The sequence below is a fragment of the Aquarana catesbeiana genome, linkage group LG08 (assembly GCF_042186555.1).
Source record: "Aquarana catesbeiana isolate 2022-GZ linkage group LG08, ASM4218655v1, whole genome shotgun sequence".
Taxonomy (NCBI): Eukaryota; Metazoa; Chordata; class Amphibia; order Anura; family Ranidae; genus Aquarana; species Aquarana catesbeiana.
Window position 1 is genome coordinate 218,026,393 of NC_133331.1, and position 72,089 is coordinate 218,098,481.

Here is a 72,089-nt window from a genome sequence, read left to right on the forward strand (position 1 = left end):
AAATGACAAGTCAGAGTCTAGGATTACACCGAGTACCCTGGTGTGAGGGGAGGGACTGATGGTTGCATTGTTGATTTTGATGGAAAAGTCGTGGAGGGGGGGCACGGGCGGAGGGGGGGGGAATATTAATAGCTCAGTTTTAGAGAGATTTAGTTTAAGGAAGTGGTGCGACATCTATGCTGATATGTCAGTTAGTAAGTTAGTAAGTTAGTAATGCGAGAGGAGACTGAAGAAGTGAGGTGAGGAGTAGACAGATAGATTTGGGTGTCATCAGCGTATAAGTGGTATTGGAAGCCGTGGACGGTTATCAAGTGACCAAGGGAGGAGGTGTAGATAGAGAAGAGAAGGGATCCAAGAACAGAGCCTTGGGGGACCCCCACAGAAAGGGGTAATGGAGAGGAGGAGACAGAGTTGTAGGTGACACTAAAGGAGCGCTGTGATAAATAGGCAGAGAACCAGGATAGAGCAGAATCCCGGAGGCCAAGGGAATGTAGTTTATTGAGAAGGAGCCGGTGGTCAACAGTATCAAAGGCCGCAGAGAGGTCAAGTAGTAGAAGTATGGAGTACTGGCTGTTGGTTTTAGCAGTTAGTAAATCGTTAGTGAGTTTTAGTCAGGCAGTTTCTGTTGAGTGCTGTGAGCGAAAGCCAGACTGTAAAGGGTCAAGAAGGTTATTTTCACTGAGGTAGGAGCTAAGACGGTTGTAGACTAAGCGTTCTAGAAGTTTAGAGGTGAATGGGAGCAATGAGATGGGTCTTAAGTTGTTCAGGCTGGTGGGGTCCAGTGAGGGCTTTTTAAGTATGGGAGTGATCTGTGTATGTTTTAGGGGGGAGGGGAAGGTGCCACTAGAGAGGGAGAGATTAAAGATGTGAGTGAGGGAGCATAGGATAGAAGAAGAGGGTGACCATAGTTGTTGTGAGGGAACAGGATACAGGGGACAATTGGTTAAGTGGGCGTCTGAGAAAAGTTTTGTAACCTCTTCAGTAGTAGCCAATTCAAAAGAGGAGAGTGTTGAATGTGCTGTTAGGCAAGGTATGTTGGGTGAGGAAGATGTACGCACAGTGGAGGTATCCTCACGAATTGCATCAATCTTGTCTTTGAAGTGATTGGCAATCTCTTGGGCAGTGAGTGAGTTAGTGGGTAGAGGGGATGGGGATGAAGCAGAGAGTTAAAGGTTGAGAAGCGCCGACGGGGACTGGATGACAATGAATTAAAAAGAGAGACAAAGTAGGCTTGTTTGGCAGCATGGAGGCATGAATTGTATTTTAGAAGGGCAGATTTATATAGGGTGAAGTCTTGTAGGCATTTGGTTTTACGCCACAGTCGTTCAAGAGCACAGCAATGTCTCTTGAGATTTCTAGTGTTGTCAGTTTGCCAGGGTTGTAATGGTCGGGGCCTGATTCTGCGTGTGGTTAGAGGAGCAAGTGCATCTAGTGATGATGAGAGTGAACTGTTGTAGACAGAGGTGGCCAGGTCAGGACAGGACAGGGGAGAGATTATGTCATATAGGTGGTCAGTAGCAGAATAGAGAAGAGAAGGGTTAAAGTGGCGAAGGTTTCTACAAGTAATTGTTTGCTGCTTGGAGGGATGGGTGGTTGGAGGCAAGGATACAGTGAAAGTAATGAGGTTGTGATCAGAGAGAGGAAAGGGGGTGTTGGCGAGGTTGCCAGGGTTGCAGAGATGGGAGAATACAAGGTCAAGGGTATTACCATTGGAGTGAGTGGAAGTATGTGTCCATTGGGTTAGGTCAAAAGATGAGGTTAAGTCGAGAAGTTTAGCTGTAGTTGGGCTGTTAACATTAACAGGAATGCTGAAGTCACCAAGAATGATAATGGGCATTTCAGAGGAGAGAAAGTAGGGTAGCCATGCAAAGTCATCAAGAAAGTGCGATACCGGCCCAGGAGGCCGATAAATTGCTGCAATCCTCAGCGAAATGGGAGAAAACAGACAAATAGAGTGCATCTCGAAAGAAGAGAGGGATAGAGAGGGAGGGACAGGAAGGACATGGAAGGTGTTTTGTGGGGATAGAAGGAAGCCAACTCCACCTCCTTTCTGTCTGTTGGGTCTGGGGGAGTGAGTCCAATAGAGACAACCATGGAAGAGGGCAGCAGGAGAAACTGAGTCAAAATTTTGAAGCCCGGTTTCTGTTATGGCGAGTATGTTAAAGCCATGAGAGATGAAGAGGTCATGTACAGATGTTAGCTTGTTACAGATGGAGCAGGCGTTCCAAACGGCACATGAGATTGGTGGGCTGCTTTGAGGAAGCAGGGGGATATAAATTAAACTGAGTGGATTGCGGTGGCTGCCAGAGGAGGTGGGGTATTGGATCTGTGGCTTGCAGTTGGAAAATGGCAGACCAGGATTAGGAGAAACGTCACCTGAGGCTAGGAGAAGGAGGAGGGCAAGAAAGGTAAGATGGGAGTGGGATGTGCATGAGCACAAGTGTCTAGTGTCCCTGTTGTTTATGTCAGCATGTGGATGCAGCAAATGCAGGAGATGATGGGTGCCATAGTAGGGAGAGGGTAGGAGTGAGGGTGATATGTGTATGCTGCAGGGAAGAGAGGAAGGATAGAGTAAAGATAATTTGAGGATAGAAGACACCAATGTGAGAAGGAAGAGAATAAGGAGCATGTTAGTGGATGGAGAGTGGAAAACTGACTTTATCTAAAATATAAATTAAAGGTTAAAAGCTGGTTTGCGTGTTGTTTTGCAGAGTGGAGCAGAGTTCTTGTTGTATATTCATCCAGCTTTAGTTAAACTGCGTCGGTGAAACTGCGCATCACTCGTGACAGAGCCATGATGTCTGCGCCTTGCCCCTGTCTGCGCCACCTCATAGGATGCTTTAAATTTATAGGGAGACTAAGCAAGCATGCTTTTCTCAGTTGGCCATTATTGGGTCTGATTTGAGACACCTGAATATGAGAGAGGGGATGGCCAATACCAGACCAGCTACAGACACAGGCTAGGGTCGTAAAGCTAATTGCCTCTCTTGATCACTCAGCCAAATGGGGTTGAGAATCAATCACCAGTAATATTACTATTGCAGTGGGGTTGGTTTAGAGCTAGCATTAAATAGAGAAGTTTAAAGATATGGCAGCAGAAGATGTTTACCAAAAATGTTACAGCAAAGTCAGTGTGCCCATCAAATGCTGCCAGTGTGCCCATCGATTACTACTACTGTGCCCCATCAAAATGCTGCCAGTTTGCGCATCAATTACTGCTACTGTGCCCCATCAAATTCTGCCATTGTGCCCATCAATAGCTGCTACTGTGCCACATCAAATGCTGCCAGTGTACTTACCTGTCTCGCAGCGGTGTCCTGCACACTCCTCAATGTCTTCTTCCGTCCTCTCTCTCAGGCATCCAATCACAGCGCCTGACATTTCAGCCATTCAGGTGACCGGTAACGGGCCCAAGCACCTGATTGGCTGAGAGGGGATTCAGTGTTAGCAAAGCAAATTCCTTCACTTTGTTAACACATAGCTGAGTGAATAGTGAACGCACAGAATTGCGCCCACTGTTCACATTTTTGGGCGCCTATTAGAGCCTATGGCTCTAATCAGGTGCTTCCAAAAAACACCTCCGCCGCTGTAATTCAGGTGCCCGGTGCCCAAAAAGGGGCCGGACACCTGAATAGGGGGTGTCAGCGGCGCCTATAGATAGATTCATGCAATGCATGAATCTATCTATGGTGATAGAGCGGTGCCAGGAGAGAGATTGCGGCGCTCCTGCACCCTTTATGAACGCACCACCACCGGTACACATTGTGTTAAAGTTAGGCTTTAAAAGGTACTGCATAAATAGCAGCCCTGAAAGACATTCTAGCATATTGGTGGCAAGCATGTGTATTGCTTTAGTAATAGGCATACTGATATCCAACTCGTTAATTTAATTCGGAAGTGGCTTGGACACTTAATTACAAGAAATGGTATGACCAACTGTAATTATCAGAATTCATTAAGAGAACATTTGAACCAGGGAATTAATCCCACTGTCAAAAGAGAATAATAAAAAAAAAAATCTCACTTGTGAGGATGAAATAGAATGATCTCACTGAGTTGTGCTGGTTATTGAAAAGCCAACGTACTTTCAGCCAGTATCATTACAGAAGGTTTAAATATCCCAATGCAAACTGCTCTGAGTCACTCTTTATCCCACCGAATTTGCTATTTTCCGCACTGACTTTCAGAATCAGAAATATATTTAGTAACCAGTTACATTGTGACACCATTTAACATTAACAGTAAAATAATGGTTAATATACAGTTGTCCACTTTCAATACAACTCTTACAAGAGAAGTAAAGAGGACAAACATTGGATGTCCTTCTAAAATTTCTTTTTTCCTGGCTGTTTTGCTAATCTTCTGGCTTCAGCATGGAGTCAATGGTCTGAACAAATGAAGATCAAGACAGAGAAGTAGAGCCTATCATTTAGCATAGTGAATGTTAGTAAATGAGGCAAATCTATGTTCACTTTGAATACCCAGTCATATACATATAAATATATATAGGATATAAATAGGATATAGGATATAAATAGGATTTTTACATCACACTTATCTGTAAAATCCTTTTCTTTGAGTACATCATGGATCACAGAGTCAGGCTAATATTCATTACCTGCTGGTTATACTTCATCATTAGGTGAATGGACACTGGTAGACCAAAGGACTTTAGACAGGAAGTGATCCCCTATATAACCCTTCCCATACAGGAAGTACTTAAGTTTTGTAGCAAGCACGAAATCCTCAAAAAAGAGGGGAGGGATCTCTGTGTCCCATGATGTACTCAAAGAAAAGGATTTTACAGGTATGACATAAAAATTTTCTTTTTCATACATCATGAGACGTAGAGTCAGGCTAATATTCATTACCCGGCGGGACGTCCCAGAGCAATAGCCTTGAGGGGAGGGAGACACCCAGCCAAACAATAGCAATCAAAACTTATACGGCAGCCTGCAGTACACTGAGGCCAAAAGCCGAATCCTCGGCTGCTCGAACATCCACTTGATAAAATTTTGTGAACCTATGCAGTGGCGTCTCCAGCCTTCATATTTAGGGGGGGCACATGGGGGACAGGGACAAAAGTAGGGGGGCAACTATAAAATGCAAATATATATATTATATATACCCTAGGGCCCTTTACTACGATCCCACAACGGGCCCTTTCACATGTTCTGCAGTGAGCTCCCTTCCTACTGTATTGGAGCCCCCCAGGGTGGCAGAAAACAAGACATATACATCACCAGCATACCAAGAAAATATAAGGGTCCAAAGCAGTGGGAGAAATATCAGGGTTGCAAAGGTTGTCTTGCCAATGGGCCTTGGTGTTCTGCCACTGTGGGGTTCCCCAGCCTCCTCTTGCTGTCCTGCCCCTGCTATTGACAGCACTGGTCTGGCATCTCTTGGAATTTACAGGCTGGTTCTCTTGTCCTAAGGACAGGAGAAATCAGTCTGTTTTTTCGGTAACTGAGAGTCCTGGTGGAGTCCTTCCTGCAACTCGCTCTCCTCCCTGCCAATGAGGATGCATGGGAAGGAGCAGATCGGATGGCCATGGTTGTGTTAGCGCTCGCATTATGCAGTGTCAGCGAGCAGAGGGAGGGGGGAGGAATCACCCACAGGAGCTGACTGGGGACGCTCTCCCTCTCAGTAGAGACTGTGTTACCCCAGCAGCGGCCCGAGTAAGATGTGGCACATCCGCTATGAATGCAAACAAAAAGACATTGCCTTTTTGTAAAAAAATAATAAATCATCTTTTTTTTAAATTGGGGGGCACATGGTGGGGCACAGCATAATGTTGGGGGGGGTCAGGGCCCCCTCTGCCCCACCCCTAGGGATGCCATTGATGTATGCACTGAAGACCAGGTAGCAGCCTACAAAACTGAGCCACAGATACCTGATGGTGAAAAGCCCAGGAGGTTCCTACATCCCTGGTAGAATGAGCTCTCACCCTAAAGGGAGAAGCTTTATGTTTCAGATTGTAGGCCTGAAAGAACAATTGATGGACCCAATTGGCAATGGAAGCTTTGGAAGCTGCCTGCCCCTTCTTGGGTCCTTTTGGTAAAACAAAAAAAAAACAAAAAAAAAAAAAAAAGAGTCTGGTCCTCAGATCTCCGCAGATCTAGACAAATAAACCTTGACTGCCCGGACAACGTCCAAAGAATACAGTCGTCTTTCTTCCGCCGAATGAGGCTGAGAAAAAAAGATGGCAAAATAATGTCCTGATTTAAATGAAAGGCTGACACCACTTTTGGCAAAAAGAATGGAACAGGTCATAACACGACCCCATTGTGGTGAAGGATCAAGTATGGTTTCCTGCACGAAAGGGCCGCCAACACTGACACCCTTCAAGTCAAGGTGATAGCCATCAGGAAAGCTAGCTTGCGTGATAGCAAGTCTAATGGAATTTCCTTAATAGGCTCAAATGGTTGTTTCTGTAACACAGACAGCACCATGTTCAAGTCCCAAGGACACATAGGTGACCTAATGGGGGGAAGCAAACGAGTTGCCCCTTGCATAAAGGTTCGGATCAGTGAATGGGAGGCTAAAGGCCTTTGGAAGAATACTGATAAGGCCAAAACTTTACCTCTGATTGTACTCAAAGCCAATTTGATTTCCACAGCTGACTGTAGAAAAGAGAAAATTCTCCCAATCACATATTTCTGAGGATGCCATTTTCTGTCTTCACACCAAGCATTATAAGTCTTCCAGACCTTATGATAAATCTTCCTAGTGACAGCTTTTCCAGCATTCACTAGAGTAGACACCACTGGTCCTGAGATGCCACGGTCCTTTAACACCCTGGCTTCAATAGCCATGCTGTCAAATTTAGAGATCATAAATTGAGGTGGAATATAGGACCTTGAGACAGTGGATCGGGGTGATGTGGAAGCGTCCATGGCCCATCTATTGTCAGTCTCACAATCTCTGGGAACCAGGGCCTTCTGGGTCAAGCTGGTGCCACCAGAATGACTGGAAACCCCCTCTCCGATTCCTGCACAACAAACGTGGAAGGAGAGGGATCGGAGGGAAAGCATGAACCAGGGAGTACTGTCTCCATGGAACTATCAGAGCATCTGCACCAATTCCCAGAGGATCTCTTGTTCGAGACACAAACTGCTGTAGCTTGTTCTTGAACCTGGATGCCAGTAGGCCGACCTCTGGCCATCCCCAACGCTGACAAATTTCCTGAACACCTATGGGTGTAGGGACCATTTCCCCGGGCAGATCTGCTGGTGGCTGAGATAATCTGCCTTCCAGTTCTCTACTCCCGGGATATGGACTGCCGATATTATTGGCACGTCATGACATGTCCCTCTGCCCAGGCTAGTATGTAGTTCACCTCCTTCAGAGCTGAACGACTCCTGGTATCGCCTTGGTGGCTTATATAGGCCACTGCCGTGGCATTGTCAGACTGAACCCTGATGGGGCAGTCCTGAAGCTCCACCGCCCAGGATCGTAGGGCCAGACGGACTGCCTGTAATTCTAGGACATTGATGGGCAGGGTCTGCTCTGTCCCTGACCATTTTCCCTGGGTTGTGAGCCTGTCTAGGGTCACTCCCCAGCCTGAGAGACTGGTATCTGTAGTCAGTACTCTCCAAGTTACTGGGAGAAAGGATTTTCCCTTTCGAACGTTCTGATCATGCAACCACCAGTTTAGGCTTAAGCATGCCTGAGGAGATAAGAACATTGGATAATCCAGGGCTTTTCTTCCTCTGCTCCAAGCTAACAAGATGTCTTGTTATAAAGGCCTGGAATGGAACTGGGCATAGAGCACTGCCTCGAAGGAGGATGCCATCCTCCCTAGAAGACTCATACAAAGCTGAATGAAGGGTTGTCTGGTGCCCCTTATCTGATGCACCTGATCCTTCAGGGCACAGATCCTTACAGGTGGCAAGAATACTCTTGCTTGGACCGTGTTTAGAATCAGAATTAAAATATTTTAGACTTTGAGCTGGTCTCAAGGCTGACTTTTCGATATTTATGATCCAGCCTAAGCTTTTCAAATACTTCACTGTGTATATTATGCTCTGTTCTAGAGTCTGTACTGAGTGATCTCTGAGCAGGAGGTTGTCCAGATACCCGAGCACCAGGCCCCCTTGGGCCCTTAAAAGACCCAGTACTGGTGCTAGGACCTTTGTGAACACCCGGGGAGCTGTAGCAAGCCCGAATGGTAGAGCCACAAACTGCAAATGACGTTCCTCTGTTCCAAAACGTAGGAACCTCTGATGAGGCTGAAAGATAAGTATGTGTAAGTATGCGGACAGAGGGGGCACCTTGTAACCGCGAGATATAATTGAGGTGGCTCACTCGTCCTGAACTGTTGTTTTCCAAATGTCCGCAAAGTGCAGCAGCTTTCCCCCTACCTGATGGGGGCGCCCCCTCAAAAGGAGGGCTTGGTGCTGGGTTTAGAAGAATTTTGGACCCAGGGCCTTTTCTGACCCTGGCCTTGCAGCTTGCCCCTGGCCCTAGCACCCTGTTGGCAGCGGAAATGCCCTGACGCTGAGACATTTGAGGAAGCAGTCCCTGGGTTTTTAAACGAGGGACGTTTGGTACTTTTCTTCACAGGATGTAGAGAACTCTTCCCTCTGGAAATCTTTTGGATATATTTGTCCAAGTGATTACCAAATAAAAGTTCCCCATGAAATGGGAAACCTGCCAATAGCTTTTTACAAGGAAGCTCGGCTGACCAGTTCTTAAGCCATAAAAATCTGCGCGTATGTACAGACAAGGGAGAGAGATGAGAAACCTGCTGTATTGAATCCTTTAAAGCATCAACTGCAAAACACAGCACTCGAGGAATATCGGTCTAACTTTCAGGCAGATCATAATCCTGGTTAGGCCTATCCGGCCGTTTGACCTGATCCTTTACAGACTGGTAAATACCAATTGCTGCAACAGCTGGCTGAATAGCTGAACTCGCCAAAAAAAAGGAAGCCTTTAATAATAACACCAATTTCTTGTCAACAGGGTTTTTCAAGCCCTGTACGTTATCTACTGGACAAGTTAAGGTCTTGTTTAAGTGGGGGGCGTGGCTAACCGGCGCTGAAGATGGACACTTAGTCTTTCAGCTCCACAGTGAGGGAGAACACCGCAACGACTCAGGCCCGGCAGGAACAAAGGATCGGTCCCATATTCACCCCTAAGTCATTCCGAGTGCCAGTCGACAATGTCCCGCAAACGGATGGGAGAACATGGCCCTAAGAAGCTTACCACGCTCATGTTCCCTCAGATGGAAAAGGTCAGTGAGCATCAAGATGGCGGTGATGGCCTAGCAGAGCCACGGGAGGCCTACCCTGATCTCCCAGATGCTATGCACACTGAAATGGGCACAGCAGCACTACCTTTATCCCCTATACAGGACCCAGGCTCTGACCCCCTTACATTCAGCCCAGCCAAAGCCCAGATGAGGATGGTTGCACCACATCCACGGCCACCTCATGCCATGATCGAGGCCCAGGCCTTCAATCCACTACAATCAAATCAGGCCCTACATAATTCCATGGCATCTTTCCCCACCACTGGACAACCAGTCATAGACACTACCTTAAAAGACATGCTCATGTCCCTACAAACGTCTCTGATGACTTACCTGTCATCCCTATTTAACCTTAATCTCCACTGACATGCATTCTATGGGTCACAGAATCTCTATCATTGAACAGGGTATGACAGAATGCACAACCACAGTAAATGACATTATAGATGCTGTTGAAGAGGTGAAAGAGGAGCAAGATAGGGGCCGGGCCAAGCTGTCCGACTTAGAAGACCGCTCCAGACATAACGTTAAACTATGGGGGGTCCCTGAATCTATACCCCCAGCAGATCTACCAAAATACAAAGACATCATCATAGACAGTATCCACAGAATAGCAAAACCCTCACACTTAGCAGTGGTTGTAGCGAGAGATGTGCTCATGAGGGTACATTTTTTCCACATCAAAGAAAAAATTATGTCAGAAGCCAGGTCCAAAGCTCCTCTGCCCCGACCGTACAAAGGAGTCCAGCTCTTCTCTGACTTCTCCAAATACATGCTACAACTCAGGAGTCAGCTGAACCCAATCACTAAAGGCCTATACAACCATAAAATTCTCTACAAGTGGAGATACCCGGCGACTCTACTCACCACTAGAAATGGCACCACTCATGTTGTCAGCGACCTACTGAAAGGCATGCACCTTCTACATGAATGGGGTATCATTCTGAAATCCCCCAAAGAAGGTGTCTCACTATTGCCACAACAGAAACCTCAACAACGGCACAGCAACCAGGGATCCAGAGCCTACCAATCCCAGATGATCACCTGATCCAGATGGGCCACAACCACAATAATATTTCTCCCTCACCACCTCAAGCGAATCTCTTAGTTTTTCCTAGTTTATAACTGTTTCCCTCCACCAGCGGCATAGCTGCATCTAGCTTCCTGTTACACAGGCCGCGACAATCCTTTTATTGAAGGAACAGCATATGACAGAAGAGTTGCTACGGTTTATTTTTGTTCTCTCTTGATATTTTAGCCTTTCTGACTTGTTACTTTTTCCCCAGCCCTTTCTCCCAGTTCTAGCTCCAGGACAGCAACATCACACGTCAACAGCCCTATGCTCCAACAGCAATTATCCCAAAATCTACCATGCCACCTACTACTCCAAGAAGAGAGTCCTCATAGCAATAAAAAATGGAATTGACTTCCACTTGCTTCAAGAAATCTCCGACCCCAATGGCCGCTACCTAATTCTAATATTTACCCTCAACAAAGTCAATTACACCCTATTGAATGTTTATGACCCTAACACCCGTCAGATCAGCTTCCTCAGGAAAGCTATGAGCAAAGCACAATCTGTGCTTCAGGGCCATCTGCTAATATGCAGGGACTTCAATATAGTAGTGGACATTCACATGGACACTACTTCAGCAGCGAAAAGAAGAGAGTCCCCCCTGAAACAACTCCTGGCATCACATGATGTCTTTGATGTTTGGAGGTGTCATCACGGGTCAGAAAAAGCCATTGGCTCCCGCTGCTGTCAACCAAATCCAATGATGCGGCACCGGGGGGCGGGGCCAAGTCCAGCATTCTGTGTCTATGGACGCAAATGCTGGACTCGGGAGAGCGCCCGCAAGGTAACCCCCTCGAGGAGGCGCTTCTCCGAGGGGGTTATCAGATGTGGGGAGCCACGAGAGCCACCGGGGCACCCCAGAAGAGCAGGTTTGGGGCCACTCTGTGCAAAACTAGCTGCACAGTGGAGGTAAGTATGACATGTTTGTTATTTAAAAAAAAAAAAAAAAGGCCTTTACAGTCACTTTAAGCTAAAGAACTATTTGGGATATTTATTATAGCAAAAAGTTAAAATATATTGTGTTTTTTTCACAATCCTTGCTCTTCTTTTGTTTATAGCGTAAAAAAAAAAAAAAAAACACAGAGGTGATCAAACACCACCAAAAGAAAGCTCTATTTTTAGGGAAAAAAAGGACATAAATTTTGTTTGGATACAACATCGCACATCCAAGCAATTGTCAGTTAAAGTGATGCAGTGCCGTATCGCAAGAAATGGCCAGGTCAGGAAGGGGGTAAATTCTTCCGGGGATGAAGTGGTTAGACAAACTTTCCATTTAAGTCAGCTAAATACATTTCAAATGTATCAAAACAGGTTACAAGACACAGAAAGCTGCTACCTTGCACTAGTAAGTAGTGTTGTCACCATCCTAGGCAGGGGTGTGTAAATCTCAGAGTGGTTGAATTAAATTAACTATGTCGTAGGTAAAATTGTTCATGAACAGCACATGTCTCCAGTCTCAACTATGCATTTAGCTGGAATTCTGCTTTAAAATGTTTACAGTTAAACTCCATGTTTTATCAACCATCCAGCCCTCATCATACCCTCCTTTCCTGAAGCTCTCCTCTCGCTATACAGTACATGATAAAAAATATACGCAAGTGGTAAACAAAGTCCTTCCATTTCTTATGTGCCATCAGAAGCCCTTAGTGCTACAGATAAGTGTCCTGCGCTACACTGTGAACCCACACTGAGTGATATCACACCCCCAGGGAGGCATGTCCATGGAAACTTGGGCTGATGCTGGGCTTTACTTAACCCGCAAGGGTACTGTTAGGGGATGACAGAACCAAATGTCTGCCAGAGAGCAGATGACTACTGTACCAAAAGCTGTATTTTATTTTAACCTTGCTGGGCAATTTCATATTTTTCCTAAAAAGTGGACTTTGGGTTTAATGGTTTTATAATTATATTGCATCCTGGGCCAATATATTTCTACAAAAAGTTCCACATAAGTGAGAGGGAAGTCTCTTACAGCCTCATTACCTGGAACCCAGTTTGAAGGTCTCTTTGGAACATTTTTGTTTTTCTTTCTTTATATAAAATATACTTCTAGTTTATAAGCTCTAGCGAGCAGGACCCTCTGAACCCTCCATCAGAAATAGCCCAGGAAATTCTAAGCAGCTTTTTTCCACTCTAAACAGCCTTCTTAAACCAAAATCCCATCCACTTACTGCCCTTACAGAAGAGTAGTGCAATAAATCATGGATTTTTTTTACATCAAAAATTGCACATATTCGTTCTGCCCTTTTTGGTCCTCCCACCCAAATTGTCCCCCCAACAACATATATCATCTCCCAACCCCTAAACTGCCTTTCTGAGGTGTCATTGGAAGAGGTGCAGATCATCATTAGGGAAATGAAACCCTCTACCTGTCCTTTGGACCCTCTCCCAACCTCCCTGGTAAAAACTCATATTACTGTCCTAAGTCCCCTGATAACTGCTATTATAAATCATTCCCTCCAAACTGGTAACGTCCCTTCTGCTTTAAAAAACGCCATTATCAGACCATTCCTCAAAAAACCTACTCTTGATCCGGAAGACCTACCTAATTATAGGTCTATCTCCAATCTCCCCTTCATATCAAAAGTACTTGAGAAAACCATTGCCTTTCACCTTCAGGATCACCTCAAACATAATAACCTCTTTGAAAAATTCTAGTCAGGTTTCCGCTTTGCTCATAGTACATAGACTGCCCTCGTCAGAGTTACAAACGACCTCCTCATATCATCCGATACTGGCTTTCCCTCTCTCCTCATTCTCCTGGACCTTTCGGCTGCATTTGATACTGTTGATCATGGCATTCCTTAAACCGGCTCCATTGCATCGCTGGACTCAATGACACACCCCTCAGTTGGTTTAAATCATATCTCACAAACAGGACAGAATACATCTCCCTGGGCCACTTTAAATCAAATCTGCATAGTTACTTGCGGTGTCCCCCAGGGGTGAGTTCTTGGCCCCATTCTATTTATTCTCTACCTCACTCCCCTTGGCTAAATTATTAGCCGCCATAAAATTTCATTTCACTGCTATGCCAATGACACACAGCTATATGTAAGTGCAACAGCAGAAACCCCACCTTCACAGTCATCCCTATCAGTACTCACTACCTGTCTGGAGGAGATAAAGGTTTGGATGGAGCACAACTTTCTTCAACTAAACAGTTCCAAAACTGAAGTCATCATGATTGGCACTCCTTACCAGACCAAATCATCATTCATAACTAGCATTACCTTTTCTGGCTCTAATATTACCCTCTCATCAATAGTTACAAACCTGGGTGTAAAAAAAAGGACTCCCCACTCAATTTTGAAGCCCATATAAATCACCTATGTAAGACTTCTTTTTACCACCTCCGTAATATCTCTAAACTCTGCTCCATTCTTTCCTTCTCAGATGCCGAAAAGCTGGTTCATGCCTTTGTCTCCTCCAGACTGGATTACTGTAACACACTTCTCACTGGAATTCCTAGAAGGAGTCTGCAGAGGCTTCAGTACATCCAAAACTCTGCAGCAAGGATCCTGAGAGTGCGGAAACAGGAGCACATTACCCCCATTCTCCACTGACTCCATTGGCTTCCTGTCTCCACCAGGATTGAGTACAAGGTTTCCCTCCTCACATATCAATGTATACATGGACATGCCCCTCCCTACCTCAAAGAACTTCTTAAACCACAAAATACATCACGTTCCCTCCGCTCCATTCACTCAAGTCATCTGATACCTTCTTCAAATACCTAGAACTAGACTCAGGACAATGGGAGACAGGGCCTTTTGTGCAGCTACCCTGCGCCTGTGGAATGCCCTACCTGACATTTTGAGGGCTCCATTAACCACTGACTGTTTTAAAAAAGGTCTCAAGACATTTCTTTTTAGCAAAGTTTTTTGTTCTTTTTAGAAGTTTGTTTCATTGTATAAACTGCTCATTTTAACCTGTAGCACTTGAGATCTTTTGATGTAAAGTGCATTATAAATATAAAGTATCATTATTATTATTATTATAAGTGTACTGTCTGCCCTCATGTTGTAAAGCGCTGTGCAAACTGTTGGTGCTATATAAATCCTGTATAATAATAATAATATCATAAATATATATATGCGTGTGTGTGTATATATATATTTATATATATATATATTGTAATGTTTGGGGGACCAGCTAGATCGCAGGACACAGGCTTTTCACTCAAAAGGAGATTTATTGAACTTAAATAGCTTTACAGCAGCAAAAACAAAAGAAAAAGGTTTTAGTCTCACCGACTTGCAAAGTCCAGAACTGCTATCGCAGTTAAACAATCCTTAATTTCTGTTGCAGGTAGCTTCTCCTGGCAGGAGACTTCCAGGCAGGACACTGCTATTCACTTTTGTTGCTGTACAACAAACACCATCCACATTCTCCTTTACACTCCTCCACACCCTCTCCAACTTCCTGTCTTGTTTTAAACCCACTTCCTCTGACAGGTGAGTTAACCCTTTTTGTTCCCTTAAAGGGACCACAGTCCAAACAGAGGGGAAACATAGCGTCCTTCCAGGACCCAGTCACGGCATCCTGTACATATCCCCCCCCTGTGCCCCAACGCCATGGAGGTGGAGGCAACAGTGGAGCTCAAACAATGGACTCGGGAGAGGGCATCTGCATTTTGATGCAGTCTCCCGGGCCTATGCTCCACTACAAATTTAAATTCCTGGAGTGCCAGGAACCACCGAGTAACCCTGGCATTATTCCCTTTACCCTGTCTCAACCATGTTAAAGGGGCATGGTCAGAAATCAGCCTAAACTTCCTCCCCAAAAGGTAATATCTGAGGGATTCCAGAGCCCACTTAATGGCCAGACACTCTCGTTCAATTATAGCGTAGTTTTTTTCCGCTGGTGTTAACTTCCTACTGAGGAAGACTACCGGGTGCTCCTCTCCATTAATAACCTGTGACAACACCGCTCCCAATCCTACATCAGAAGCATCAGTTTGGACAACAAACTCTTTTGAAAAATTGGGTGCTACCAGGACAGGGTGTTGGCACAGTGCCGACTTGAGCTCCAAAAAGGCCTTCTCAGCGTCTGCATTCCACTCCACCATGACCGATTTCCGACCCTTAGTCAGATCGGTCAATGGAGCCGCCAACGTGGCAAAGTTGGGTACAAACCTCCTGTAGTATCCCACCATGCCCAAGAATGCACGTACCTGCTTTTTTGTGAGGGGACGGGGCCAACTCTGTATAGCCTCTACCTTGCTGACCTGAGGTTTCACCACCCCTCTACCCACGATATAGCCCAGGTATTTCACCTCCTCCATTCCCAAAGCACATTTTTCAGGGTTTATTGTAAACCCCTCCTTCCAAAGAGAGTCCAGCACTGCCTGGACTTTGGGCAAGTGTGATTCCCAGTCTCTGCTAAAAATGACTATGTCGTCCAAGTACACTGAGGCATATTTCTGGTGAGGTCGTAAAATCCTATCCATTGCTCGCTGGAATGTGGCTGGAGCAGTTTGCAATCCAAAAGGCATCCTTTTGTACTGAAAACTCCCCTCTGGGGTAGAAAAAGCAGTTTTCTCTCTAGCAGCCTTAGTCAACGGGATTTGCCAATATCCCTTGGTAAGGTCTAATGTAGTGATATACCTGGCTGGACCTAGTCTCTCAATAAGCTCATCTACCCGGGGCATGGGGTAGGCATCAAACCGTGAAACTTCATTAAGTTTCCGAAAATCATTGCAGAATCGCAGAGTCCCGTTGGGCTTCGGTACCAACACAATCGGGCTCGACCACTCACTCTGCGATTCCTCAATAATCTCCAGGTCTAACATCTTCTTCACTTCCTCTGAAACAGCCTTCCTTTGGGCCTCTGGGATGCGGTAGGGCCGGACAAAAACTTTGACTCCTGGTTCCGTGATGATATCATGCTCTATGGTACTCGTGAGCCCTGGCAAGTCTGAAAATTTTTCTTTATTTCTCTGCAAGAACTCCTTTGCCTGCTGGCTTTGGGTTTTAGACAGGGTATTTGCTACTTGGACACTCTCCACCCCAACCCGAGGCTCCAATCTTGCACTAGCCAGGGAGGTCACTGGTTCCCTCTCTGTCCAGGGCTTTAACAAGTTTACATGATATATTTGATAGGGTTTCCTCTTACCCGGTTGGTGGATTTTATAATTCACCTCTCCCACTTTTTCTACAACTTCAAAGGGGCCTTGCCACCTGGCTAAGAATTTACTTTCCACAGTGGGAATCAACACCGCTACTCGATCCCCCACTTGGAAATTCCTTATTTTAGCAGCCCTATTATAGACTCGTCATTGAGCCTCCTGAGCTTTTTGTAAATGTTCCTTGACTAGTGGCAACACAGTTCGGATCCTCTCCTGCATTTGGGAAACATATTCAAGAACACTCTTATGCTGACTAGGTTCACTTTCCCATTCCTCCTTAACAAAATCCAGTAGTCCGCGAGGTCTCCGCCCATATACCAACTCGAAGGGCGAAAACCCAGTGGAGGCCTGGGGCACTTCCCGGATAGCAAACAGGAGAGCTGGTAACAGACAGTCCCAGTCTTTCCCATCCCTTTGTACAACTCTCTTAAGCATAGATTTAAGGGTCTTATTAAAGCGTTCCACTAACCCATCCGTTTGGGGATGGTAGACCGATGTGCGCAGCTGTTTAATCCGGAAGAGCTTACACACGTCGGCCATAACTCTCGACATAAACGGGGTGCCCTGGTCCGTTAGTATTTCCTTGGGAAAACCAGTCCGTGTAAACAACTGGAATAATTCCCGGGCAATAGCCTTAGAGGAGGTATTTCGCAGGGGTAGCGCCTCAGGATATCGGGTGGCATAGTCGAGAATCACCAGTATGTAGGAGTGACCTCGAGCCGACTTCACCAAGGGACCTACTATATCCATGGCTATCCTTTCAAATGGGACCTCAATTATGGGCAGAGGGACCAAAGGATTCCGGAAGTGGGTCACCGGAGCGGTCAACTGACAGGTGGGACAAGAGGTACAGTATCTCCTTACCTCTGCTTTCAGACCTGGCCAGTAAAACCGGTCGGTGATCCGTGCCTCCGTCTTTTCAACTCCCAGGTGTCCCCCTAAAACATCATCATGGGCCAGGTCCAGGACCTTGCGTCTATACTGTTGGGGTACCAATAATTGCTCTACCACATTTTCTCTCACTTTGGTAACCCGATAAAGCAATTCATTACATATTGCAAAGTGTGGCCACCGCTCATTCGCACCTGGCTCTTGGGGAACCCCATTTAATACTACCACCTGTTCCCGTGCATGGGCCAAAGTGGGGTCCTGCATCTGGGCAGTACCAAATGCCCCCTGCGGAACACCCAAATCCGGCAGGGCAGGGGTAACGGCCACTTCCTCATCCTCTTCCCCCAGCATTACCTGAAGTGGGAAAGGTTCCCCCCCCTCTTCAGTGTTCAGGTAGGTCTGTGAACCACACATTTTGACACCCTTAATAACATCAGCACTACTTTCATCACCATTAACCAAATCATTAGCATTTTCAAGAACATTTGGCATTTCAGGGTTATTTCTCTCAACCGCAGGAACAGAGGGACTAGTTTCTCCCCAGTCTCTGGACCGTTCAGGTAGTTCTCCTTGTCCCCACAGTTTTGCAAATAACGGACAGTCTCGTCCTATGATAACATCATGTACCAAGTTTTTTACCACCCCCACCTCTTGAGTACCAGTGCCACATGCTGCGGAGATGGTCACCGAGATGAGAGGGTACTCTCTAGTGTCCCCGTGAATGCACACCACCCGTAAAGTTTTTCTTACCGGACCGATCTTCCCAATTACTCTAGGATGGATCAGGGTTACCATGCTTCCGGAGTCCAGCAAAGCCCGGGCAGGGAGGTGGTTCACTTGGACTTCACACTCGAATTTCTCTTCTCCAAGATCGATATGTGTTGTACATGCTTTATGGGCATAAAAAGACCCCCTCCGAAGAACCCCGCATTCCATGGGCTCCTCTTGCAGTGGGCAGTGGGCCCGGGTATGGCCCCAGGAATGACATCGCCAACATTGTACATCCCCTCCTCTCCGAACAGGAACAGGTCGCTGAGAAGGTATCGGGAGTGACTCTTGACCTTCTGGGGTGTTGGTTCCAGGGCTCCGGGGAACGTCCTTTCGAAGGGCAGCAGTCGAACGAATAGGCCGTGGCAGACTGGGTCCTTGGCGCTTGGTAGGGCCAAGCAGATCCTCCACCACTGTGTATCGTTCTACCATCTCGACAAGGAGGTTCACTGTTTTGGGGTCTCCATGGCTGACCCACCGTTGAAGGTCGTCTGGCAGTGACCTTAGGTATCGGTCCAGCACGACCCGCTCCACGATTTGGAGGCCAGACAACATTTCGGGCTGCAGCCATTTTTTTACCAGTTGCACCAGGTCATGCATTTGAGACCGTGGTGGACGATCTGGACGATACTTCCATTGGTGCACTCGTTGGGCCCGAACAGCTGTAGTTACCCCCAAACGAGCCAATATTTCTGCCTTTAATTTTTGATAGTCTTTAGCGTGATCTGGTGGCAGGTCGAAGTAGGCTTTTTGCGGATCTCCGGTTAGGAAAGGAGCAATTAGGCCGGCCCACTGGTCCTGGAGCCACCCTTCTCTCTCTGCCGTCCTCTCAAATGTAGCAAGAAATGCCTCTACATCATCACTCAGGGACAATTTCTGCAAAAAATGGCTTGCCCTCACGGTCACCTGGTTGCCAGGGGCAACAGCCGCTTGCTCACGGCCCTGAGAAAGCTGCTGCACTACTTCTTTTAAGGCAGTCACTTGAGCCTGCATAACCTCTTGCTGGGTCGCTTGCTGGGCTGCCAACTGGGCCACCAACAGGCGAGTGTTTTCTTGCTGTACCTCATGGCGAGTCTGCGCTTGTATATTAGCCAAGGACAGCTGTTTAATTAGCTCCTCCATTGCTTCAGCTTTCAGGGTTTGTGCGGCTTTAACCCAGGACATAAATCCACTGTACTGTCCCTTTAAATGTCAGTTTTAAGTCCAATACACAAAAAAAAAAAAAAAAAAAAAAACAGCAAGAAAAATGCCTGTTACTCTGTCCTGCCCGCATTCGAGCACCACTTGTAATGTTTGGGGGACCAGCTAGATCGCAGGACACAGGCTTTTCACTCAAAAGGAGATTTATTGAACTTAAATAGCTTTACAGCAGCAAAAACAAAAGAAAAAGGTTTTAGTCTCACCGACTTGCAAAGTCCAGAACTGCTATCGCAGTTAAACAATCCTTAATTTCTGTTGCAGGTAGCTTCTCCTGGCAGGAGACTTCCAGGCAGGACACTGCTATTCACTTTTGTTGCTGCACAACAAACACCATCCACATTCTCCTTTACACTCCTCCACACCCTCTCCAACTTCCTGTCTTGTTTTAAACCCACTTCCTCTGACAGGTGAGTTAACCCTTTTTGTTCCCTTAAAGGGACCACAGTCCAAACAGAGGGGAAACATAGCGTCCTTCCAGGACCCAGCCACGGCGTCCTGTACAATATATATATATATATATATATATATATATATATATATATATATATATACATACACACATATACATACACACACACACAATATGTCTGCTGCTGGCAAAGATGTGAAACCAAGTCTAATAAATGTCCATGTGTGCAGGCTCTCTTGAATACAGAACATTTCAGGCTTCTGACATTTACCAGCATCTTTCAAGCTCATTTCGTTATTAAAGAATATATGGAAGTAAAAGTAGCACACCTTTCAAAAGTCTAATTAAAAATGCTATAAAACAGTGTGACATATCTGACAAGGATGCTGCTAAACATTCCTTCTCAACCTTCATTGCAAGGTGAGCAGGTAACGTATCCTTGCATTCTGTCTGACTGAATTGCACTTGTACAATTGGAAACAAACATGTATGCTCTCCGTTGGTGACATTTTACAGCTTTAGAAAAATGAAAGACAATATTTACAAAATTTTTGTAAAGAAAGCCTTTTAGCATTGTTTTATTTATTCTGTTGTTAATATTATTATTATTGGTAGTATCATTAATATGCATAGGAGTAGTAGCAGCAGTAGTAGGTTTCCAGTCACTTACGGCGGGAATCGCACAGGAAAGTGCGGTAATGTGTTGTGTGATTCACATGCTGTTCTGTGTGCTGAGATTTCAGCCCATTAAATTTTCAAGCTTCAGGTATAAAAGTATATGGGAAGCTGGATACTGTTACTAGGGGACTTGTGCCAATGCAAAAACATTTTTATAGCATTTTCAGTGGAGTGCATCTTTTAAAGTGATTGTAAAGTCTATTTTTTTTCTATAAAAATAACAAACATGTTATACTTACCTGCTCTGTGAAGTGATTTTGCACAGAGCAGCCTGGAACCTCCTGTTCTCGGGTCCCTCTTCTGTGCTCCTGGCCCCTCCCTCCTGTTAAGTGCCCCAGAACAAGCAGCTTGCTATGGGGGCACCCGAGCCGAGCCACAGCTCCCTGTGTCCATTCAGACACTGAGCCATGGCTTGGCCCCACCCCCTTTCTCTCCACATTGGTTGACTGACTTATACAGCAGCAGGAGGAGCCAATGTCGCTGCACTACTGTCTCAGCCAATGAGGTGGGGAGTCCTGGGCAGCCAAGACACTCCTGCAACATTGCTGCATCTAGATGGGGCTCAGGTAAGTATTAGGGGGGCTGCTACACACAAAGGCTTTTTATCTTAATGGATAGAATGCATTAAGATAAAAAAAAACCAAAAAACTTCTGCCTTTACAATTACTTTATTGTGTCTCAAGTAGCATTGGCAACATTACAAATACAAAATCCCTTTAAATAACATGGTTGGGGGATACCTTGAAGTGATTTTTGAGTCTGAATTTTTTTTCTTGCATTTATCGGCTTTAAAGGTAAATGTCCCAGTACTTGTCCTACCCCCCATTCCTAAACACTTACCTGGCTTCATGTCACTGCTTTCACAGGAGAAATGGAGGACTGCAGAGCCATAGGCTCCTGCTGCTGTCAGTCAAACGCCTGTAATGAGGGAGCGGGTGCATGGCTTAACAGAGCTTAGGGTTGCCACCTGTCAGTCCGCCTGAAACCCGGACACAATATTCAGACAGGAATGTGGTTTAGAACAGGGCCTGACAGGAGAGTGAGGGGGCACTATGCATGCTGCATTACTATTCTCGTTGGAGTGCCCAAAGGTGTCCAAGTTCTGTTATAATTCTATAGCGTATACTAAAAAAAAAAAATTGGTGAGACCCCCAGAATAACCCCCCCCTCTCTGTTTCCGCCCCTTTGTGCTATGCACCTACTTCCCCCCTCCCTTCTTCCTTCTCGCCTTCCTCTCTCCCCCCTAGGCTGGGTCCTAGCCTGCCTGTATACCGTCCTAGCCTGCCTGTATACCGCCCTAGCCTGTCCCTATACCTGTGGACCATGGCTGGCGTGAGGAAGCGGTGCTGCTACTATTTGTCTTTAGGCCAGGTCCAGAGTTGCAGGTGCGGGCCTGCAGACCACGGCAGAAAAAAACGTGCAGAGGCACCGCAGAAATCTCCCCCCGCCACCTTCACCGTATACATGGGCACGGCAAAGGGGGTGGAGTCAGGGGTGGAAAAATGAGGTTTCACCTAGGGTTTCAAAAATCCTTGCACCACCCCTGTATACTGCTGTGACTAGTGATCAGAGACACTGGCTGGATGCACTGGTATACAATGTCAAAAGTGAGAGAAAACATTTCTAAGGCTGCAGCACGCTATGATTGGTCACAGTGATCACATGGTACATATACTTTGATCTGTGATCCGCTGTCTCCAAAGGAGCCACTGCATACTTAAAAGGATAGTTTTACCTTTATAAAAAAAAACCTGCCTATGCAGGTAAGGTATGTTTGTAGATTAAAACAAACTATGCAGCTCTGACTAAAGATGAATACCCTTACTATAGGTGTAGGCCATTTACATACCTTATGAAGCCTGGCTGGAATACACCCAGGACGTTGCTAAGTACTTCCAGGACGTTGCTAAGTAAGGCCTAGTCATCACTGCTCACCTCCGCTATTACAGAAATGATCTCTTTCTCTGAATGAATGAATATTTTGTAAAGCGCTGCAAATGCGAACTGAATCGCCTCAAGGCACTGAATGTGTTGTGTTGTCAGCTTCTTAGAAGAGGTAGGTCTTGAGTTTTTTCCTGAAGGCCAGATGGTTTTCTTCCATGCGGATGTTAGTCGGAAGAGCATTCCATAGCCGAGGTCCTTGGACTGCGAACCTTCGTTCTCCCTTTGCTTTGTAGCGGAATTTGGAAATGAGGAGTATATCTGATTCAGATCCCCTCACATTCTCTTTCTCACACCTGATGCAGGAGCTCTGAGCTCAGTGTTTGAGAGCTCCATCCTGTAACCGTGGAGGTGAGCAGTGATGACTAGGCCTCACTTAGCAACATCCTGGGAGTACTTCGCAACGTCCTGGGAGTAGTCCAGTTAGGCTTCATAGGGTATGTAAATGGCCCTATACCTAGAGCAAGGGCTTTATTCAACTTGAGTCAGAGCTACACAATTTGCTTTTATCTACAGATGTCCCTTATCTGCATAGGCAGTTTTGTGGTAAAGGTGAACTATCCCTTTAAGATGCTGTGCATGAGTGGCAGGTGCTGGAGCCAGTGGAAAGAGGTTAAGGAAATATGGACCATAAACCTAAAATAACACAAATAGTAATAATGTGACAGATGTTCCAGCCATTCCCCAATATATGAAACAAAGGGTTTTGTTCATGTCAGTGTCCAAACTGGATAATCTTCTCATCATATCCTGTGCTGACAGGAAGTATGAGAAATCTGCCCAGAAAAGAAGTAGATTGCAGTAAAAGCTTGAGAGGGATCCTAGTCTTTCCCTTCTCTGTCCAAGACTAAGCTGGAGTTGGGTTTAAGGCACAGTTGTTTGCTGGATAGCATTACCAGTTTACTGATGGGCATCACTTATTGACTGCAGTTGCCCTTTGGCTTTTATACACCTCTTATGCCCTTATTAACAGCAACAACATTTATTGATCTAAAGTGTAAACCTGACTGGTTGCTTTATGTTAATGCAGATGTACACTGCAACTGCGTAATTAATATAACCTAATTTTATAAATATTGCAAAGCTTATAAGGACAAGCACTTATGAAACTTCTGCTACGGAGAAGTCTTAATTAACAATCTACCTGTAAACTGAGATTGCTGAGGTAAAACACGCCACAAAGAAGCAATTTGTTCAATCTATATCAGAGAAGATATAATCACAGGTTTCTTGGAAGTTCATTACAGTCTCTGATTTACAGTGTAGCACTTGTCACCACTGGAAGTCACACTTCAGTATTTAGTATCCAGGAGAGACGCAGCAAACAGCTTATTCATTTTTTCAAGAATATAAAAAATTCAACAGTAAAATGTAAAAAAAAAGAAATGCCTAAACTTCCACAATATAACATGGCATTGTTTTTTTAGCCAGGAGTAACCTAAAACTTTAGAACAGACATCTCCAAACTCAGGAAAATGGGTAGCATACTGCCTGCCCCTGCATTATTTCCAGCCTGCTAGACTGAGTAGCGCAACCGTAACATGTTATAGTCACCACAGCTGTTCCACTACTCAGCTGCAAAAATTACAGGATCATGTAATGTACTACTGCTACCATGCTACCATGCAATCTTCTTGGCAGCCAATAATCACATAAAATAGGCTCTTGCAACTTTTTTTTTTAATGAGGAAAAAAATGTATTGAACAAAAAGGAAAAACAGCATGTAACAGACATGCAGTGTTAGATATAACAAGGTGGTTCCAGAGTCAAGGTCGAAGGACAATTAAAAAAAAAAAATGAAAGGGCATTTAACCTGGTAATGCCAGCCATTCAGCAACCCCTGTGCTGGTAAATACGTTTTTCTAAGCGAATCGGGTCCCTCGTGTGATTAAGCCATTCTCTATATGTTGGGGCTTGGTCAGATTTCCATTGTTTCAGACCAAGCTTTCTAGCCTGGAATAGAGTCCTTTGCATGGCTGCCCTCTGAGATTCATAGTCATCTAAAATATCTAAGACAAAGCATTTAGTTCCAGGGGTATAGTGGTTTAAAACATAATTTTAACAGTGTCCACCCAGTAATGATGTAACTTGGGGCAACGTCATACCAAGCGAATAAGATAACCCTGAGCAGTGTTGCAATTAGCACAGAGTGGGGATTGTATGACTTCCATACCAAACAATTTTTGAGATGTGTAATGTTCTCAGAGGGCAATATAGAGCTGGGAAATTAACCCTTTGGTCTCCTCAACTGCCTGGACCAAATTAAACAAAGGGGTTGGGGAGAGGTGCCAGTCCAATACTGGACCCTGAGCCTGAATAGCATGCTGGAGTTGGAGATAATATAACTGCATAGTTGGGGAAGGTTATATCTATAGCACAGCTCTGGGAATGGAAGGAGAACACCATTCCAAAAATATGCCTAAATATGCCTCCTTCGCATTGTCTGTAATGCATTACCATATTAAATCCCAGGACATACCTGGTAGCTTAGACTCTCTTCCGTTTAGTACATCAAATAATCTATACCCTACCTATTCCTTGTTACAGAAGGTCTGGCTTAAGGTGAAATATGTACAGGGATTCAGTGGATTCACCACCTACAGTCCAATATGGAACAATGCTACCTACTTTGAATTGCAGAAGCTTATGTGGGGCTGTGGATACAATAGGGGATCACTGTATCCACAGCCACACATAAGTAAGCTTCTGCAATTCAGGGTAGGTAGCATTGTTCCATATTGGACTGTAGGTAGTGAATCCAGTGACCCCCTGTAAATATTTCACCTTAAGCCAGACCTTCTGTAACAAGGAATAGGTAGATTATAGCTTATTTGATGTACTAAACGGAAGAGAGTCTAAGCTACCAGGTATGTCCCCGGATTTAATATGGTAATGCATTACAAACAATGCGGAGGAGGGGGGGTGAGTCACCCACAGAATCCGAAAATGCCGCAGGTTGGACACTCATGACATAGATCAATCCTAGACAGGGACATGTAAGCTTTGGAGAAGCAAGAAAACTGACAAGTGCCAGGGTTCCTGCAACACCAGAAATCGAGCCACCCCACTTCCTGTATAATCCTATATAAAGGTAGGACTAGGATAATAAGGGCCCACAACAACTGGAGGATGCTTATTCATTTCAGGACACATATAACCAATACAATTCCCCAATTTTAACGAAGGTACATCTGGTTTGTCCAACAAAAAATAAACAAGTTGTCTAAGAACCACCGTGGAAAATGGAGGTAGAATATACACTACAGCAAGTACACAGGTGAGGTCAAATATTTTGCAGTGAAAGAATATATACCTGCCCTCTCCATCCACCAGTCGAGTATACACTACAAAATCTATCAGCCAATGAACCAGCACACTAACACCGCAAAGGTATGAAGTATGAACAGAGTGGCAGGCATATCCCAGAGTGGCAGGCATATCCCACCGATCGGTAGCCCAAACTACTTAAACCATCACGGGTGAGATGAGTCTCTTGCATACAATAAATAGCAGGCTGACATTTACCAAGGACAGAGTTAACCATAGTCCATTTCAAGGGGTCATGTAGTCCCCTAACATTGCAAGAAAAACAGGAACTTTAGCCATTGAGATACGAGGTTAGGGTATACTCATAAGATCATAGGGAGCAAGAAGCAAGCCATAGCTTGGACAGGAGTCTGTCATAGACTTGGACACCGAAGCATGTAGCTGCAGGATAGCAAAACAGGCCTCAGGGGGCAGGACACTGCCATATACAACTGTAAAAATCCAGGAACAAACAAGAACCCAAGCAAGCAGACATAACGATGCCAAAACCACAGAGTCTTTGTAGGAGACAAAGAAAAAAAAATAGCAATCAGCCAAGTCCAAGCAGTCAGATGCTTTAAGGAGCTTATTATAGGCTTACCTGTAGGTTTAAATCAACAAAAGGCCTTTATTACCGCTTTAACTCTTTCCCGGCCAGGTCCTGCACTCCACTCCACCCAGGTGGCCAGGCCATTTTTGTAATTTTCCATTTTTTTTTTTTTCACTTACATCTTTCACAGTTTGTTAAAGTTTGTTAAAGACCTTCCAAACCATATATTTTTTGAAAGCACTGGACCAGTGGAATAAAAAGACGGTGCTTTTGAATACATTTTTTTAGGCCCCGTGATATTTGCATATATGTTAATTAAAACAATATTGTCATTAAAAATACACAAATTATTATGAGTGGACACAAACAGAACAAAAATGATAAAAATCCTTCTAAATTCCTAACCAATATAAAAGCTAAAACTATTGATTTAATAACAAATATTTAAAAAAAAAAAAAGTTTTCCTTTTTTGTGAAACAATAAAAAACAAATATACGCAAAACTATAAATAAGCAATTTTCTAAAAAAAAAGCTGGAGGTTATAATTTTTCACTTGCGGCTTTCAGTGTTCATAAAAGACCCCCCAAACTATACATTTTCTGAAAGCACATGACCTGTAGATTAACCACTAGATGACCAGCCATCACAGATCGCCGACATTACTAGTAAAAAAAAAAAAAAAAATATAATAAAAATGCCATAAATCCATGCCCTATTTTGTAAACGCAATCACTTTTGTTTTTTTTTTACCCCAAATATCTAGAAGAATACATATCAGCCTAAAGTAAGGAAGAATTTTTTTTTTTGGGGGGGGGGTATTATAGCAAAAAGTAAAAAAATTGCTATTTTTTCAAACCTGTCACGCTTTTTTTTTATAGCGCAAAAAATAAAAATTTGCAGAGGTGATCAATTACCACCAAAAGAAAGCTCTACTTGTGGGAAAAAAAGGGACATTAATTTTGTTTGGATACAACTTTGCATGACCGTGCAATTGTCAGTTAAAGCGACGCAGTGCCGTATCGCAAAAAATGGTCTGGTCAGGAAGGGGGCAAATCCTTCCGGGGCTGAAGTGGTTAAACAAAAAAAAATGGCTATGGATTTTTTAGGTCATGTAATTTTTGCACAAATGTTTATCAAATAATTGTTTTCATTAAAAAAAAAAATACACTAAAATCATTATTAGCACACATTGTCAGTTGGTTATCAAAGCTGAACAGTATTGTTACAGGTTTATAGTTGCTGAAGTGACAATGAACATATAGCAGAAGGAGGAATTCCATGTCCGTATGGTGTACTAACCTGACCAGCTGAAAGTTGTTTTTTATGTTTGTATGCTATATGGACATGGCAGCGAAAGGGTTAAAAGTGAACCTATCTTGCAACATATATAGTATGTCCGTTTGTGGTAAAATGTATCTAAACCTAAAGCCAAAAATGTAATATGCAGATTACTAGCCCTTGGTGTGATTGCAGTATTTTTTTTCAAGCTTCTTTTGTTTTATATTCACCTAGTAATCCTGCTAATAATAACACATCTCCTTTACCTGGATGGCTACTTCACTTCTCCACTTTATCTATGAACCAGGGGAGGACTTAGGGTGGTGGGCTTGAGTCACTTTCGGGCCCTACTTTCTATACATTACCGTATTTATCAGTGTATAACACGCACCCCAAGTTTAGGAGGGAATTTTAAGGAAAAACACTTTTAGGAGGGAAGTTTAAGGAAAAAACTCACATTTAAATGCCCATTAATGCAGCCTTGCACAGCGTCCATCTGCAGCCTTGTCCAGTGTCATTGCAGCCTTGTCAGTGTAGCCTTGTCATTTGCAGCCTTGTCATTGCAGTCTTGAAGTTTAAAAATGGCGCCGCCGAGATACAGAGTCCTGTGTATCTCGGCGGCTCTCAGGTCCTCTCGCAGTCCCGAGCGGAGCCGAGAGTAGCCAAGTGTTTGGGTACAGCATCACACAACTGCGCAATTGTCAGTTAAATCGACGCAGTGCCGTATCGCGAAAAAAATGATTTAAGTGCAATATTTCTATTATTACATTGTTATATAAATTAAAATAGGTCAACTCACCATAAGCAGAATCAGTTGGAGCCTGAGCATGTCACTTGCCAACGTCACCTGCCTTCAGATGCGGATTGTCACTTGCCACGTCACTTGTCAGCGGATGCAGGGTGTCACTTGTCACGTCACTTGTCAGCAGATGCAGGGTGTCACTTGTCACGTCACTTGTCAGCGGATGCAGGGTGTCACTTGTCAGTGGATGCAGGGTGTCACTTGTCACGTCACTTGTCAGCAGATGCAGGGTGTCACTTGTCAGTGGATGCAGGGTGTCAATTGTCACGTCACTTGTCAGCAGATGCAGGGTGTCATTTGTCACGTCACTTGTCAGCGGATGCAGGGTGTCACTTGTCAGTGGATGCAGGGTGTCACTTGTCACGTCACTTATCAGCTGATGCAGGGTGTCACTTGTCACGTCACTTGTCAGCGGATGCAGGGTGTCACTTGTCAGTGGATGCAGGGTGTCACTTGTCACGTCACTTATCAGCTGATGCAGGGTGTCACTTGTCACGTCACTTGTCAGCGGATGCAGGGTGTCACTTGTCAGCGGATGCAGGGTGTCACTTGTCAGCTGATGCAGGTAGGATTTACGGGGGCCCCATGATTTCTAACATTCAGGGAGACGGCAAACTCCCGCCCGCTAGCACGCCCGTTTCACCGGCACCGCTGCTTATTTCACGGCGACCGATCGGGCTTGTGTACTCCCACTTCCTGGTAGCGGCACCACAGGGGGCGGATGTGATGTAATCAGCCGGAAATTATGCAAGACATGGGAGGCAACGCGGCCATCATTCTGGCTGATGACATCACGTCCGCCCTATGGTGCGTTCAACCGCTATCAGGAAGTGGAAGTGAAAACAAGCCTGATCGGTTGCCGTGAAATAAGCAGCGGTACCGTCGAAATGGGCTGGCTAGCGGGCAGGTGTTTGCCGTGGATCCGGCCCTGCCCGCGGGGCCCCCTATTGGACGGGGCCCATGGGCTTGAGCCCAGTCAAGCCCAATTGTAAGTCCGGCCTAGGTTGTTACGCTAGTTATCTCTCCAAATATTGACTCCAAACATTTTTGGACACTGCATTTATGGGAAGAGTGACGAGTATTATTGTATTTGCTGAAAATTTTCTCAAAAAAAAGGAAAACTAAAGCAGCCACCACATTTAAAGAACTGTAAACTGCACCATATTACATTTTGTTCTCAAGTTTAGTTATCCTTTAAGTGCATGAATGCTAATACTGTTTAACAGGCATTTATTACCACTCACATAGATCACAAAACTTCACAATAATGCCTTTCAAAAATGGACAAAGCCATTTTTGTTTAGGCATCATTCAGAATCAGCATCTACTGGCTGAATTGAAATGCTGGCCCAGAGATGCTTGTACACACTCGCACAAGTTCTGCTGCCTGTGTGGTTAAGGTTGTGTTAAACCTCAGGCACAAATCAGCCCCCTGCTACTGCTGCTTACATTGTGACTTGCAAAAATCTTTTAGTGTTGCAGTCTGATTGCTAGGGAAGAGGAAAGTTAAAGTGGTTGTTGAACAAAGCGCATCCTTCTATGCTGTGTACTTGCCTCTACCTAAAGCATTGAGGTGCATTTCTGTCTTTTTAGACATGTGCATGATGATAACATTTGTTTTGTTTCAATTTGTTAATCTAGTTAATTTAGTTTTGTTAAATTCGGTTGATTCGTTCAATTCGTATTCAGGATTCGTATCTGTAATTTTTCAAATTTACCGTTTTTTTTCGATTCAAAACGTTCAAATTGCGTCAAACACAGAAAAAATCTTCCTCAAATGATTACAATGGCTCTTTAAATCACCATTGGCTTAACTAAAACAGCATTATTTCAAAATTGTACTTTAATAACACACACACAGTCTTTGATTTCAGCAATAAGTGTACTGTTAGAATTGGACTGGAGTTTGATGTAAAATTCGATTAGAATTTCAGTCGGAATTTCCGAAATTTGGACAAGGTTCGTTTTGTTATTCAGTAAAATTTGTTTATATTGTAATTTGGGTATTTGGATATATCAGAATCTCAGAATAATGAAAAATTTGTCTGAATATTAATTCGGAAAGAAAAAAACCTCACAGGTCTAGTCTGCTGCATTGTTCCTCTGCTACCAGCATGATTCACTTTTGAAAGGTTTTCCTGACACCAAGAGGCGATTGAGAGGAGAGCTCCAGCACACAGCCTGTGACTGTACAACTTATATAGTAGGATTTGTTTAATCTCGGTGTATCATCTGAGGTTAGTCACTTCACTGGGTTAACCGTAGGGATGGGCCGAACACCCCCCGTTCGGTTTGCACCAGAACATGCGAACAGGCAAAATTTGTTTGAACACGTGAACACCATTAAAGTCTATGGGACACGAACATGAAAAATCAAAAGTGCCAATTTTAAAGGCTTATATGCATGGTATTGTCATAAAAAGGGTTTGGGGACCTGGGTCCTGCCCCAGGGGACATGTATCAATGCAAAAAAAAGTTTTAAAAAGGGACATTTTTTCGGAAGCAGTGATTTTAATAATGCTTAAAGTGAAACAATAAAAGTGTAATATTCCTTTAAATTTCGTACCTGGGGGGGTGTCTATAGTATGTCTGTAAAGTGGCACATGTTTCCCGTGTTTAGAACAGTCTGACAGCAAAATGACATTTCTAAAGGAAAAGTCATTTACAACTACTTGCGGCTATAATGAATTGTCGGTCCGGAAATGCACATAAAAGTTCATTGATAAAAACGGCATGGGATTCCCCCACAGGGGAACCCCGAACCAAAATTTAAAAAAAAATGCATGGGGTCCCCCCAAATTCCAAGGGGAACCCCGCGCCAAAAAAAAAAATTGTGTTGGTCCCCCCAAAAATCCATACCAGACCCTTATCCAAGCAGCACGCAACCTGGCAGGTCGCAGGAAAAGAGGGGGGGACGAGAGAGCGCCCCCCCTGCTGAACCGTACCAGGCCACATGCCCTCAACATTTGGAGGGTGCTTTGGGGTAGCCCCCTTCTTCTCGTCCGGCATCTTCTTCTCTGCTTTGTTCTCCGATCCACCTCAATGGGAGTCTCCCGCTGTGTGGGGCTTCTGTTCAGGTGACAGCTCTTATATAACGGAGGGCAGGGCCACCCGGTGACCCCGCCCCCCTCTGATGCATGGGGACTTCCCTATGGTTTTCCCTGTGTTGTCAGAGGGGGCGGGGTCACCCGTTTACGTAGAAGAAGATGCCGGATGAGAAGACCGGAAGAAGAAGCAGGGTAAGAACAGGATGGAGGAAGAAGAACACCGATGGAAGATCGGAAGAAGATGGAAGAAGCAGTGGGGAAAGAAGAAGACATTAATAAAGGAATTGTCAAAAACTGTCTATTGTGAAATGGTAGGGGTACATTTGTACCCCATTACCAATTCACACAGGGGGGGCTGGGATCTGGGGGTCCCCTTGTTAAAGGGGGCTTGCAGATTCCGATAAGCCCCCCGCCCAAAGACCCCCACAACGACCGGGCAAGGGTTGTGCGAATGAGGCCCTTCTCCCCATTGACATGGGGACAAGGTGTTTTGAGGGGCTACCCCAAAGCACCCTCCCAATGTTGAGGGCATGTGGCCTGGTACAGTTCAGGAGGGGGGGCTCTCTCGTCCCCCCTCTTTTCCTGTGGCCTGCCAGGTGCTCGGATAAGGGTCTGGTATGGACTTTTGGGGGGAACCCACGCCATTTTTTTTTTAATTTTGGCACGGGGTTCCCAGTCCTGAAGGGCCTGGTATGGAATTTGGGGGGACCCCCACGGATTTTTTTAAAAATTTTGGTTTGGGGTTCCCCTTAATATCCATACCAGACCTGAAGGGCCTGGTATGGAATTTGGGGGGACCCCCACGCATTTTTTTTTTTAAATTTTGGTTCGGGGTTCCTCTGTAGGGGAATCCCATGCCGTTTTTATCAATTAACTTTTATGTGTATTGCCGGACCGACAATTCATTAATAGCCACGAGTAGTTTTAAATGAATTTTTTTCCTTTAGAAATGTAATTTTGCTGTCAGACTGTTCTAAACACGGGAAACATGCGCCACTTTACAGGCATACTATAGACACCCCCCAGGTACGAAATTTAAAGGAATAATACACTTTTCCAAAGCAAAAAAAATACTGCGCTATCCCTCAAATCAAACATTCAAAAGTGTGTCTATGAAAAACACGAAAGTGTTGGTGCTGCTGCAACCATAAACGTAAGACAACCCCCACCTCAATAGCTATATACAGGATAGGCTGCGCTGCTATTATTAAGTGAATGTGATAATAATAAATGAATGTGACCACAACAATAACATTCTAGTGTAGTGAACAACAATAAAGAAAAAAAATTACACTTTTATTGTTTCACTTTAAGCATTATTAAAATCACTGCTTCCGAAAAAACTTCCTTTTTTAAAACTTTTTTTTGCATTGATACATGTCCCCTGGGGCAGGACCCAGGTCCCCAAATCCTTTTTATGACAATACCTTGCATACTAACCTTTAAAATTAGCAGTTTTGCTTTCTCCCATAGACTTTTAAAGGGTGTTCCGCGGCTTTTGAATTTGCCGCAAACACCCCAAATTGTTCGTTATTCGGCGAACGAGTGAACAGCCAATGTTCGACCTGAACATAAAGCCCATCCCTAGTTAACTGTATGTGAGGGTTTTCTTTTTTTTGTTTACAATTTATTTGGGTTCAAGAAAATCAGAGATAACGATGCTTATCGATACAGTTACAAACTGGCACGATGAAGTTACCATTTAGTCAAAAAACGAAATTGACAAATTATATATTGCGTAGTACAAAACATAATGGAGAGTCAAGAAACCCTAAAAAAGATAATACTTTAAAACAATAAAGAATGGGAATGTCTAATAAACCAATGCCATATTGAGTTATAACAATTATTATAGATGGTTGGCTAGAAATTAGATGAAGGTCATCAATACCACTTCCTTTCATAAACCAGCATAGTGTCAAATGGTGAGGTAGATTTTTTCCCATATTTTGATTTATTCCATACACAAGATAACTGAGTCCACATTACTGGGTCAGATCTCCAGTTAAGAGTGATGGCCCACTAAATGGTACTAAACAAGAAGTGTAGTAACCTTTCACGGGATGTGTGGGGACATTGGAAATTAGAAGTAAACAATAGACACATTGGTAGCATTAGGGTGATTTGGGAGTTTGTAATTTGTTCAGTTTTCTTAGCTGCTTGTTGCCACAATGGACGTCATTTTCTACAGCTCCAAAAAAATGAGAGAGTGAGGGTTGCATGATCAGGGCTTCCTCTAAAAAAAAGATTTAATGAATTCTGCTATTTCTATATATCTGTGCACTGGGCCCTGAATCTGCTTTGTTAATAACATAGGTAGGGACATCTCCTCTAGCTAATCTAGTGAAGCAGGAGTGAGATTAGAGAGAGGAGATAGATATGTGAGGGTTTTCAACCACTAAGAAAGGCTTCCTCCTGCCTGCAAAAGGTGGACGACATTATAACAGCTGATTTGTTACCTAGAGGTCTACTTTTAGTAGCAGATGTAAAGGTGCAGCTTTTGTAACAATCATAAAGTTAATGATACAGTTGATGTATAATGTGACATGTCAGAAATTTATTCATGCAGACAAGAAACACCAGTCAAGTGTCCCCCAAATGCCAGGCCTAAAAGCGTGCCCCAAACTGAATGGCAAAGTACACATTTTGTGTCCATTGACCTGTATGTCGAACTAGATGGACTTGTGTATTTTCAACCTGACTATGTATGTCCTTTTACAACGCTACAAACTTGGCATGTTACTTTCAGGACCACATTGGGCCATTCAGTTGCACGGTTTCTTCCAATGGGGGAGTGCTCCAAAGGAAGGCTGGATATGCTGGTTTTGTATTCATCAATTGTGGAGAGTATGTCATAGCAGGAAAAAAGAAAATCAAACAGAGATTCACAATCAAAAACACAATAATAAAATAAACACACATTGCTGGGATAATTTAAAACATTTTACTTTTCCATATTCCACTATCCTTGGGCGGAAGCTTCTCAGATATCTTTAACATAACACCATACTAAGATAAAAAGCCAGAATTATGTAAGAGATGCAAGAAACTCTCTTATAAATTATGACATCTGTATGGTATGGGATCCTAACAGATTGTAGCGTTGGCACTTTCAAGTTACATTTCAAAGCACAAACCCTGATGCTTTGTTCCCTGAAAATCCCAAGCTTAGTTACATGGATTGAAAGCAGTACAAGTAATAATATTTTCTGGTGTTTGTTCAGAATAAAATAATACATTTAGGAGTTGTTTAAAAATTACAGAGGCTCCCCAAGCCTTTGCTTTACTATTAGAGTAAAAATAACCAGGCCTCATGATTCAGAATGGGCTGAATACTAGCCAAACAGGTAATATAGAAATGGAAATGAAAGTTTTGAGGTACTCTGCTATAATTCGCACACATCCTATGGCCCAACTGTATAGGCTACAATTAGTTCATGTAAGCAGTGAGGTTGATGGGAACTAATTGTACACTTCAGGGCTATAGAATGCATGTGACACATTGAAGAGGATCTTGGCTGTGATCCCTTTTCTACTACAATCCCCTCGCTACCTTGTTGGAGCAGAGCATAATACATTCTGGATCCAAGGCCTAATTTTTTTAAGGTGTTGCAGCTAGGAGCATTAAAGAGTGGTATGGGGAAAATATAAGACAATCCCCTGTAAAAGTTAGAGACACCTAGACATATTAAGAGGGGTGTTTAAGGAGCTCTGTATACAGAACACAGTGACTGATGGATATTGTTACAAACCTTATTCAAAGGCAGACCTTCTGTTTTGATTTACATAACTGAATTGAAAGACAGTGCAATACCTGAAATTGGCATAGTCTGAGAATAAGAGGACTTGCTTACAGGGCATTCGGTGACATAAGCACTGCTCAGCTGCATAGTGAAAAACTGATGTACCAGGTGGCAGGCAGAGGTAACACTGCACTAGTGTGATGGTGATCAGGAACACTGCTGCTGACTTAAGCCTGGTTGACAACACTAGTTTTTTTTTTTTTGGTTCAACCTAGCAGGCTGAAAGAAAAAAAAAAACTGACAACTCCGTTCTGAGCTGCTATACTAACGATCCAACATTAGTAAAGCAATCGCCCCTGCTGTTCTTTTGTGTTCTGACAGGGGAGACTGCCTCCCACCAGAACACTCCTGTCAGTGCTCTCAGTCATACAGCTAGTGATGATGATGCAGGATTTGTCAGCTCCACTCCCTCCTGCTCCACCATGCCCTCCTCTGCTAAATTGTCCCATGAACTTCAAGTACCCCCTTGAAGTTCATGCCACGCCACCTGGAGCCAGGAATTTATCTGTGCGATAATGGCACAAACCTCATGTCCGCACTTAGACAGGGAAAGTTGACACATGTGCCATGCCTGGCACATGTCCTCAATTTGGTGGTGCAGCATTTCTTAAATAGGTACCCAGGGTTGGAAGATCTGCTGAAGCAGGCCAGAAGAGTCTGTAGCCGTTTCAGGCAGTCATACACAGTCGATGTTCTGTTGGCTGAAATTCGCCATCCTGATTTGTGTCAATATGGACAGGGTACTCAAGGCAGAGCAGTGGTAGAAAGAGGAGGACTTCCTTTCCTCTCAAGACCTGCTTTATGCAGACACCATTCTTCCTACACCACAGAACACACAAGAGGAGAGGGAAGAGGTGTAGGAGGCGGATTCTGGCAGCTTTGGAGGCATTGAAGTAGAACAAGACATACAGTATGTCAACCCTTAACAGATGTTTTCCATCCTCAGAACCCTTGGGAGTAGTACGTAGCTGGGAGGAGGCAGTTCCAGATACTGTAATCCTCAGTGACCCCAAAAAGTGTACTTCTGATGCCTCCAAAAACTTGCACTGCGAAAGGACCCGAGCATACGTGGCATCAAGTAGAAGGATCACTATTGGTTGGCAACCCTCCTTGACCACCGTTACAAGGGGAAGTCTCGGAACTCATCCCATCCTCACAGAGGGAGCAGAAGATGAAATCTCTTGAGGACACCTTAAAGAGGAGTTTATGTAATGCCTTTCCCAACTCTGGTAGGTTACAGTCTGGTGGAAAACATAATTTTGAGGCTTCTATTGGTTAAGAGAGGAGCGGTGGAGAAGGGGCCCCCTAAGTAACGCAATTTAAGAATTTTTTTTAGTCCTCGGCACCCAGGGCTGTCAGCTTCCACATTGGCAGCGTCTTCATCATGTGGTGGCAGATTATCTATGGGTGAAAACAGTTATGGAGAGCTTTCCAGTTGATGACCCACTTGGCTACTGGGTCACTGAGTCATAAGAATAGATCACTGCCCAGTATGCAATAGAGCTGCTAGGCTGGGTTGCCCTACATCCAGCGTGCTTTCCTAATGGGCATTCAGTGCTGCCTGAGGTTTTGTGAAAGATAAGAGAGCACGTCTGTCCACAAACTCCGTGGACTGGCTGATATTTATCAAAATGAATCAGTCCTGAATTAGCAGCAGCTATCAAGCCCCTGATGCAGATGTCGCTGATTAAGTTGCTTGAATCTCTGAAAAACTATCTAGGGTGCCTGTAGGTGTTGATTTCATCTGGAAGGTATTTTTTGGTGTAGGTTTCATCGGCACAATGAACACCCAAGAACCAATTATTCCGCACCTGTTTGACAGGTGCATATCATTGCAATTTTTGACAGCAAGGCCGATTCTTGCTTCTGTCAAGCGTACCTCTTAAGCAGTGGTTCTCAACTTCTGTTCAGGACCCACTGACAGGCCAGGTTTACAAGATAACTGAAATACATTACAGGTGATATAATTTGTTGCTCAGCGATTGCAGTATTCTAGTCTGCCTGTTAGTGGGTCCTGAGGACAGGACTTGAGAACCACTGCTCTAAAGGGTTACGGTGTGAAGGCACCACTGACACCCAAAGACCAAGTTTTCCACACCTGCATATCATTGCAATTTTTGACAGCAATGTTAATTCTTGCTATAATCAAGAGTACCTCTATAGGGCTATGGTGTAAAGGCACCACTAACACCCAAATCCCAATTTTTTGGCACCTGTTACTTCTATCCAAAGTCTGCAAATGAGACAGCTGAATTTATCCATAAAATCTCTAATCTTGTTCCGAGTGCACTAAATTGTGGCCTCATCATACAGACTGCCCCTGCCCCCCCCCCCCAAGCCGTTGTTTATAAAATAAAGAGAGCTTGAATTGAAAATGTAATTTTGTTGGCTTTATAAATATTATTATTGCTGCAGCAGGCTCTGTGCATATGTCCCCCACTACAGGCAGACTAAGGAACCCCCCCAGGCAATATATTTAAGGGAATCTCATGTTTTATTGTTATTTCTCATTTTGATGGTTTCACTTTAAGAATCAGTAAAATCACTGCTCATAAAAAAATGGTGTTTTTTACAAACTTTTTTTTCATTGATACATGTCCCCCAGGGCTGTACCCAGAACCCCATAATCATTGTATGCCCATTTATCTGCATATAAGCCTTCAAAATAGTCATTTTTAAATTTTCCAGTTTGGGTCCCATAGATTTCAATTGGGTTCATTATTCAGTTCCAAACTTTTGCGATGTTCAAAAGTTCTGCCACGAACTGAACAGGGGGTTGTTTGGCCCATCTCTAATCACTATTATACACAGACTTGATTTAACAGAATTTATAGCAAAGAAATATATTGTAAAAAATAGTTAAAACTGAACTTTACCTATAACAACTTGATAAAAAAAAATTATCTCCTTTAGCAAGGAGCATAAATTCCACATTCATAATTATGCTACCAAAATTAGTGTGTGCTGTAAATTCCCTCCAGCACTGGTCCTGTTTTTCTTGCTGGAGGCTAACATTTTGCTGAATACCAGGAGGTCTTGAACAGCAGTAAATCATAAAGCTGAACTAAACCCACTGACATAAGTTTCAAAAAAGTTACATTCCTGGAATGCCGGGATTGCTAACGATCACATTTGCTTGCGTCCTCAACCAAATCATCAAACTGCTGGTGTCATAACTGATCACATGTGCAGCAGATCAAACAGAACTTGGCTGTAAAGGATAGAAGCCAATGGGTCCTGCTGCTGTCTCAGATAGGGATGAGCCGAACACCCCCCGATTCGGTTCAGAATCTGCGAACGGACGGAAAGTTCGTGCAAACTTTAGAACCCCGTTAAAGTCTATGGGACTCGAACGTTCGAAATCAAAAGTGCTAATTGTAAAGGCTAATATGTCCTAAAAAGGGTTTGGGGACTCGGGTCCTGCCACAGGGGACATGTATCAATGCAAACAAAAGTTTTAAAAATGGCTGTTTTTTTCGGGAGCAGTGATTTTAATGATGCTTAAAGTGAAAAAAAAAGTGAAATATTCCTTTAAATATCGTACCTGGGGGGTGTCTATATTATGCCTGTAAAGTGGCGCGTGCTTCCCATGCTTATAACAGTCCCTGCACAAAATGACATTTGTAAAGGAATAAAAGTCATTTAAAACTGCTTGTGGCTTTAATGTAATGTCAGGTCCCGGCAATATGGATGAAAATCAGTGAGACAAATGGCATGGGTACCCTCCCAGTCCATTACCAGGCCCTTTGGGTCTTGTATGGATATTAAGGGGAACCCCATACCCAAATTTAAAAAAAAGGAAAGACGTGGTGCCCCCAGGCCCTATATACTCTGAATAGCAGTATACAGGCGGTGCAAACAAGACAGGGACTGTAGGTTTGTTGTTAAGTAGAATCTGTTTGTAATTTTGAACTGGTACATTTTTAAAGTGTAGCTCCAAAAAATCTATTTTTTAAGCTTTTTGGAAAACATAGGGAAGGGTTATCACCAATGTAACATTTGTTTTGCTGTCTGTGCACCTCTTCAGAAGATTTCACCTCACTTTCTGTCCCAATGACAAATGACCACATTAACTATTACAGGAGAAAATTTCACGGGGAATGCCAAAGGGAAGTCCCGTCATGTCCCGTGCGTCAGAGGGGGGCGGGGTCACCGGGTGGTCCGCCCCCGTTATTTAAGAACCATCAGACGAGGAGACGCCGTCACACAGCGGGAGCCTCCCTCCATGCCAGCATGTATGCGGAGCGGCCCTGAGAAGAAAATGAAGAAGAGAAGAAGGAAGAAGAGAAGAAAACAAAGAGAAAAGCAGGAGCCTCCCCCCATGCCATGGGTGCGGAGCGGCCCGAGGAGAAGAAGATAGAAGACGCCGTGGAGGAGATGCTGGACGAGAACGCCGGAGGAAGAACCAGAAGAAGAAGAAGAAGAAGAAGATGAAGGAAGATAGAAGAAAGAAGAAGCATTTAAATAAAGGAATTGTCAAAAACTGTCTCTTGTCATTTTTAACATTTTTGACAGTTTTTTAGTGAAATGGTAGGGGTAAGTACCCCCTGACCATTTCACACAGGGGGGGGGGCCGGGATCTGGGGGTCCCCTTGTTAAAGGGGGCTTCCAGATTCCGATAAGCCCCCCGCCAGCAGACCCCCACAACCACCGGCCAGGGTTGTGGGGATGAGGCCCTTGTCCTCATCAACATGGGGACAAGGTGTTTTGGGGGCTACCCCAAAGCACCTTCCCAATGTTGAGGGCATGTGGCCTGGTACGGTTCAGGAGGGGGGGGCGCACTCTCGTTCCCCCCTCTTTTCCTGCGGCCTGCCAGGTTGCGTGCTCGGATAAAGGTCTGGTATGGATTTTTTTGGGGGGTTTTTTTGGCGCGGGGTTCCCCTTAAAATCCATACCAGACCTGAAGGGTCTGGTATGGAATTTAGGGGGAACCCCACGTCATTTTTTTTTAAAATTTTGGCCGGGGTTCCCCTTAATATCCATACCAGACCTGAAGGGCCTGGTATGGAATTTAGGGGGACTCCCACGTCATTTTTTTTAATTTTGGTTCGGGGTTCCCCTGTGGGGAATTCCCATGCCGTTTTTATCAATGAACTTCTATGTGTATTGTCGGCAATGCAATAGCCGCGAGTAGGTTTAAATGGGTTTTTTCCTTCGAAATGTCATTTTGCTGTCAGACTGTTCTAAACACGGGAAACATGCGCCCCTTTACAGGCATACTATAGACACCCCCCATCTACAAAATTTAAAGGAATATTACACTTTTATTGTCTGACTTTAAGCATTATTAAAATCACTGCTCCTGAAAAAACGTCCGTTTTTAAAACTTTTTTTGCATTGATCCATGTCTCCTGGGGCAGGACCCGGGTCCCCAAACACTTTTTATGACAATAACTTGCATATAAGCCTTTAAAATTAGCACTTGATTTCTCCCATAGACTTTTAAAGGGTGTTCCGCGGCATTCGAATTTGCCGCGAACACCCCAAATTGTTCGCTGTTCGGCGAACTTGTGAACAGCCAATGTTCGAGTCGAACATGAGTTCGACTCGAACTCGAAGCTCATCCCTACTCAGCATCAGCACAGGCAGTCTTGAAGGGATCTGACATTTAAAAAAAAAATATTCAGTTACATCAGCATTAGGTGCTTGGTAGCTGGTGGTGATCCAAGACTGATTCATTTTTATGAAGGTCAGTCGATTGACCGAGTTGGTGGACAGGCGCACCCTGTGATCAGTTACAAAGCCTCCAGCAGCACTGAATGTGCGTTCCGAAAGAATGCTGGATGCAGGACAGGCCAGTAGCTCAATTGCATACTGTGCAAGCTCTGGCCAGTGATCCATCCTCAAGACCCAGTAACCCAGAGGATTTTTGGTGGGAAAGGTGTCCAAGTCTGATCTTGCCCCTAGGTATTCCTGCACCATGTAAAACAGACACTGGCGATGGTTGCTGGAATCGATAATACCTTGGGGCTGCGGACTAAAAAATTGTCTTAGCGCATCGGTCAGATGGCCACCTTCTCCACTGCTCCTTCTGTGACTGACCGAAGCCTCAGCAACATGTTGTACAGGAGGACCAGGAAATTGTAACCTCCCAGGCTCTGGAAACGCATTGCACAAACCTTTCTGCAAGGCCTCCCGAAGATGTTTCATCCTCTGCTCCCTCTGCGACAGCAAGATAAGGTCCGCAATCTTACCCTTGCAACGTGGATCAAGGAGGGTTGCCAGCCAGTAATGATCACTCCCCTTGATACCACGAATACGAGGATCCTTCCGCAAGCTTTGCAGGATCAGGGAGGCCATGCAGCGTAGGTTTGCTGAGGCATTCGGTCCAGAGTCCTCTGGGTCACTAAGGATGACATAATCTGCAGCCACCTGCTCCTAGCCACGTACAAGTCCATGGGTTTCTTCGGACTGTAAATGATCTCTTGAAGACTGCTGCTGCTGCGGAGTGCCAGGCTCCACCTCCATGCTGACACAATCCTTCTCCTCCTCCTCCTCTTCCTGTGTTATCAGCGGGCACACAGGAACACGGTCTGGATAAAGGGGGCCTTGAGAGGTAAGGAAGTCCTCCTCTTCCTCCCTCTGTTTTGCCTGAAGTGCCCTGTCTATTATTCCACGCAGCGTGTGCTCCAACAGGTGGACAAGAGGGACAGTGTCACTGATGCATGCACTGTCACTGCTCACCATCCTCGTAACCTCCTCAAATGGTGACAGGACAGTGCATGCATCCCTGATCATAGCCCACTAGCGTGGGGAAAAAAACAAGCTCCCCTGACCCTGTCCTGGTGCCATAGTCGCATAGGTACTCATTGATGGCCCTCTGCTGCATGTGCAGCCGCTGCAGCATGGCCACCTGGTGGGAATAGCACAGATTAGATGGTTCTTGGGCAGGGTAAATTCCTTTTGGAGGTCAGCCAGCTGAGCACTGGCATTATATGACCTGCGGAAATGCACACAGACTTTCCTGGCCTGCCTCAGGACATCTTGTAAGCCCGGGTACCTGCCCAAGAACTGCTGCATCACCAAGTTAAGGACGTGAGCCAAACAGGGCACATGGGTCAGTTGTCCCTGTCAGAGGGCGGAGAGGTTGGTGCCATTGTCGCAAACCACCATTCCTGGCTTAAGCTGGCGTGGCGTCAACCACCTCTGAACCTGCCCTTGCAGAGCTGACAGAATCTCTGCCCCAGTGTGGCTCCTGTCCCCCAAGCACACCAGCTCAAGCACCGCATGGCATCTTTTTGCCTGCGTGCTTACGTAGACCCATGAATTCCTACGGAGCACCGCTGGTTCCGAGGACAAATCAGCACAGGAAGAGACCATGGAGGAAGAAGAAGAGGAGGGGGTGGAGAAGAGAGGTGTGTCAGAATCACAACTAGTAGAATTTTGGAGGCGTGGTGGCGGAACAACCTCCAACACTACTGCACCCTGTCCTGCATCCTTCCCAGCTGCCAGAAGAGTCACCCAGTGCGCGGTGAAAGATAGGTAACATCCCTGTCCATGCCTGCTGGACCATGAGTCAGAGTACAGTAATATGTACCTTACCGCTGATCGCCCTGTCCAGCAAGGCCAAGACATTGCCTTCCACATGCTGGTAGAGAGCCGGAATCACCTTCCGTGACAAAAAGTGGCGTTTGGGAACCTGCCACTGAGGAACTGCACATTCCACAAACTCACGGAAGGGGGCAGAGTCTACTAACTGAAAAGGCAGCAGCTGAAGTGCTAGCAATTTAGCCAAGCTAGCATTCAACCACTGGGCATGTGGATGGCTGGGAGCGAACTTCTTTCGGCGGTGCAGCAGCTGGGACAGGGAAATTTGCCTGGTACAATCTGACGTCAGTGTACCGATAGCAGATTGCCCACAAGTACCTGGCTGTGACACACCTAATTCTACACCTTCATTCCTCTCAGTGCAGGTTTTAGAGAGGACTGAAGGTATAGTGGGGTTGGAGATCCCAGCTGATGAGGAGCAAGTAGAGGACCGCTTTGTTCTTTGCTGTGGGTCTTTTTCTTGCCAAAAGAGCTGCATGGCAGGTCGACATATATACATAGTTACATAGTAGGTGAGGTTGAAAAAAGACACAAGTCCATCAAGTCCAACCTATGTGTGTGATTATGTGTCAGTATTACATTACATATCCCTGTATGTTTCTTGAAGCTATCAATGCTCCCCGCTGAGACCACCACCTGTGGAAGGGAATTCCACATCCTTGCCGCTCTTACAGTAAAGAACCCTCTATGTAGTTTAAGGTTAAACCTCTTTTCTTCTAATTGTAATGAGTGGCCACGAGTCTTATTAAACTCTCTTCTACGAAAAAGTTTTATCCCTAATGTGGGGTCACCAGTACAGTATTTGTAAATTGAAATCATATCCCCTCTCAAGCGTCTCTTCTCCAGAGAGAATAAGTTCAGTGCTCGCAACCTTTCCTCATAACTAAGATTCTCCAGACCCTTTATTAGCTTTGTTGCCCTTCTTTGTACTCGCTCCATTTCCAGTACGTCCCTCCTGAGGACTGGTGCCCAGAACTGGACAGCGTAATCCAGGTGCGGCCGGACCAGAGTCTTGTAGAGCGGGAGAATTATCGTTTTATCTCTGGAGTTGATCCCCCTTTTAATGCATGCCAATATTCTGTTTGCTTTATTAGCAGCAGCTTGGCATTGCATGCCATTGCTGAGCCTATCATCTACTAGGACCCCCAGGTCCTTTTCCATCCTAAATTCCCCCAGAGGTTCTCCCCCCAGTGTATAGATTGCATTCATATTTTTGCCACCCAAATGCATTATTTTACATTTTTCTACATTGAACCATTTGCCATGTAGTCGCCCACCCCATTAATTTGTTCAGGTCTTTTTGCAAGATTTCCACATCCTGCGGAGAAGTTATTGCCCTGCTTAGCTTAGTATCGTCTGCAAATACAGAGATTGAACTGTTTATCCCATCCTCCAGGTCGTTTATGAACAAATTAAATAGGATTGGTCCCAGCACAGAACCCTGGGGAACCCCACTACCCACCCCTGACCATTCTGAGTACTCCCCATTTATCACCACCCTCTGAACACACCCTTGTAGCCAGTTTTCAATCCATGTACTCACCCTATGGTCCATGCCAACGCACCTTATTTTGTACAGTAAACGTTTATGGGGAACTGTGTCAAATGCTTTTGCAAAATCCAGATACACCACGTCTACAGGCCTTCCTTTATCTAGATGGCAACTCACCTCCTCATAGAAGGTTAATAGATTGGTTTGGCAAGAACGATTCTTCATGAATCCATGCTGATTACTGCTAATGACATCATTCTTATTACTAAAATCTTGTATATAGTCCCTTATCATCCCCTCCAAGAGTTTACATACTATTGATGTTAGGCTAACTGGTCTGTAATTCCCAGGGATGTTTTTTGGGCCCTTTTTAAATATTGGTGCTACATTGGCTTTTCTCCAATCAGCTGGTACCATTCCAGTCAATAGACTGTCTGTAAAAATTAGGAACAACGGTCTGGCAATCACCTGACTGAGTTCCCTAAGTAACCTCGGATGCAAGCCATCTGGTCCCGGTGATTTATTAATGTTAAGTTTCTCAAGTCTAATTTTAATTCCGTCCTCTGTTAACCATGTAGGTGCTTCCTGTGTTGTGTCATGAGGATAAACACTGCAGTTTTGGTTACTTAAACCCCCCCGATTCACTCGTGAAGACTGAGGAGAAGAATAAATTCAATACCTTTGCCATCTCCCCATCCTTTGTAACCAGATGTCCTTCCTCATTCTTTATGGGGCCAATATGGTCTGTCCTCCCTTTTTTACTGTTTACATACTTAAAGAATTTCTTGGGATTTTTTTTGCTCTCCTCCGCTATGTGTCTTTCATGTTCTATCTTAGCCGTCCTAATTGCACCCTTACATTTCTTATTGCATTCTTTATAAATTCTGAATGCTGAGGATGATCCCTCAACCTCGTATTTTTTGAAGGCCTTCTCCTTTGCTTTTATATGCATTTTTACATTGGAGTTAAGCCATCCAGGATGTTTGATCGCTCTTTTAAATTTATTACCCAATGGGATACATTGGCTAATGTCCTTATTTAATATGCTCTTAAAGCAAACCCATCTCTCCTCCGTATTCTTTGTTCCTAATATTTTATCCCAATTTATGCCTTTTAGCAAGGTTTGTAGTTTAGGGAAGTTGGCTCTTTTGAAATTCAGTGTCTTTGTGTTCCCTTCATGTTTCCTATTTGTGTGATTTATACTGAAACTAATTGACCTGTGATCGCTGTTACCTAAATTGCCCCGTATTTCCACATCTGTGATCAGGTCTGTATTGTTGGTAATCAGTAGATCTAGTAATGTTTTATTTCTAGTTGGTGCGTCTACCATCTGACCCATAAAATTGTCCTGCAAGACATTAAGGAACTGGTGAGCCTTAAATGAATGCGCGGTTCCCTCCGCCCAGTCTATGTCTGGATAATTAAAATCCCCCATTATGATAACACTTCCTATCCTTGCTGCTAATCCAATTTGTGATAGGAGATCCGTCTCCACTTCCTCCCTCAGGTTAGGGGGCCTATAGCATACTCCCAGTATTATTTTCCCCTTAGCTTCATCCCTTTGGAGCTCTACCCATAAAGATTCCACCTCCTCCCTAGCCCCCTCAGTGATGTCATCTCTCACATTCACTTGTACCTTATTCTTGATATATAGGCATACCCCTCCCCCTTTTTTACCCTCTCTATCCTTGCGGTATAGGGTAGGATATGTCTGGTCAAGCATGTGGTGCACAAGCGGGTGATGTTTTGGCCACGCGAGATATGCTTGAGACATATGTTGCAAATAGCAGCGGTGCGATCTGATGCACTAAAAAGGCCCACACCAAAGAACTTTTGGAATAACGCGCAGAAACAGCAGTGCCCTGCACATTCGGAGCTCTGCAGTGTGATGCAGTCGGTGTGCTGCCCTTAAGCTGGCCCCTGGGGGCATCCTGCCTCATTGCAGATGTGCCTCCTCCTCCTCCTCTCAGGCACCCACATGGAGTCAGTGACTCATCATCCCCTCCCTCCTCATCACTGGAGCAAAGCTGGCATTATGCTGCAGCTGGGGGAACATGGCTGCCAGATTGCTGTCCTTCTTGGGCACCCCCTCTCTCTGGGCTCACATTACTGCCTTCCTCTAGCTGGGTACCATCATCGGAGTCTTCAAAACGCTGGGCAGCCTCCTGGAGCATGTACCCAACACTGTGGTCAAACATTTCGGGGGACTACTCAGGAGGACATGGTGGGGCTAGGGAAGGAGTGGCTGATACCACTGAGCTGAGGGAAGAGGCCGCGTTTCCAGCTGCTTTGCCAGACAAAGTACCCTGAGCCTGGTGAGAGAGGATGAGGAGGATGAGGAGGATGAGGATGGCTTGGTCATCCATTCTACCAAGTCTTCTGCATGTTGCAACTCAACACGGCCAGCTACCAAAAAAAAGGACAAGCATGTCCCACGGCCACATGCTGATGAGGATGCACCGTGTCCACGACCAGCACTGTTGCCTCTAGATACAGAGCCTGCTTGCCCTCGTTTATTGGCTTGTGACTGTCTGCCTCTCCTAATTGGCCTTCCAGACATACTAATGGCATGCAGTGAGATGTAGCTGCACAAAGCTGGGATGTGTGTATATATATATATATATATATATATATATATATATATATATATATATATATATATATATATATATATATATATATATATATACACACACACACTGATTATACTGCAGCTAGCAGAATCAACTGCCTACCTGTAGTATTATTAGTATGAGAACACCAGCAATTGTTTTCAGGTAGCTTTAGGTGCACACTGTGCAGAGAACACAGTACACTAACTGTAAATACTGCAGCTGCCTGCCTGTGGTGTTGATAGGAGCAGGACAGCAGCAATTGTCTTCAGGTAGCTTTAGGTGCACATTGTGCAGCGGACACAGTACACGAACTGTAAATACTGCAGCTGCCTGCCTGTGGTACTGTGTGGCCTCTACAAATTCAGCAGTGCCTAAAATATAGTGCAACTGAGCATGTGCAGAGCAGGGTGAGACAGTGTATTACCGGATTTTAAACAGTAAAGGCAATTATTTTTTATCCCCTTCCTGATCAAGCCCTTTTTTGCGATATGGCACTGCGTCGCTTTAACTGACAATTGCACGGTCATGCGAAGTTGTACCCAAACAAAACTGACGTCCTTTTTTTCCTACAAATAGAGCTTTCTTTTGGTGGTATTTGATCACCTCTGCATTTTTTTTTGCGCTATAAACAAAAAAAGAGTGACAATTTTGAAAAAAAAAGCAATAAGTTTTACTTTTTGCTATAATAAATATTCCCAAAAAATATATAAAAAACAAATTTCTTCCTAAGTTTAGGCCAATATGTATTCTTCTACATATTTTAGGTTAAAAAAAAAAAAAACAAAAAAAAAACGCAATAAGCGTATATTGATTGGTTTGCGCAAAAGTTATCACGTCTACAAAATAGGGGATAGATTTATAGCATTTTTATTTATTTTTTTTATTAGTAATATTGGCGATCTGCGATTTTTATCATGACTACAACATTGCGACAGACAGATCAGACACGTGACACTATTTTGGAACCGCTATAAAAATGCACTGATTACTGTGTAAATGTCACTGGCAGGGGAGGGTTTAAACACTAGGGCGATCAAGGGGTTAAGTGTGTTCCCTTAGTGTGTTCTGTTGGGGGGATGGGCTCATTAGAATATGACAGATCACTGCTCCCGATCACTGGGAGCAGTAGATCCCTGTCATGTAGCTAGGCAGAACAGGGAAATGCCTTGTTTACATAGGCATCTCCCCGTTCTGCCTCTCCATGTCATGATCGCAGGGCTCCAGCTGAAATAGAGTCCATGGGACCTGTGGGCATGATCCCGCGGCGTGTGCATTGGGTGCATGCCCGCTAGCCGCCAATGATGCAATGACGTACGTGTACATCGTTTTGCACACCTGTGCCACTTTGCTGACGTATATATGCGTGAGCCGGTTGGTTAAGCAGTTCCTAAAGTGCAACTAAACTAAATTGAATGATTTCCCAAAACAGTTACATTCAAGGCATTGATAACAGTCGCATTTGCTTGTGCTCTTTAAGCGGAGTTACAGGCTGAAACCCATCTAGGTTTTAAATAGAGCAGCCCACCCCCCTCATTTTTTGGATATCGTTTTTGGTACCTTTTCTGATGTTTTTTAGGTGGACTTCCGCCCTATGTCACGAGGTACATAATTTTCACGATTTTATCAGGCCCTCCTCCTTCCCCCCACCGTCTCAGAAGACAATGGGACCATTTAGAAAGTGCAGTGCGACTCACACATGCGCAGTAGGAAACTGGCTGTTTCCCTTACTAGCAATGATGGCGCCTGCACCCGAAACTGATGGACGGATCGGCTTGGGGTGCCGTTATCGCGGGAACCCTGGACAGGTAAATAAAGTTAGCAGCTATAGTATATGTAGTTGCTGACTTTTACATTTTTTTAATACAGGCTTAAACTCCGCTTTAACTGAGCTGTCAAGCCATCAAATGTCACAACTTATCATAAGTGCAGCACCATGTCTGCTGCAGACCAAACAGAGGCTAAGATGGCAGCTTCCTTGACTGTAATGGAGAGAGAGAGTTTAGTGCCACGTTAAGTGGAACAATTTATATAATTTTAATTTTCTAGGATGAACTAAATTGTGTGTATTAGTATGAAAAATACTAGTTTCTCTCTCTGCATGTTTTTCAGTGCAGTCCATTAGTGTCTGACTAAATGCAATATGTGTTTTATTTACTGTACCTGGTAAGGTAATGCATTGTGAAAGCGTGCACCTGAAAACACGCTGCATCCCTGGGAGATTTTTTTGTTCATCTTGTTTCTTAACTTCTATGTGACATGATTAACTGTGTAAAGGTTGCTGTCAGCAGTATGAAAAATTGCTCTGCCTTGCATCTGAAATGCAATTCTCTCACGCTTACCTCCAGTATATCCAGCCCACAGTAAAACTGATTAACAGTTTCATCATATTTTGCCAATCAAAACTCGGCTGGCAATGTTGATAATATAATTAGCTGCATATTTCTTTTTTAGTTGTGGAGAAATAAAATCTGCCCTCTCTCTCCTATTACTCGGCTTATTTTGTTATCCAAAATATTTTTATCGCACAAACTTAGTTCCTTCTCCAGAATTCCATTTACAGCGAATCACACTGAACAAACATGATAAATGAAAAACCCTAGCCCCACATCTAATAATAATAATCCTTCCTTTTTCTTGTTCAAGAGGTCCCCTGCTGTCACAATGATTAGTTGGGGGAGATTTGCTACTAAGGGTCTTTTCACAGAAAAATTATTTTCTGCTGTGTTCATAACTGTGAAAAGTACAGTACAAAATAAATCCAGTCCCAATTAAACAGCGTCTGCTTGTTATACAATGTAAGGGACTTCTTTATATACAGTAGGTTCAAATACATACGAACAACTAGGTTTGCAAACAGAAGAGTTCACAAAAATTTGCTTTGGTACGCAAACTCTACTTCGGTTCATGAACACGAGCCGCGGCCATCTTCCCTGCTCTGACACGTTGATATTGAGAAGAGCAGTGCAAGATGAGAGTCTTAGGAGAACCAGTCCACTCAGATAGGGATTTCTGCCCCCTAACTACCATGAGGTTGGGCTCACTTGATTGGGAATCATGGAAAAACAGTTCATATGAATTCTACAACTTTATTATGCCCTCAGATGATCTTTTCCTGGATGCACAGTGCTGTTTTCTGGCCCCTAGATTAGTCATTTAAATTGGGGTTTGGGATTGTTTCAAACAAGGATTAGCCACTTCAGCCCCAGAAGGATTTGCCCCCTTTTTGAACAGGCCATTTTTTGCGATACGGCACTGTGTTGCTTTAACTGACAATTGCGTGGTCGTACGACGCTGTACCCAAACAGAATTTATGTCCTTTTTTTCCCACAAATAGAGCTGTCTTTTTGTGGTATTTGATCACCTCTGCGGTTTTTATTTTTTGCACTATAAACAAAAAAATGAGCGACAATTTTGAAAAAAAAACAATATTTTTTTAATTTTTGCTATAATAAATATCCCCCAAAAAAAATTCTTCCTCAGTTTAGGCCGATATATATTCTTCTACATATTATTATTGAAAAAGAAAAAAAAAATCACAATAAGCATATATTGATTGGTTTGCACAAAAGTTATAGCGTCCACAAAATATGGGAAAGACTACGACATTGGGGCAGACAGATCGGACACTTTTGACACTATTTTGGGACCAGTGACATTTATACAGCGATTAGTGCTTTAAATAGCCACTTACTGTATAAATGTCATTGGTAGGGAAAGGGGTAACACTAGGGGGCGATCAAGAGGTTAACTGTGTTCCCTGTGTGTGTTCTAACTGTAGGGGGGATGGGACTGACTAGGGAAGGAGACTGATCAGTGTTCCTATGTACTAGGAACACATGATCCGTCTTCTCTACCCTGACAGGATGTGGATGTGTGTGTTTATACACACACATCCCCGTTCCAGCTCTATCAGGAGCGATCGCTTGTGCAGCGGCGAACATCGTGGCTGCCGTGCACGGGCTCCTCAGTGACGTGGCACGTGCGCGCTCGCCCCCTAATTCCCTTAAAACAGCCGCTGTACAGCTACAGTGATTCGCGCAGGGGAGCCATTCTGCCATCCTCAATCGATGGCGGGCGGTCTGGAAATGGTTAAAGAGGAGCTATAGTTTGTTTTTCCCTTTTAGATATACACATGAAAGAGCTAAATGTAAAAGACTGTATGTAATGTATGTTTAAAATCTTTTTTTGTACATACATTTCATAATTTTATATACAAAAAAAAGTTCAGAGCGAATTAACTGGATTTACATTGAACCCTATGGGAAAATTTGCCTCAGTTTGCAACCAGTTCGGTTTGCGACCAGAGTCGTTTCACAAATTAAGTTTGTGAACTGAGGTATCACTAATTACCTTTGTCTATGTGTTTGATCAAGGTAAACCCTTATGCCGTGTACACACAGGTGGACTTTTTGACCGGACTGGTCAAATCCATCGGACAATCCGACTGTGTGTGGGCTTCATCGGACCTGTAGCGGACTTTTTCGGTCGAAAATCCGACGGACTCGAGTCCGTTCGAAAAATCCTCTCATCTGTATGCTAGTACGATGGATGAAAACAGACGCTAGGGCAGCTATTGGCTACTGGCTATCAACTTCCTTATTTTAGTCCGGTCACACATCATCACGTACGAATCCCTCGGACTTTGGTGTGATTGTGTGTAGGCAAGTCCGTTCGTTCAAAAGTCCGTCGGAAGTCTGTCAAATGTCCGTCGAAAGTCCGTCGGAAAGACTGTCGGACCTTTGATGCCGAAAAGTCCACCCGTGTGTACACGGCATTACTATTCATTGACTTTTTTGGCTGGGTTAGAGAAAAGAAGATACAGAAATTGAAATGGACTTTCAACTGGTAGCCACTAGTAATCCCAAAAGAGGAAAAGAGTACTCAATTGAATATAAAATCCAAATTTAACATGATAAAAACACATCAAAGCAAAGTTATATCAAAAAGATTTGTACATGATATATACATGCAACATCATCCCATATATAGGCTAATCATATATGTAATTGTACAAGAGGACCTGTAGGTATGCCCATAGGTATGAAGAGTTTAATGCTTGTATCTGTGAAATCAGAGTACCAGGGGATCACTATGCATTTCGCTTATAGCTTCTTCCAGGGATCCTATTGGTATTGGGAGATGTGGCACAATTAAAATATGCAAATACATATATAGATATCAAAAATAGATCATAAGTTATTATAAAAAAAAAAAAAATGGATGTGGTGCCAAATTCTGAGTTGAGTCTCAACATTCTCACATTTTTAGGCTGAGTTCACAGTGATGCGGGGTTAGACATTGCATGTGATTGGCACTGCACTGCTGTGCAGATCACATGCGATGCAAATTCAGCCATACAGATTGTATTCGCACCAAAATGGTATAGGACCCTTTTTTGTTCCGCACTGGAATCGGATCACATGTGTTCACACCTATGCGATATGATTCCTGCACCATTTGACAGTTCGCACTGCGATATGAGAAATGATCTGGGGGTGTCATTAACTTTCTATTGACCCCCGCAGCGGATTGCATAGGGCAGTGTGAACTCCCTGTGAGTCCTATGCGATGCTGGAACAGGCACAGGAATTGCGCTGGTTCCCGTATCGCGCTACTGTGAACCGGAACTTAATCAGAAAATCTGTATATTCAGGGAGGGATAGTTGGTTCTCCCACTGTGTAAATGGGAGAAGAGAGAGGATAGATCTGCTCCTCCTCCTCCCTCCCTTATCCCAGCCTGCCTACACTCTAATCCTCGGTGTTCAGCACTGCAGCCAGCAGAAATACTATATGGCTGCATGAGTGATGCCTCTGTCAGATCCTCCATCTTTGGTGAGTGAGCACTGCACTGAGATTGGACGTTGTCCCCTCCCTTCTCTCTCCCTCCCCATTTCTCCTTCACAATCTTGCCAAGTCAGTTCCTTGCCCAGCTAGCAATTCAGGGATAGGTGAAGTACACTATGGGGATGACTGACAATTTACACACATCACATCATCCCTGCTGCTTGCTAGAATCATGGGACTTGCTCGCACACAATGCAAAAAATAAAAACCGCAGAGGTGATCAAATACCACCAAAAGAAAGCGCTCTGTGGACAAAAAAAGGCTGTGCAATTGTCAGAAGTGTGAAGTGGAGCTAGTGGAGAGGGAGACTATCACCTAGTTGAAGATGATGCATTTTCCCTGATTCTGATTGTTTTGTAAGTTCCCTTTTCTCCTTATGACCTTCATTCTGGCTTTGTTCCTCCCATGGTTTGTCTGAGCGTGTTCATGGAGAGAGTCAGAGGAATTTCTATTGGACACCCCACAGAGAGATATTCTGCCTGCCTGTTTGACCATCTAAGCAATAGGTGGTCCACTACATCTGGTAAGTGTCCCTGCTCTTTGGGTGTGAAGGGTTGTTCTGTGAAGGCTCTGCATGATTACTTGGTGGTGGATTCCTTTAATTGAATTTGTTTTACTCACAAGGACTTGATTTATGAATTTATTACAAGGACTTTTTTTGCACATGGACTGTTTATAGTTTTTTTATGTTATTTTCACACTGCACTTTATTGTGTATTAGTAACGCAATTACTTTTTTGAATATACTAGTTGGGCAAACTGATTATTAGGACTCATTAACACTAGAGCAGTGACTGGCTTTTTTCTGCACTGGAAAAACGCCAGTCACCGGTAAGGTACATTGAAAAAAAAAATTGTTTTCTATGTGCCCAGTTCTCACTACAATACAGTCTATAGGTGTGGTGCAGTGAGGTGCAATATTTTGCAGCATGTCTGCATAATGTCACGCCTCACTGGATGGCACCACATATCACCACACAGCAATGGCAACAGTGACATGAAGTGCATTTAGAGTTTACAAAAAAGCAAAAAAAAAAAAAAATAGTATTGCATCACTCCCTGCCGCACATCACTCCAGCTCAAAGCAGACTGCTACCCACACACTAAACTGCTCCAGCGCAAACAGACCCTTATGCCCTGTACACACGACTGGTTTTCCCGCCAGAATAAACTCTGAAGGTTTTTCCGACAGAGTTCCGACGGAATTCCGTTCAAGCTGTCTTGCATACACACGGTCACACTAAATTCCGACTGTCCAGAACGCGGTGACATACAACACATACGACGGGACTAGAAAACAGAAGTTCAATAGCCAGTAGCCAATAGCTTCTGTCTTGTACTTGCTTCAGAGCATGTGTCGTTTTTGGCACGTCGGAACAACGAGCGGTTTTCCTGATAGGAATTGGTTCCGTCGGAAAAATTTAGAACATGTTCTCTTTCTAGGTCCGTCAGAATTTTGGACGTAAAAAGTCTGATTGGGCATACACACGATCGGAATATATGATAAAAAGCTCCCGTTGGACTTTTTCTGTCAGACTTTCCGCTCAAGTGTAAACGGCATTACTCACAAGCTTCTCACCCAGCCCCAGCATTACTTTAATAGGGGCTTTAAAATCAAGGGGGCATAAAGGATCAGTTCATCATGTGACTAGATTTAGATTTCTGTGCTGAGAGCACACTACCAGCACAAATATTAAATTAAATTGCAGTGTTAAGATCAATAATAATAAACAAAATAATCTAAATATGTAAACTGTGAAAAACATGCAAACACTCTGAATTTTAACCAATTGAAGAGTAGGCCTTTTTGTAAACATCAGTAATTTTTGCTAGAAAATTACCTAGAACACCCAAACAATATATATATACACACATATACTGCCTTAACCCTCTTGGGCATGAAGTTCACCAGATCATCACAGGTTGCCACTGGAGTCCTCTTCCACTCCTCCATGATGACATCACAGAGCTGGTGGATGTTAGAGATCTTGTGCTCCTCCACCTTCCATTTGAGGATGCCCCACAAATGCTCAAGAGTGTTTTGGTCTAGAGACATTCTTGGCCAGTCCATCAACTTTACCCTCAGCTTCTTTATCAAGGCAATGGTCATCTTGGAGGTGTGTTTGGGGTCATTATGTTGGAATACTGCCTTGCGGCCCAGTCTCCGAGGGGATCATGCTTCTGCTTCAGTATGTCACAGTACATGTTGGCATTCATGGTTCCCTCAATGAACTGTAGCTCCCCAGTGCTGGCAGCACTCATGCAGCCCCAGACCATGACACTCCCACCACCATGCTTGACTGTAGGCAAGACACACTTGTCTCTGTACTCCTCACCTGGTTGCTGCCACACACGCTTGACACCATCTGAACCAAATACGTTTATCTTGGTCTCATCAGACCACAGGACATAGTTGCAGTAATCCATGTCCTTAGTCTGCTTGTCTTCAGCAAACTGTTTGCGGGATTTCTTGTGCATCATCTTTAGAAGAGGCTTCTTTCTGGGAGGACAGCTATGCAGACCAATTTAATGCATTGTGCGACGTATGGTCTGCACACTGACAGGCTGACCCCCCACCCCTTCAACCTCTGCAGCAATGCTGGCAGCACTCATACTTCTATTTCCCAAAGACAACCTCTGGATATGACGCTGAGCACGTGCACTCAACTTCTTTGGTCGACCACGGCGAGGCCTGTTCTGAGTGGAACCTGTCCTATTAAACCGCTGTATGGTCTTGGCCACCATGCTGCAGCTCAGTTTCAGCATCTTAACAATCTTCTTAAAACCTAGGCCATCTTTATGTAGAGCAACAATTCTTTTTTTTTCAGATCCTCAGAGAGCTCTTTGCCATAAGGTGCTATGTTGAACTTCCAGTGATCAGTATGAGAGAGTGAGAGCGATAGCACCAAATTTAACAAACCTGCTCCCCATTCACACCTGAGACCTTGTAACACTAACGAGTCACATGACACCGGGGAGGGAAAATAGTGTTGAGTTATTTTGAGGGGACTGCAAATTGACACTGTTTTACAAGCTGTACACTCACTACTTTACATTGTAGCAAAGTATAATTTCTTGAGTGTTGTAACATGAAAAGTTAGAATAAAATATTTACAAAAATGTGAGGGGTGTACTCACTTTTGTGAGATACTGTATTTGCCAGCATACCATGGATCATCGAATAGCATTCAAAACTTTTATTGAAGAACGATCACATGACAGAAGATGTAGCGCAATGTTTCAGAGCTGAGCAGGACCCCTTCGCCAGGCATGTGTCAGGCATATCATATCCCTGTTGAAGGGGTCCTGTGTGGCTCAGAAGCATTGCACTATGTCTTCTGTAATGTGATCCTTCTTCAGTAAAGATTTTGCATACTATTTTGACAAAGGTCCTCAAGGCACATAGCCTGATCTAGCATCTACCCCAGGGGTGTCCAAACTACGGCCCTCCAGCTGTTGCGGAACTACACTTCCCATGAGGCATTGTAAAACTCTGACATTCACAGACATGACTAGGCATGATGGGAGTTGTAGTTCCTTAACAACTGGAGGGCCATAGTTTGGACACCACTGATCTACCCACTCCCCGACAGGGGAAGTGCTGAACAACCTTTACCTGTTTTGTCAAAACTAGCCCCTACCCACAGATGGCAAACTCACCAGGGGTTGGCCATCTGACAAAACAGACAGGACTCTCTGTATCCACTGCTGACAAATGCGCCTCAAAACAGATTGACCGACAGGTGGTGCAACACAGATCATTCCTTGATTCGGTGCTCTGAAAGAAAACTGACAAAATGGAAAGCAAAAAAAAAAACAAACACAGCAAGGGTGCTAGAAATACATCCCTACATTTTTTCATACAGTATAAATAAAAATTGTAAATGCATACATAAAAACAAAGAAATTACTTTTAGTGAAAATGTAATTTTATAAACAAACACAAAACTAAAATTAACTTAAAAAATGACTACTAAATATAACAGTTAAAATGATATTAAGTTGGGAAGTATCAACCTCTCACGTTTATTCACAGCTGAAAGAAGATTATGTTAATTGACACCCCACTGTAAAAGAAGATTAGAGCCAGGTTCCTGATGGCATGATGGTAGCAGTGCCCACATTTTATGTTAGTAGAAGTAAAGTGATTTTTCAGCCTACAAAAATTAAATCAGAGGTAGGCATGCTTTGTATGCATTATATACAGTATGCAATTGGCTAAAAAGGGTATAGTTATGACAAGAATTAAAATATTTTATTGGAAGTCAAAGTGTCATAAAAATCTGAAGAAATATTTTATTTTTTACTTTTTATTCATAAATGAAAAGCATGTATACACATTCTAAATATTTTTACACAGTTAGTGGGTCTCTGATATTATGTGTGCTCAAAATGTATATGACAAACACCATGGTGTACATATTAAACACTGGCTCATACTTTAATGGTGTTTAGATGTTTTGAGAGTATAGAACCTTTTCCCTGAGTTCAAGAGGTTACTGGCCCAATGCAAACTCTTCCTCCTTTAGCAGTTGTGTCGTGAATAATGCAGTCTTTTTACTTTTTTTCTTTTTTTTAACTATGTTACCCTCCATTTCAGCCTCTACTAGGCTTATTATGCAATCAGGCATTGATTTATGCATCATGAATACTACTTATTATATGCAAATCTAGTCAAGCTGTGTAACTATCACTCTCCCTTCCTGCCCTAATCCTTTAATTTTATGGCTGTAATGTGCACTTCCAGGCTCCATCTCTCTGTAGGTTTTGAAGATATCCAGCACAGTTCCAAAAGGTCTGACAAAGAGAATGACAGGGGCTTAGATTTTTGGCAGGTAGGCAGAATAGGAAAGGAAAGCGAGTAACATTCCCAGTCCAAACAGCAATACTAATACAAAATAATAACAGCTGTCTAGCAACACTAGGGTCTTTGGTTCAAATTCCAACCAAGGCGCTACCTGCCTGGATTGTACCTGTTCTTCCTGTGCCAGTGTGAGTTTCCTCCCACAATCCAGAACCCAAAGACATGTTGTTGATGTTAACTGGCCCTAATATGTATGAGTAAATTGTAAGATTCTTGAGGGCAGGGACTGATGTGAATGTTCAATATATATGTGAAACACTGTATAAATTGATGGCCCTATACAAGTACCTGTAATAAAGTGAATACACTAGATTAATGTTTATGCATGAAAACTTATAGACTGTAATAGTCATAGTAATAGTGGTACAAAAATGGCCACCAAAGCATCGCACATGCGCGATACCGAGAGGTGCAATCAGCATGCACCTCTCCATCAGTAATCCAGAAAGAGATTGCGATTGGGCCTCACATGCCCACAATCATCATGGCAACAGCCAGAAGAGGATTTACCAAGTTGTGAGTATAAAATAAATATATCATCAACATCCACTAGCAAACATATAACATATCATTCTTTATGTTAATAGTGCATTATGCTTGAATACTTAAAAATAAATAAAAATGTGTCCGAAACTCCACTTTAAGTTCTACCCTGCCAAAAATGACATTATTGCAGCATGTAACTTTACCATTTTTCTTCACTGGAAGAAAATGTTTAAGTATTAAGCAGAAAAGGAGTATTTCTACTGGTAACTCCACTTTTGTGGGGCAAAAAAATAGCAAATAAAGAAAAAATATAGCATATATCATTGCGACACGAGTCATATTGTGATTGAATGTTATTAAAAATTACCTTCCCTTCGGGTCTGGTATGGATATTAAGGGGAACCCTCTGCCAAATTATTATTTTTTTTTATGGCGTAGGGGTCCCCCAAAATCTATACCAGACCCTTATTCAAGCACGCAACCTGGCAGGCTGCTCCTGAACCGTACCAGGCCACATGCCCTCAAAATGGGGAGGATGCTTTGGGGTCCCTCCAAAGCACCTTGTCCCCATGTTGATGAGGACAAGGGCCTCATCCCCACAACCACCAGACAAGGGTCTGCGGGTGGGGGCCTTATCGGAATCTGGAAGCCCCCTTTAACAAGGGGACCCCCAGATCCCAGCCCCGCTATGTGAATGGGTCTCAGGTACATTATACCCCTGGGTATTGGGTACATTGTACCCCTACACATTCACCAAAAAAAGTGTCAAAATGGTCAAAATAACTAGATCTTTTGGGACAAATCCTTCATAAAAAAAAAAAAAACTGTCCCGCAATGTCCATTCATCTTCGATTACAGCATCTGATGACCTGAGAAAGAAGAAAAAAAAAAAACGCAACAACTCTTCCTCCATGTGAGGCTCCAGGTGACTGAAGCCTCTTTGCGATGACAGCTGTTATATAGCTGGGGCGAGGCCACCCGGTGATGTAAACAGGTGACCCCGCCCCCTCTGACACCACATGATGTCAGAGGAAGGTGAGGTTATCTGTTTATGTCACTGGGTGGCCCCGCCTTCCTTCAACGTTATGTGGCGTAAGAGTGGGCGGGGTCACCTGTTTATGTTACCAGGTGGCCCCACCCTCAGCTATATAACAGCTTTTATCGCAAAGAGTCTTCAGTCAGCGGGAGCCTCCTATGGAGGCGGAGTTGTTGCATTTTTTGTTTTTTCTCTTGGGTCATCGGACACTGTGATCAAAGATGAATGGACATCGCGGGATAGTTTTTTCTTTTTTGATAAAGGACCCAAAGCATCCTCCCCATGTTGAGGGTATGTGGCCTGGTACAGTTCTGGGGGGCGCTCTCTCATCCCCCCTTTTCCTGCGGCCTGCCAGGTTGCATGCTTGGATAAGGGTCTGGTATGGATTTTGGCGGGACCCCTACGCCATTTTTTTATTTTGGCGCAGGGTTCCCTTTAAAATCCATACCAGACCCGAAGTACCTGGTATGGATTTTGGGGGGACCCCTACGCCATTTAAAAAAAAAAAAAACGGCCCAGGGTTCCCCTTAATATCCTTAATATAATATTTCTCATCCCCCCTTTTTCTGCGGCCTGCCTGTCTGTGGATAAGGGTCTGGTATGGATTTTGGGGGGACCCCACGTGTTTTTTTTAAATTTTGGTGCAGGGTTCCACTTAATATTCATACCAGACCCAAAGGGCCTGGTAATGGACTGGGGGGGACCCATGCCAATTCTTTCAATGATTTTTTATCTATATTGGCCGGGATCTGACAATACATTACAGCCGCAAGCAGTTTTAAATTACTTATTTTCTTTTAGAAACGTCATTTTGCTGTGGTATTGTTCTAAACACTGGAAAGATGCATTACTTTACAGGCATACTAAGGACACTCCCCAGGCACAATATCTAAAGGGATATTTCATGTTTATTGTTTCACTTTAAGCATTATTAAAATCACTGCTCCTGAAAAAACTGCTGTTCTTAAAACTTTTTTTTGCAGGGCCCAAGTCCCCGTACACTTTTTATGATAATAACTAGCATATTAACCCTTAAAATTAGCACTTTTGATTTTTCACGTTTGTGTCCCATAGACTTTAACGGTGTTCGCATGTTTGAACAAATTTTTTTTCGGCTCATCCCTATTGGCGTTTTCTTTTTTTTTTAATTCTTGTTTTTTGTTCTAAGGGGTCCCAATTAAATTTCATACTGGACCTGAAGGGTCCATCTTATTTCAGAGAAACTTTATGCCATTTTAATTTTACAATATCTCCACCCCTTTGCTTTTACATTCTGCTGCCAGCCGGATTCCCCTTCTGACAGCTGAATAGGCTGGACAGGAACGAATCATGGTTATTAGGAGGTTGGCAGCTGGTGGCTTCCTAACAACCAGCCAGAAGGGAAACAGTCACATTTAACAGTTGTAGTAATACTGCTGTTAAATGCATTACTTCCTGCTGATGCCAGAGTTTCTACTCTGCTGAACAACAATTTAATTGGTCAAAACTCAGAACAAGCTAAATTTAGTTCAAACCAGCAGATCTTCTCTACTACTAATTAATAAACCTTTGACTTGCCAGTCATTAGCTAGCCAAGCCTAAACCTTATTACATTGGTTGAAATCCTTCCATTGTGAGCTGCAGTGTCTGGGAGATGGTATAAGATGGCACAAATAAAAGAGAACCTGTAACAGTGAGTGAGTTAGGACTTTTCAAAAAAAGTCTTAGGCTTAATGTACAACCTCTCCTGAACAATTTAACTTGACAGATAGTAACCCACATTTAAAATGTCCGTTTTGCCGCGTTTACATGCTGCGTTTAGCCGTGTTTAGCCGCGTTTGCGTTTAGAAGCATTTGAAAAAGTTTTTTTTTTCACAATAGCCAAAAATGAAAAACGTCTATAAACGAAACGTGACTAAACGCGAGTTACCGCGTTTAGCCCTTGAAATGCCTCTAAACTCAGCATCTGAACTCTTTTTTTGCTTTCCAAAAAAGGCCTCTAAACTCAACTGCCTAAAAACGACATTAAACAAACCTGTGTACATGTACTGATAAGATAACATTGGATGAGTTCAAGGGCAGCTGAAAAAAGCATCCAACTGCCTCTAAATGTCCATTTACCAGCAGCAGTGTACATGAGGCCTTACAGTTCAAAAAAACAAAAAGAGTAATCACCAACAAAAAGAGTATTATAGATGAAGTTTAAGGAGGGATTGAGTTTATTGACAGTGAGATTGGGTTAGGTTAGCGACTAAATTAAGTACCAATTTTGGGACTTAGGCTTAAGGGTCCAGAAAGTTTTGAAGTTGGTTTAATGGTTAAGGTTAGGGGTTAGACCTTGTGAGAAAGTCCAGCACTAAAAGCTATGCTAATAAATAACACAGGGTATAAATGTGTGACAATTAGATTTATATTGCTTTAAAAATATATTCAGACTCTGTGGGAATTTTCGGGTAAGCTGTGGGTCAGATGAAATTTTAGTAACAGTGTTACAGCCTCCTGGGCCACCATGAAATGCTAATTTACTCTGCAGTGTTTCTACACTGAATATATTATTTAAAAGACAAGAAGATCTCTTATATTTTTTTTACCAATGCCTCAAATTGACTTTAGGTTTAAAGCCTGTGATTGGAATTCAGTATGTACTTTTGAACTTGAGTTATTTTTACCAAGTAGCACATTAAGCAGAATTATGCCTTGTTGTGTATGTATTTTCTACTATTATATTACACAGCAGAAAAGGGTTTTCTTCCCACACAAAGGCATGGAGCCTCCAGGAAAACAATGACAGATGATATGCAAATCTTGGCAAAATGGCCATGCCGGGTTATTGGGTTAAACTTTACAAAATGCCCACAAGGCATTCAGCGTTAAGAAGAAAGAAAGAAAATGGAATAATTATGGTAAATTGAGCTTACCGCCATGACAAAATATATCTGTCTTTACAAACCACCAAGTGCCGGGATGATTATGACAGCATACACTCAATTTAGAAAATAGAGATCTTTGCAAGAGGCGTAAGTCAATAAATAAAACCTCATAGACAATGTCAGCATTAAGGTGACTCCTGGATATCAGCAAGTCAAGGAGGAGTCAAGGGATTTGCATGCAATGTATATGATTCATTTTTCAGAGCCCTGAGCCGCCGCGCTGTCAAGGTCACCGACTGCTGCTGTTGTTGTTCTAAGTGTGCTGAAATTATTTAAAACTGTAACAATTCAGTAATTATTTTAATAATAACTCCAAGCCACAGGGTGCACAAACAGAGAGCCAGGATGATTAATGTTGCATTCAGCAAAGAAACAATGCATCTGCCTTGCTTTATTTGAGCAATTAGCCTTTTAAATTGTTATATAATATGTTAAATGAAAGGCAATGTTGTGTGCTTTGTATTTATTACAAAAAACAATAAGTAAGTAGTTCTAGACTGTCGTAGTCTGCCGTGCACAAAGATGCATAGCTATTTGAAAGCAGAAAGCATTAAATGAAACAGCAACATATATTTTAAGGTCATAAAAAATTAATAGCAATAGAATGTAGTAGTGATGTTACAGATGTAAAAAGTGTCAATGAAATATATTTTACTATACCAAGGGCAAGCATCTATTATGCTGCAAATGGTTACTCAGGCCATGGAAGGGCCTAGATCTCAGGATAGCAACTACTGTATAATTCTGACACCTGTCCCTTCTTTCGGCAATCACCACTTTAAGCCCAGACTTGAGTAGCTGGTAGCTTCAATTATGGCTTCAGGTTTGCTATAAGACTGGTTACTTTTACTATTAAGGGATTGGTCCTTTAAACAATGCAAGGAAAGTAGGGATGAAGTTTGGGCTTGTGGCAGACCCAGCAGGTTCAGAATTTGACATCCTGGCAAACTGATGTGAAATTTTACCACAACACACTGCCTAACCTTTCAACTGTGGTCAGCAAGGTTACAATGGCAAATAAGGACTTTGTTATATGCCAGCCCCCTCACTATAAAATGGGGGGGGGGGTTAAAGTAATTATTTGTCATGTGTGTTGGAGTAGTTTAGGGGAGGTGATGATAATCTGTGCAGGATGAGTTAGTGCTATACTGTGCTATACTATTATGAATTGCAGTGTGGTGTCTAAATGTTCTCGTGTACTCACCCTGCATTCACAGTTCAGAGACCCAATCATTTTTTTAGGACCACCTTTGTGTGTATGTGAGCAAAAATAAAAGTTGCTGTGTAGCTGCTGCCCTCTTTCTCCTTGCAGTCTTTTTTTTTTTTTATTATTTAACTGTTGGTGTGATTTTTTGTAATCCTTTATTGCATATGAATACTTTTTTTGTTTTTTAATTCTAAGTTTAAAAAAAGGTTTCTGGTTTACTATTTCAGGGTTTGTTTTAGGGGAAGGTATCATTTATTTTATTTTGCTTTTTTTTTTTCAGGGTCTGCAGTGTATACTTGCTGCTTACACTGGCAAAGATGACCTTTGTTTGCAGCACATCACTGCATACTAGTAGTAGTGTTCCTCAAAGCACCACATTTCCCCTATTTCCATAACCAACTTAAATTTAGGTGATCCCCCTTATTAAAGATGTCAGACATGCCCAAAGTGAGAGGCAGTGGTTCTGCATACAGAGATAGTAGGGCCAAGCAGATTTTTCAAGACAATCCAGTGCTAAGACTACACCATCTAGAGAAAGGGCAGCTCTGCCTTTTTTATTATAGAGTGGATTTGCTATACAGCCACAGTATGCAGGTAGTTAAGAGGCTGACACAGCATTCTTCTTCTTCCTACTTCCAAGTGCAGAACAGCTGGTTTTCTACAGCTACTGATAATGCACCCTTTTCTCCTAAACCAGTCAAAACCCCATAAACTGACACTTGATAGATGCAGTGGTGTCACGTTGTGTGGAAAAATATGATTCCCCCCCACCCGAATATTTTTTTCCCAATATAACACTGCATATAAAGGCAATAGTAGTGCCATTAACAACTATCAAGCAACTATCACATTTTGTCAGGCAGCGCACGGTCACAGCCCCTGGAAACGATGTGGTCAGCACCGATGTGCAAATCTGTGTGCTGTCACTTGTAGGGGTGACACCGTCGTGGTTGGATATCACTTCCTACATGATGATGTATTAAAATAGTCACGCTAATTCAAGAGATCAAAGGCACTCTCATCCCTAGTTAGAAATATATTAGGAGAACTGGAAAAGGGGATTTTATGGTGCCACAAATATGACAACAATTTTATAAAAAGGAATGGAATGTTTTATTATTAGGAAAATATAAAAAGAGTGAACATATGTTGACTCTCATAGTCAAACATATATAAAATTGTCACAGCATAACAATATCATGCATATAAAGCCAAGGAAGGTATATAAATGCCTGTTGGCTCAACATGTTTCGCTAATTTTAAAGGCTTATATGCTTGGTATTGTCATAAGAAGTGTTTGGGGACCTGGGTCCTGCCCCAATGTACCCGTTACCATTTCAAACAGGGGGGGTGGGATCTGGGGGTCCCCTTGTTAAAGGGGGCTTCCAGATTCTGATAAGCCCCCACCCGCAGACCCCCACAATCACCGGGCAAGGGTTGTGGGGATGACATAGGGACATGTTGAGGGCATGTGACCTGGTATGGTTCAGGAAGGGGGGCGCTCCCTGGCTCCCTCTTTTCCTGCCTCCTGCCATGTTGTGTGCTCGGATAAGGGCCTGGTATGGATTTTTGGGGGGACCCAAAAATTAAATTTTGGTGCGGGGTTCCCCTTAAAATCCATACCAGATTGGTCTTGTATGAATTTTGAGGGGGGCCCCTACGCCATTTTAAAAAAAAAATTGGGGCAGGGTTCCCCTTAATATCCATACCAGACCTGAAGGGCCTGGTATGGAATTTGGGGGAACCCCCACGCAATTTAAAAAAAAAAAAAACTTTAGTTCGGGGTTCCCCTTAATATTCATACCAGCCCCAAAGAGCCTGGTATGAATTTTTGGGGGGACCTCCATGCCGTTTTTTTCAATTACTTTTATCTGTATTGCCGAGACCTGACAATTGATTATAGCTGCAGGTAGTTTTAAATTACTTTTTTTCCTTTAGAAATGTCATTTTGCGCAGGGACTGTTCTAAACACGGGAACAATGTGCCACTTTACAGGCATACTATAGACACCCCCCAGGTACAAAATTTAAAGGAATATTTCACTTTTATTGTTTCACTTTAAACATTACTAAAATCACTGCTCCCAAAAAAAAAAAAGTCAGTTTTTAAAACTTTTTTTGCATTGATACATGTCCCCTGGGGCAGGACCCAGGTCCCCAAACACTTTTTATGACAATAACTTGCATATTAACCCTTAAAATTAGCACTTTTGATTTTTCACGTTTGTGTCCCATAGACTTTAATGGTGTTCTGCTGTGAACCGAACTGGGGGGTGTTTGGCTCATCCCTACTCAACAATTAGGTGGCAACAAAGTACCCCAATAATGACGAAAATAACCTGCACATTTATAACCATTAGTAAGGGTCCATGCCATACTTAAAAAAACACTGACAATTAACATAATATAATAACAAAGAAAGCCAAAAGATGTATCCAAGAAAGGGGGAGTTACAAGAAACATATCTTTTTGTTTAAGGCCTTTTTTTTTTATAAAAAAGGCTTGAAGCTAATAGCTTCATTTAGACCTGGATATTTAGTAGCTGACAACTGATAGATCCATCTGGCCACACTTTGTAATATTTTTTTTATATATGTCTCCACCTCTCATGTGGAGGAATATGGTCTAAAGCAAAGAAATGGACCTTAGACAAATAAAATCCATGGTGAAATCCACTGTGTCTACTAATGGGTGTTTCCATCCTCTTCTTACTGATCAAGGACACATGGTCCATGATCCTGTGGAAGAAAGGTCTCTTTGTCTTTCCTACATAGTAGGCACCGCAGTCACATTGCATGATATAAATTATGCAAAATGGTCTGATAGTTGGCCAAGAAACGGGGCTTCCAAATTCGGCAATTAGGTAATGAAATTTGACAAGCATTGGTAACAAATGTACAATAGTTCCATCTACCACAGGGCGCAGTGCCCAATTTGCCACTTTTCCAAGGGATTTTACCTACATGGTGGCTATGCACTAGTTGATCTCTTAAAGATCGAGACCTACGAATAGTGATCTTGGGAAATGTGTTGATATATTTAGAGACCATTTCATCAGCAGTGTGTATCTCTGCTGATAATATGTTGAAACTTATGCCGCGTACACACGAGCGCACATTCCGACAACAAAATCCATGTTTTTTTTCCAACGGATGTTGGCTCAAACTTGTCTTGCATACACACGGTCACACAATGTTGTCGGAAATTCTGAACGTCAAGAACGCGGTGACGTACAACATGTACGACGGCACTATGAAAGGGAAGTTCAATACCAAGTGCGCCACCCTTTGGGCTCCTTCTGCTAATCTCGTTTTTATCTCATGCTAGTAGAAGTTTGGTGAGAAACGATTCGCGTTTTTCAGCCTCGTGCTTTTCAGATCATTACTGCTCTTCAGTTTGTGCTTGTGGGTTCGTACCTGGTTTTCAGTGCATGTAGTCAGTTCACATCTGTTTTTTCAGTGCGTTCTTGTCCGCTTGTTTCTGATTTTAAGCTTACTTTTCTCAGACCTTTCTGTTTTTCAGTGCTTTTTGTTAGTTCGTTCTGACCGGCCGACCGTTTTGAAGCAGTTACGTACTCATTGTAGAGTTCATGCTGTGCAGGGGCTTGGTGTTGGGGTTCTTACTTTGACCCAAGCCCAGTCCACGAACAGGGCGGGGAGGAGTTCATGGACGAAGAATTGGTTGCTCCAGCGTGACCAATTCTCTCATATGCCTTTGTTGCGGGAGATCTGTGAGAATAATCCTGATGATTTCAGGAATTATCTCCGGATGACAGACCCCATTTGTTAGCTTTGCTGTCCCCTTATATTACCAAGCAGGACACCTGCATGCTGCAAGCTATCACTCCCGAGCAGAGGCTAGTTGCCATGTTGCGGTACTTGGCGACAGGGAGAAGTCTGCAGGACATCAAGTTTTCGACAGGCATCTCCCCCCAGGCTCTGGGGTTTATTATTCCAGAGACCTGTTCTGCCATCATTCAGGTCCTGCAGAAGGACTATATTAAGGTAAGAGTTCTCCTTTAACATCACATTCTATGTATTTAATGTTTGCTAATGTATTGTTTTCTTTTATCATTCCCTAATTACCATGATTGTAATATGCTGTGAATGTCCCCTCATGCATGCTGGAAGTTTTTACTACTCCTTTTTTTTCCTTCATGCATATTTGCTAACTAACCTCCCCAGCATGCTATCCTGGGCCCATACACACCTAGCCTAGTCACTTAATGTATTTTGTCAGCTCCATAGTAGTGCTTTACCCTAAACACCCCCTAAAATTTGTTTAAATGTTATTTGTGTGCTTAAATTCATGCAGAGTGCCATAGGCTCTCTCTTTTTTTTGGGGTCCCAAAATCATTTGGAACCCTCCCTCCCCCCAACCGCTAAATCAACCGATACAAATCCTCTATCTGCTGACTTTGCCAAACCCATACACATTATTCCTACCTCTTTTGTGTTCATATTTATGGATGAATTCACCAAAGCATGTAGAGAAAGGGCCTGCCTGAATACTTTCAAATGGTACTATTTAACCACTTGAGCCCCGGACCATTATGCTGCCTAAGGACCAGAGGTCTTTTTCCAATTTGGCACTGCATCGCTTTAACTGCTAATTGCGCGGTCATGCAATGCTGTACCCAAACGAAATTTGCGTTCTTTTCTTCCCACAAATAGAGCTTTCTTTTGATGGTATTTGATCACCTCTGCAGTTTTTATTTTTTGCGCTATAAACGGAAAAAGACCGAAAATTTTGAAAAAAAATGATATTTTCTACTTTTTGTTATAAAAAAAATCCAATAAACTAAATTTTAGTCATACATTTAGGCCAAAATGTATTCGGCCACATGTCTTTGGTAAAAAAAAATGTCAATAAGCATATATTTATTGGTTTGCGCAAAAGTTATAGCGTCTACAAACTAGGGTACATTTTCTGTAATTTACACAGCTTTTAGTTTATGACTGCCTATGTCATTTCTTGAGGTGCTAAAATGGCAGGGCAGTACAAAACCCCCCCAAATGACCCCATTTTGGAAAGTAGACACCCCAAGGAAATTGCTGAGAGGCATGTTGAACCCATTGAATATTTATTTTTTTTGTCCCAAGTGATTGAATAATGACAAAAAAAAATATTTACAAAAAGTTGTCACTAAATGATATATTGCTCACACAGGCCATGGGCCTATGTGGAATTGCACCCCAAAATACATTCAGCTGCTTCTCCTGAGTATGGGGATACCACATGTGTGGGACTTTTTGGGAGCTTAGCCGCGTACGGGGCCCCGAAAACCAAGCACCGCCTTCAGGATTTCTAAGGGTGTAAATTTTTGATTTCACTCTTCACTGCCTATCACAGTTTCGGAGGCCATGGAATGCCCAGGTGGCACAAACCCCCCCCAAATGACCCCATTTTGGAAAGTAGACACCCCAAGCTATTTGCTGAGAGGCATGGTGAGTATTTTGCAGCTCTCATTTGTTTTTGAAAATGAAGAAAGACAAGAAAAAACTTTTTTTTTTTTTTCTTTTTTCAATTTTCAAAACTTTGTGAAAAAAAGTGAGGTCTGCAAAATACTCACTATACCTCTCAGCAAATAGCTTTGGGTGTCTACTTTCCAAAATGGGGTCATTTGGGGGGGTTTTGTGCCACCTGGGCTTTCCATGGCCTCCGAAACTGTGATAGGCAGTGAAGAGTGAAATCAAAAATTCACGCCCTTAGAAAGCCTGAAGGCGGTGCTTGGTTTTCGGGGTCCCGTACGCGGCTAGGCTCCCAAAAAGTCTGAAACATGTGGTATCCCCGTACTCAGTAGAAGCAGCAGAATGTATTTTGGGGTGTAATTTCACATATTCCCATGGCATGTTTGAGCAATATATCATTTAGTGACAACTTTGTGCAAAAAAAAAAAAAAAAAAATTTGTCTCTTTCCCGCAACTTGTGTCGCAATATAAAATATTCCATGGACTCGACATGCCTCTCAGCAAATAGCTTGGGGTGTCTACTTTCCAAAATGGGGTCATTTGGGGGGGTTTTGAACTGTCCTGGCATTTTATGCACAACATTTAGAAGCTTATGTCACACATCACCAACTCTTCTAACCACTTGAAGACAAAGCCCTTTCTGACACTCATTGTTTACATGAAAAAGTTATTTTTTTTTGCAAAAAAATTACTTTGAACCTCCAAACATTATATATTTTTTTAAAGCAAATGCCCTACAGATTAAAATGGTGGGTGTTTCATTTTTTTTTTTCACACAGTATTTGCGCAGCGATTTTTCAAACGCATTTTTTGGGGAAAAAACACACTTTTTTAAATTTTAATGCACTAAAACACACTATATTGCCCAAATGTTTGAGGAAATAAAAAAGATGATCTTAGGCCGAGTACATGGATACCAAACATGACATGCTTTAAAATTGCGCACAAACGTGCAGTGGCAACAAAATAAATACATTTTTAAAAGCCTTTAAAAGCCTTTACAGGTTACCACTTTAGATTTACAGAGGAGGTCTACTGCAAAAATTACTGCCCTCGATCTGACCTTCGTGGCGATACCTCACATGCATGGTGCAATTGCTGTTTACGTTTGACGACAGACTGCCGCTTGCGTTCGCCTTAGCGCGAGAGCAGGGGGCGACAGGGGTGCTTTTTTTTTTTTTTTTTCTTTATTATTTTTTTGCTTTTTTATCTTATTTTTAAACTGTTCCTTTCATTTTTTTTTTTTTTTTAATCATTTTTATTGTTATCTCGGGGAATGTAAATATCCCCTATGATAGCAATAGGTAGTGACAGGTACTCTTTTTTGAAAAAATTGGGGTCTATTAGACCCTAGATCTCTCCTCTGCCCTCAAAGCATCTGATGACACCAAGATCGGTGTGATAAAATGCTTCCCCAATTTCCCAATGGCGCTATTTACATCCGGCGAAATCTAAGTCATAAAATGCTCGTAGCTTCCGGTTTCTTAGGCCATAGAGATGTTTGGAGCCACTCTGGTCTCTGATCAGCTCTATGGTCAGCTGGCTGAATCACTGGCTGCATTCTCAGGTTCCCTGTTGAGACAGGAGAGCCAGAGAAAAACACGGAAGACGGTGGGGGGCATTCCCTCCCACGGCTTGTAAAAGCAGTCTAGAGGCTAATTAGCCACTAGGATTGCTTTTACATGAAAGCCGACCGCTGGCTGAAAAGAATGATACCAAGATGATACCTAAACCTGCAGGCATCATTCTGGTATAACCATTCAAAGTCGTGAATGGCGTACCTGAAGACAAAAAAATGGTTAACAATAAAGCACAGTAAACGATAAAGTATAAAAAATTGCACACCTGAAAAGCAAACATGATAAAACATAATAACAATAAAACATTGCAGAATAGAATACAGTAAAAAAGAGCAGAACAAGAGAGAGAGAATAGAGAGAGAGAGAACAATAAAACGACAACTATTTTTTTTTATTTTATATATTTTTTTTTTTTTTACACTTTTTTTGTAACTAACTTTTATAACGGTAACCAGTTCCAGGTTCGGGTCTCTCAAAATGCGATGGCATCTTGGGAGACCCTGTGAAAGTGTGCCTAGTCTGTGCAATGCTGTACCCTACGCTAATACTCAACTAATGAATGGTAGCGTTCAAAACATTCACCAATGCAAAGACCAGGATTGTCAGGACAGGAGGGACAATAATAGAGGGTGTCACGCCTATATTCGCGCTTGCTGCAGACACGACATCTTTTTTGGGGGTTCGCTGGGTAGGGGTACTCGGGAGGACATAAAGAAAATGCCTCTCATGCAGCCGACTGCATTTGGTTGGGGATGTGAATGGGGGAAGTACGGGCGCTGCAGAAGCGGTGGGTTCCCAATTAGGATTGGCGAATGCAGCAGGAAGGGCACTATGGGCACGACGGGCCTGTGTTTGTCTTCTTGGTGGCAGCGGGACACTACTTGTGCTTGTCACCTCACCAGCTTGAACTGCACTTATGGGACTCGCCACGTCACCAAGTGTTACTGCAGTGCTGGTTTGACTACGACCGGGGTGTACTAGGCCGCTGGCACTTGCCAGTTCAATAAAAAGCTACCAAAAAAAACTGTTAGCGATCGCAGGGATCAGTCCTGACTCTGCGAATGCTGCAGTTATGCGTTAAGTGTTTTGTAAGTGACAGTGATCGATCGATACTGCACTTGGGTGGGCTGGGCGGGGGGGAGGGGCAAAATGCAGGTGCTAGCAGGTATCTGGGCTGATCCCGCTAACACTGCGTTTTTGGGAACCCTAAACTGCTGGGGACGCCAGTATAGACCTGATCGGATCAGATATTGATCCGTTCAGATACTATACCACTAAGGGAGGTGTACGGTGCGTGCGTGGGTGTTAGCGGTACTGGCGCTAATCTGATGCTGCTTGGGGCTGGTGCTTGCCAGTTCACCAAAATACTACCAAAAAAACTGTTAGCGATCGCAGGGATCAGGCCTGACTCTGCGAACGCTGCAGTTATGCATTTAGTGTTTTGTAAGTGTCAGTGATCGATCGATACTGCACTTGGGTGGGCTGGGCCGGGCGGAGGGGCAAAACGCAGGTGCTAGCAGGTATCTGGGCTGATCCCGCTAACACTGCATTTTTGGGAACCGTAAACTGCTGGGGACGCTAGTATAGATCTGATCGGATCAGATATTGATCTGATCAGATACTATACCACTAAGGGAGCTGTACGGTGCGTGCGTGGGTGTTAGCGCTACTGGCGCTAACCTGACGCTGCCTGGGGCTGGTGCTTGCCAGTTCACCAAAATGCTACCAAAAAAACTGTTAGCGATCGCAGGGATCAGGCCTGACTCTGCGAACGCTGCAGTTATGCGTTTAGTGTTTTGTAAGTGACAGTGATCGATCGATACTGCACTTGGGCTGGGCCGGGCGGAGGGGCAAAACGCAGGTGCTAGCAGGTATCTGGGCTGATCCCGCTAACACTGTGTT